At 41.2% G+C, this 71,548-nt stretch overlaps 3 protein-coding genes, 1 long non-coding RNA gene and 1 pseudogene across 7 annotated transcripts; 3 read left to right on the top strand and 2 right to left on the bottom strand.

Moving 5' to 3' along the window:
* Window positions 1-19,867: 19,867 nt before the first annotated feature.
* On the top strand, window positions 19,868-25,631 carry LOC148875283 (uncharacterized). 2 transcript variants are annotated; one of them, XR_016104954.1, is made up of 3 exons: window positions 20,029-20,223; window positions 21,119-21,208; window positions 25,034-25,631. It is a non-coding gene; the product is annotated as an uncharacterized LOC148875283 (long non-coding RNA). The 2 variants fall into 2 exon arrangements; XR_016104953.1 differs by lacking the exon at window positions 25,034-25,631 and having other exon boundaries at window positions 19,868-20,223; window positions 21,119-21,301.
* Window positions 25,632-27,332: 1,701 nt separating this feature from the next.
* Window positions 27,333-30,134, top strand: LOC148875282 (GDP-L-galactose phosphorylase 2-like). The gene is made up of 7 exons (XM_088964380.1): window positions 27,333-27,997; window positions 28,108-28,226; window positions 28,310-28,369; window positions 28,549-28,791; window positions 28,896-29,081; window positions 29,209-29,457; window positions 29,585-30,134. Exons 1-7 carry the CDS (start codon window positions 27,874-27,876, stop codon window positions 29,921-29,923), a joined length of 1,320 nt encoding a protein of 439 aa, XP_088820506.1. The 5' UTR covers window positions 27,333-27,873; the 3' UTR covers window positions 29,924-30,134.
* A 1,254-nt stretch (window positions 30,135-31,388) lies between these two features.
* Window positions 31,389-33,728, top strand: LOC148875281 (pentatricopeptide repeat-containing protein At3g12770 pseudogene; annotated as a pseudogene).
* Window positions 33,729-34,506: 778 nt separating this feature from the next.
* CERK1 (chitin elicitor receptor kinase 1) lies at window positions 34,507-59,981 on the bottom strand. Its single transcript, XM_088964379.1, has 12 exons — window positions 58,443-59,981; window positions 57,620-57,653; window positions 57,497-57,501; window positions 57,213-57,374; window positions 56,209-56,399; window positions 38,294-38,383; window positions 37,770-37,863; window positions 37,519-37,670; window positions 37,346-37,437; window positions 35,318-35,456; window positions 35,108-35,206; window positions 34,507-35,017 (listed from the first exon to the last, which is right to left on the bottom strand). Exons 1-12 carry the CDS (start codon window positions 59,086-59,088, stop codon window positions 34,853-34,855), a joined length of 1,869 nt encoding a protein of 622 aa, XP_088820505.1. The 5' UTR covers window positions 59,089-59,981; the 3' UTR covers window positions 34,507-34,852.
* Window positions 59,982-60,675: 694 nt separating this feature from the next.
* Window positions 60,676-67,807, bottom strand: LOC148875279 (chitin elicitor receptor kinase 1-like). 3 transcript variants are annotated; one of them, XM_088964378.1, is made up of 2 exons: window positions 66,955-67,807; window positions 60,676-61,036 (listed from the first exon to the last, which is right to left on the bottom strand). In XM_088964378.1, the coding sequence occupies exons 1-2, from the start codon at window positions 67,592-67,594 to the stop codon at window positions 61,023-61,025; spliced, it is 654 nt and encodes a 217-aa protein (XP_088820504.1). In that variant the 5' UTR covers window positions 67,595-67,807; the 3' UTR covers window positions 60,676-61,022. The 3 variants fall into 3 exon arrangements, with proteins under 3 accessions (XP_088820504.1, XP_088820502.1, XP_088820503.1); XM_088964376.1 differs by lacking the exon at window positions 60,676-61,036 and adding an exon at window positions 61,700-61,912; XM_088964377.1 differs by lacking the exon at window positions 60,676-61,036 and adding an exon at window positions 64,660-64,946.
* Between the last annotated feature and the right edge of the window lie 3,741 nt (window positions 67,808-71,548).

The raw sequence follows: 71,548 nt of genomic DNA, 5'->3' as shown, positions 1-71,548 counted from the left end.
TTCTGAAGGTGACAGGTGCGACGCTTTTTGACGAGGGACATGTTTGCTGTCAACAGATTTGTCGGGCACGACGGTCGAGTAGGAAGCCTTCCTATGGTATGCCAAGCTACCCTTCCGCGAATTACCCTGAGCCGGACTATCTCTTGAGTGACGAGCTACCCGTAGCAAGTTATGCCGAGCTGGCTTACCCAAGGTGTCCATGCGGGGTGTCTAGAGATGGACTGACATGTTCCTGTCTAGGAGTGGCCCGAGGTCCATTGGGAGGAGCTCGAGCCTCAAGAGAGGTCAGGACACCCCCAAACTCTGGGAACCCCAAAGTGCCTTAACCCTAGAGAGGAGGTGCGAGTGAGGCAGCTTCCGACGAGTGGTTCATCCGCCCAGTTGCCGACTTGAACTCGGTGGGATCTTCCCTCCGAGTTGTGGTCACGTTCGTTGCGCTGTCATGCTGAGTCACTGTTTGAGCAAGGTCACGCCCATGTGTACCCGTACTGTGAGGTCAGGCCAAATCACCCTCCATCAATTGCCCCCCACTCCATGTGCTGGCGGCGATGACCCAACGCGGGGAGGTCATGACACGCCGGGTGGATTTGGCGTTGGTCTTCATGCCACTTTGTCGCGCGCTCCATCCAATTGGACCGGTTTAGCGCCCATTTTGACCGAAAAAGACTTGAGTCGCATTTGGATTATGCACGGATCTCACGCGATTCGGACTTCGCGGATGTCAAAAACGCGCTCAACCGTTTTCGCCTCAAGGAACCCGCAACTGTGGCTATAAATAGGGGGACCCTTGGCTATTTTCTTCGCTACAAAGCTCTTGTCGATAGTGTTTGAGCTCGCATCGGAGGTCTCTTAGTTCGGGTCTTCTAGTTCATCCTGTTCTCCCAGTCCGGTTGCGTTTCTTTTGGTGAGTCCTCTCGAGCTTCCTTCCCCTTTCCAATTTGTTTCTTCGCTTTAGTTTGCTATGTCGTCTAGTGTAGACAGTCTTATCGACGAGCCTGAGGTGGGTACCTCGGCTCGAGGTGGCTCCTCTACTACTCAGCCATCCGAAGTACGGGTGGCTTCGGGTCATTTGGCGTCCACCTCCCACCGAGGTCGGGAGCCAGATCAGTTCAACCCTTCTATAATGACTTCAAAGAGGCTTCAGGACCTCACACAGAGGTTCTGCCTCCCTAAGGAATACTCATATAGCCTTCCCACCGGCAACTTCCCATGGGAGCATGGTCTTGACGAGATCATGATCTTCAGGGAGCAATTGATAGTCGGGCTCCGACTTCCTCTTCACCCTTTGATCGTTGAGGTGTTGGTACACTTTAACATCACCCTGGACCAACTCCATCCAAACTCCATACGAAATGTGGTGGGGTCCATCTCTCTTTGCTTTGACCGTTCCCTCTCCATAAATTTAGATGTTCTCAGCACAATTTTGGCCATAAAGAAGAGCGCTTTGGGCTGTCTCCCCAAGCACAGGCGATCCCACTACCTGTCCCCCCGCCCGGGTTTCAAACTCATGCACAAGCTCCTGAGGTCCCAGCTTGTAAGCAGGACTACTTCATAGTTCGGAGTAGTACCGGGTGGCCCTTACCCACCGATTGGAGGATAGCCGTTCGAGACCCTAGTGTCATCCTAGACGGGAAGACCAAGAAGGTGCTCCAGTCACTAGCTCAGCTCAGGTTGAATTATAAAGACTTCACTTTTGAGGAGAAGCTCGTCCAGGTGAGCTTGAGCTCGGGAAGGTCCTCCTTCACTTCATCTTTCTGTTCATATGTTTACTTCGGGTTGCTGATATCGTGTTTTGCTACAGGTCCCATGGAGGCGGAGAGAATAGACAACCAGAAGCTCTTCCGCCAGATGAAGAGAAAGAAATGAGTAGCCAAGAAGGCGTGTGTTGAGTTCCCGCGAGCTTCAGTCGAGCCCCAACCTCCGCAAACTTCAGCCTTGGGGCCCGAGGTGGTAGTCGTGCCTGTCGTCGACTTGGAAGAAGGGGTCGTGCCTAAGGGGCATGAGGTATTAGCGGAACCTGCCGTTAAGCCCACCGAGCTTGCTGCCAAGCCCACCGGACATACTGGTGAAAGCGTTGCCGAGGCCAATGCTACTGCTGTCGGGGCTTATCCTGCCGAGGCTACCGCCGAGGCCTCTAAGAGTTCCACCCGTGATGTGGAGATGACGGCTTCCAGCTCGAAGAGTCAAGGGAGCCAAACCGTCTTGAACCCCTAGTGTAGCCTGAAGAAGAGCAAGCTGGTTGCATACCCGGCGGAGGTCAGCGAGTGGGCCAAACTCACTCCTGGTTAGCTCGGCACCCGAGCTGCCACTCATACTATGGTGGTGAGTCTTTCTTCTCTCTTTTTTTTCTTTGATTTCCCTCTTGACCTGTTTCCCTTTTGCAGGTGAACACCGCCATTCAGCCTTGACCCTTCAATCAGATCGGCACCTGAGGCGAGCTCTAGAGGCTGAGAAGTCATCTCGCGCAACCCATACTAAGTTGAGGGCAGCTTGTTGTCAGGTCCACCGCCTGGAGAGTGACACCTCGGCTCAGAAGAGCTTCATCAAGGTGTTAATGGCAGAGAAAGGGGAGCTGGCCCGAGACAAAGACAAGCTGAGGGCCGAGGTGAATGGCCTCAAGGTTGGTCAGGAGGCCTTAGGCCTCGAGGTGGACAGCCTCAAGGCTGAGCGGGAGGCCTTGAAGCTTGAAGTGCAATGCCTCAAGGAGGCGAAGGGGAAGCTGGAACATGAAGTGGGGTACCTCCAGGAAGACATAAGAGAGAAGACTGCAATCATCAAGGGTGCTCTTGAGGAGGCCAAGACTCAGGCTATCATTGACTACGTCAACTCTTCAAGGTTTGACAACGTGATGACGGAGGCCTACCGTAAGGGCTTCAAACTTAGTCGGTGGCTGATCAGGCACCTCTACCCCGACCTGGATACAAGCGCCATCACCACTTCACGGATCACTGACGACATTGTGCGTTAGTCAAAAGAAGATCCAGATTCTGAAGGCAAGGGCACCGAAGATGAAGTAGAGGATGCTGGCCTAGTTACTGCCCCCGAGGAGGTCCCTAACAGAGGCATTGAGCTTCCGAAGTAGTTTGCTCCCTATATTTGTAAACTTAACTTCCCTTGTAATCAAGACGTTCTTAATGAAATTTATGTGCCAAACTTCTTGTAATGAAGAGATTTTTTCTTTCTTTTTGCCAAGAGTTTGTGTATTTTATCTTGTCGGAGTGGTCATTCTTCCCAAGCTGTTAATTTATCGAATTGAACTTCCGAGGTGAGAGTTCCTTAACGGTCATTGCGGCCCCGAACTGTTTAGTAGGGTAAGCCTTGTGTATGCCGGGGTGAAGGACATAGTAGGGCTCACGCCCGACCTGTCTACACCCAAGGTAGTTTGTTGTCAGTTGTCCTTACGGGTTTAATTCTTCGCATGCCAGGGCGGGCTATTTGTTGTAAGGTTCATGCCCGAGCTGCCTACACCTCAGGCGCTGCAAGTACTTAGTTCGTGCTGATGGGGCAACTTGGCTTTGTATGCTGTCGAGGTTTCTTCATTAGCTCAGCGTTTAAGCCCTTAGGCTGGAGGAGTGGCTCGTGGCCCACTCTCGGAGTCTGCCCACGCCATAGAGGCGACTGGGTCCTATTGTGCCGAGGTCATATTAGCTCGATATTCTGGCCCTTAGGCTTTGGGAGTGGCTCGTGGCCTACTCAATTCTTACAGATAGTATTGTCTTATGTTGACAATATTCCATGCCCGAGGTACTTGTTTCCCTTCGAGGGTCTTGAGCTCGTAAGTTCCTTCCCCGAGCACTCGCTTCACTCGGTAGGGACCTTCCCAGTTGGACCCGAGCTTGCCAGTGCCGGGCTCAAGTACCATAACTTTACGAAAGACTAGGTCGCCAACGCGGAGGTTCCGCCTCCTGACCCTGGCGTTATAGTACCGAGCTACTCTCTGCTGGTAGGCTACGGTCCTGATGTACACGAGGTCCCTTACTTCGTCGAGTAGATAGAGGTTGGTACGTAGCTCATCTTCGTTTGTCTGATCATTTTATGCTTCTAATCGTAGCGTAGGTACTTCGATCTCTGGGGGATCACTGCTTTGGTGTCGTAGGTGAGATTGAAGGGTGTTTCTCCCGTGGCGGTCTTCTCCGTGGTCCGGTAGGCCCATAGAACACTGGGTAGTTCATCTACCCATAATCCTTTAGCTTGGTCTAGTCGTGTTTTTAATCCACGAAGGATGGCTCTGTTCGTGACTTCTGCCTGGCCATTTGCTTGAGGGTGTGCGACTGAAGTAAAATTTTGTTGGATTCCCATGTCCTGGCACCAGTCTTGGAATTTGATATCCTCGAACCGCTTGCCGTTGTCGGAAATCAATACCCGAGGTAATCCAAAGCGGCACACGATGTTCCTCCAAAAGAAGTTTTGGACATTTCGGGTTGTGGTCATTACAAGGGGTTCGACTTCTATCGACTTGGTAAAGTAGTCCACTGCCACTACTAAGAACTTCCTTCCACCCGTTGTTGGCGGGAATGGCCCGAGTAAATTTATGCCCCATTGTGCAAAGGGCCACGGGCTGGTGAGATACTTGAGGTCGACAGCGGGTTGATGGTGAATATTGGCATGTCTCTGGCATTTGTCACATTTTCTGACGAACTCAATAGCGTTTGCTTTCATTGTTGGCCAATAAAACCCCTGTCGAAGTGCCTTTTGGGCGAGGGCCCTGCCCCCCAAGTGTCCGCCGCATAATCCCTCATGAGTGTCACGGAGTACGAGCTTGGCTTCGGTAGGTCACAAGCAACGCAAATAGGGGAGCATGTAGGATCTCCTATACAACCGTTTGCCTATCATGACGTATTTGGCTGCCTGGCGCTGCACCCTTCTAGCTGCATTGCGATCTGCAGGGAGGGTCCCGTTTAGTAGAAAGCTCGTGAGTGGGTTAATCTAGCTCGGCTCTGCTTGAACAATGGGAGCGACCTCCTCTGCCCCCCCGAGAATGCTAGGCCAGGGCAAATTCTCTATGTACACGGTCCTCATGGTGATGTCACTGGCGCTGGTTAGTCTGGACAGCGTCGGCCTCAACGTTCTCTGACCTTGGTATTTGCCTGATGAAATGTGACTAGAAGTTGAGCAGGGCCTCTTTCACTTTGGTCAAGTAGGCAAAAATGGTTGGCTCGTGAGCTTTGTACTCGCCGGTGACCTGGTTGACCACGAGTTGGGAGCCGCTGTAGATAATAATGTGCTTTGCTTTTACTTCTCTGGCTAGGGCTAGTCTAGCTATCAACGCCTCATATTCTGCTTCATTGTTAGATGCCACAAACTTGAAGCGTAGCGCGTACTCCAGTTTCGTGCCACTTGGGCCGTGCAGGACTATTCCGGCTCCGCTGCCCTATTGGTTCGAGGAGTCATCTATGTGAATGATCCAGGGCCCCTCATCCCAGCTTGTGCTTGGCCGAACTAGGAGAGATGCCACACTGGCTGCTACATCATGGGGTTCTGACTCGACCGGCCTGGGAGCTTCAGGCTCACCCGAGCTAGGGGCCTCGTGCTCACCGGCTTGGGGACTTCGGAGCTGAATGTGCACTCGGCGATGAAATCTGCTAAGGCTTGGGCCTTAATGACAATTTGTGGCTTGTACTGGAGGTCGTACTCGCTGAGCTCAACGGCTCACTTCGTCAACCGACCGAAGACCTCGGGCTTAAGTAAGACTTGCCTCAGAGGTTTGATAACAGTGTGAGCTTGGAAGTACGGGCGGAGCTTCCGAGCTGCAATTACCAGTGCGTATGCTAGCTTTTCTATCTCCAGGTATCTCGTCTCTGCCCCTGCAATACTTTACTAACATAATAGATGGGTCGTTGGACCCGATCTACTTCCTTTTTTAGTACCGAATTGACCACTTCGTCGCTCGCCGAGAGGTACAGTTCTAAAACATCGCCCTCCTCGAGCCGAGTTAAGGTCGGCACACTAGTGAGGTATTTCTTGAGCTCGTCGAACGCAAGCTGACAGTCTTGGGTCCATTCAAACCTTTTGCTCTTAATTGCCTTAAAGAACGACAGACAGCGATCCGCCGATTTGGACATGAAGCAGCTCAGGGCGGCTATGCGGCCATTCAACCTTTGAACCTCCTTTGACTTCCGGGGTGGTCTCATATCTAAAATGGCCTTAATCTTATCAAGGTTGGCTTCAATGTCGCGCCGGTTAACAATGTATCCTAGGAACTTGCCCGATGTCACACCGAATATACACTTGTTTGGGTTCAGTCTCATATTAAAATTACGTAGAATTTCAAAAACAGAATGCAAATCTTGTATTATTTCATGTGAGAATTGAGTTTTGACAACCATGTCGTCTACATATCATTCTACTTTTCTGCCGATTAACGGCACAAACAATTTATTTACAAGCCTTTGAAAGGTTGCCCCTGCGTTTTTCAAACCGAATGGCATAACTTTGTAACAGTACAGGCCGAATTACGTGATGAAGGCAGTCTTTTCTTCGTCCGCCGGGTCCATCTTGATTTGGTAATAGCCCGAATAGGCGTCCAAGAAACTTAGCAATTCTTGCTCTGAGGTCGCGTCCATCAAATGGTCAATTCTGGGGAGCGGGAAGCAATCTTTTGGGCAAGCCCAGTTCATGTCGATGTAGTCGACGCACATGCGCCACTTGTCGTTGGCCTTCTTTACCAGGACGGGGTTGGCTACCCAGCTCGGGTAGTGGACTTCTCTTATGAAGTCAGCTACGAGGAGATTCTCGACCTCCTCGCCAACCGCTTTCCATTGCTCTGGGGCTAGGTTGCGTTTCTTCTGTCTAACGGGCCTAACTACAGGGTCAGTATTCAGCTTGTGAGTTATAAGGTCGGGGTTTATACCGGGCATCTCTGCCGCGGACCATGCAAAAATATCCAAATTTTGAAGTAAGAAACTTACTAGTTCGGATCGTAGAGGTTCTTGGATGGAAGCGCCAATTTGAAGCGTCCGAGCTGGGCCAGCCGCTGAGGTCGGGATTGCGATAGTTTCTTCTGTAGGCGTGGCTCGTTCTTCGCCTTGCTTCGTATGTCGCTCCAGTTCGAGGTCGTCGGCTACCTTGGTCTTTCCCTTTAGGGTGGCGACATAGCACTTGCGGGACTCGAGTTGGTCGCCCTGCGCTACCCCCACACCGAAGTCTGTAGGGAACTTCATAGCCAGATGGTAGGTGGAGACCACCGCCCATAGGACATGGGTGATCGGTCGACCTATTATGGCATTGTAGGGGGAGGGGGTTGCGACTACCAGGAAGTCGTGTTTGAATTTGACCACACAAGGCCATGTGTCGATCTCCACAGGTACTGTTATTTTTCTAAGGGGCCAAACTTCTTCTCCACTAAAACCCACCAAAGAGTGTTTGTAGGCTTCAGGTCGCCTCTTTGCAATTGAAGCTGGTCAAACGCAGCTTTGAAGATGATGTCGGCTGAGCTGCCTGAGTCCACGAGCGTGTCATCGTGGGGATAGTGGACCCCTCGCGCATCATCTTTTGTGAAGAAAATTGGCTCTTTTGTCCTCGGCCACTTTGGGGGGTTCTGCTCCTCCCGGGTGGCCTCATGAACTGATATTCGAGCTGCTATTGAAGTGCAACCCACAATGATCGGTCCTCCCACTATCATGTGGATGGTCCCCCGAACTGGCATCTCCTCTGGAAGCTACCTCTGCGGTTGTTCGGCCGGCCTGCTGCTGGACTCGGGAGCATCCTTACCGTGATCCCCTTGCCGACCTATTTTATTACTATTGTAATTATTATTTTGTACAAAGTTTCTCAAATATCCACGACGGATGAGCTCCTCTATCTCGTCGCGGAGGTTTTTACAACTCTCGGTACTGTGACCTGATCTTTGTGAAAACTGCAATACAGACTCTTATTTCTTTCATTGGGATTCCCCCTTAGACAGGGTGGCCACTTCACATACGGGGCGTCCTTGATCGCCATCAGGATTTTGACCCATTTAGCGTTCAGTGGGGTGTAATCAGCTCGATTCGCTACAGGAGCTCAGAACAATTGACCCGGCTTTGCCCCTTGAACTGTATCCTTTTTCTTTCGGCTATCCCCTTGACTGGAAGGCTCTCCTTCCCTCTTTTTTTTTTTTTTTTTTTCAGGCGCACCCTCGCCCTTCTGGTTGATCTCCTCTTCGATGGCTATGAACCTGTCCGCGAGCTTCAGAAACTCGGTTATGGTCGCTGGCTGGTTGACGACCATGTGCCATTTGAACTCTTTGTGTGTCACACCTTTCTTGGCTGCTGCAAGGCATACGGTGGGGTCCAGGTGCGGTATCTACATACAAGAATCGTTGAACCGCTTGATATAGCCCCGGATGGACTCTCCCTCTCTTTGCACTATGCTAAGGAGGCTTTCTTCAGTTCGTGGGCACCGTTTGCTGGTGACGAAGTGGGACGTGAAGGCTTGTGCGAACTGCGCCCAACTTCTTATCGACCCAGGTGCCAAGTTCCGGTACCACGTGCGGGCTGCTCCCCTAAAAGTAGTGGAGAAGGCCACGCACATGCACGACTCACTAGCTCTCGCCAAGTGCATCTGTGACTGAAAGGCATCTACGTGATCATTTGGGTCAAACGACCTGTCATACTTGTCAAGAGGGGGGAGGTTGAAGTTTTTGGACATTGGGACTACCAGGAGTTCGGAAGACAGGGGGGATGGAACTGAGAGGAGGGGAGTTTTGACTTTGGCCGAGCTTACCTCTTCTTTGCCCCCGAGCCCGGGAAAATCGCAGGTGACAGATCGGCGAGCTCGGCGATGGCATCTCTGCTTCTTGGTGGGCTCAGCGTTCGTGCTGCTCACCTCTGCGCTGTCCGGAATGGTTTGTGCATGAAGTAGCCTGGTCTGCTAGTGACGGCTGCGGACAGAGGGATCCTGTTTGGAGTCTGTTGCCAGGATCTTGAATTGGTTCTCAAGGAGCGGAGTTTCAAACTTCGACTGCTGAGGTGATGTAGATCTGGCGAGATGGGGTCCTCTCGATCTGTCCACCTGCGACGAGACCGGGGTAGCCGATCTCTCTCGTCTACCGCGGGGGGAGGCTTGGTTTTTTAGGAGGTTTTGAGGGGCCTCTCCTTGGCCAGAGGGGCGCTCGTCCTAGCGGCGAGACTTAGCTTGCTACGAGGCTGGGTGCCGGGGCGGGAACTACGGCTGCTGAAGCTGAGGTTGAGGCAGCTGGGGGAACTGCTGCTGATACTGATAATGGGAGACCTGGTGCAGTACGTGTTGTTGATAGAGCTGAAGTTGTTGGAACTGTTGCATTTGGCCTGCATGGCCCGCATGCACTACATCAAGTCCTCCAGTTGGTTCGGGCTGGCCACTGGGGGCACGACCGAAGGTTCGATGAACGTCGCTCCGACTATAGCAGGGAGTGGGGCGATGACATGTGCCACTGTGAGAGGCACATTCAAACTGGGGATTCCTTCCGCCGAGAGGGGGCGGTGAATTGTCCGATGCAGACCGTAGGAAGCTGGGGTTGTTCCCTAGAGTTATCCATTTCCACGCTTCGTCCAAACGTTGCTAGAGGAAACCATGAGTGTTGGATTTTTTCAAGAAAGAAGAGAACTGTGAAAGTTTAGAGAGAAAGGCCTTTTGAAGCGTTTCCCATAGACGACGCCAAATTATGTAGCGCGATCCGGTCACTCCTAGCTGGCACTCGCGTGGCTCCTGAGAGGTACCTAGGACGAGAGGAAAGAAGAAGTTCTCCTAGGGGTTTGCCCGACGGGAACACTCCGATGATTAAGTCTGTACTTTGTGCAAGAAGCGAAGGAAAAACGAAGGCTAAGAGTGAAGATTGCGCAAGTAATTCGAAGATACCTTGTTCCTTGAGAATAAGCCCCTTATAACTGAATTCCGTTGCTTCAGGCCCTCTACTTCTGACAGAGCAGGTATAACCACCACTGTCAGTCTGCCACAGCCATTACTGACAAGGCTGAGGTGGCACGCGCGGCGTCGTCGTTGCAGTGTACGTGCCTGTCAGGTGTGAGACACCTTTCTGAAGGTGACAGACGCGACGCTTTCTGACGAGGGACATGTCTGCTATCCACAGATTTGTCGAGCACGACGGTCCAGCAGGAAGCCTTCCTGCGGTATGCCGAGCTACCCTTCCACGAATTACCCTGAGTCGGGCTGTCTCTTGAGTGGCGAGCTGCCCGTAGCAAGTTATGCTGAGCTGGCTGACCCGAGGTGTCCATGCCTCGGGGTGTCTAGAGATGGACAGGCGTGTTCCTGTCTAGGAGTGGCCCGAGGTCCATTGGGAGGAGCTCGGGCCTCAAGAGAGGTCAAGGCGCCCCGAACTCTGGGAACCCTGAAGTGCCTTAACCCCGGAGAGGAGGTGCGAGTGAGGCTGGGGAGTGGTTCATCCGCCCAGTTGCCGAGCTGAACTCGCTGAGACCTTCCCTCCGAGTTGTGGTCACGTCCGTTGCGCTATCATGCTGAGTCACTGTTTGAGTAAGGTCACGCCCATGTGTACCCGTACTGCGAGGTCGGGCCAAATCACCCTCCATCAAGAGCATTTTCCCATGAATTTAGTATAATTGTACAAAAATATTGTCAATGTAAGGTTGGGTGCTGTATACACATAGCTTTTATTTGCAAGAGAGATCCAGTTTCATGCAAGAGATTGAATTGTTGTAGACCTTATATTTTTAGGGTAAATATAAAAAACTCCTTTGAAGTTTCTGATAACCATAAAAGTCTCCCCTAAGGTTTTACTTTCATAAAAACTCCCATATAGTTTATTGAAAATCTGCAATTACCTTCCTTCCATCTTTGTTCAATTAATGATGACTTCAAAGTTACGAAATTACCCTTACAACTTATCAGGACATCTTTTAATATAATTTAAAATAATAGATTTGTCTGCTAAACTTCATTAGATCTAACGTTTTTAAAGAGTAAAATTACTTTATTCTTTTTAATCTAACATGGAGATTTTTTTAATTAAAAGTGAGAATTTCTTGTGGAGGTATTTTAGTAATTTCCATCTAAATTGGTAGATATAAGGATAAAATGGATACTTTTAAAAAATTAATGCATTAGGCGAACATTTTCCATCCATGACAATAAAAAAAGGAGGTTAAAAAAAGGAGGTAATTGCAGGTTTTTTCAATACTATAGGAGAGGTTTTTTCTGAAAGTTGTGTTTGGAAACGATACAAATAAAGTGTAAATCATGGTTCAAGTAAGGGTGGCCATGAGTTGAGCTCTTCACGAGCTACTTGAGCTCAGCTCGTGAAAAGCTCATCTGGGCTCGGTTTCAACCGAGCTTCGAGCTAAGCTCAAGCCCATTTTACAGGCTTGGTTAATAAACAGGCCAAATATCAAATAAAAAATATTTTTTATATATAATTTTTTATTTTTATAAAACATATTTCTCGAGCCGAGATGAGCTCGAGCTTAACAGTTTTTTACTCGAGCTGAGCTCGAGCTCAAGGTTCTAGCTTGAACCGAGCTCGGGCCTTGTACTACCTTGACGAGCTGAGCTCGAGCCTCATACTATTCGGCTTGGCTCGAATCCACCCCTAGGTTTAGGGTAAATTTGCACTCTAGTTCACTTTTGCCTGTGTTTGGCAACATTTCATTTATGCATTTACAAATGATAGATCAATGCATATTTACATTGATAATAAGATGTATAAGTACATCAATAAAAAAGAAGTAAATTTGCATTCAAGTAGGCTTTTGATAAAAAAGAAGTAAACATGCTTTAGTGAAATTCATGTTTGCATCCATTACAACTAAAAGTTTGTTTGGTAAGAAGATAAATTTGTCAGTGCAAAACAAACCTAACTTTGCAATTTATATGAACTGTTTTACATTCTACATATTTGCATTCACACTTATTGCATCGTTTCTAAACGCAACCTAAGATGCAAAAGTCCATAAGTAAAAAAGAAGTAAATTTGCATTCAAGTGGGCTTTTGATAAAAAAGGCATATGCTTTATTGAAATTTGTGTTTGCATCCATTACAACTAAAAGTTTGTTTGGTGAGAAGGTAAATTTATCAGTGCAAAACTAACCCAACTTTGGAATTTATATGGATCGTTTTACACTCTATATATTTGCATTCACACTTATTTGCATTGTTTCCAAACACAACCTAAAGTGAAACCACATGGGAGGTTTTAACACTCATCATTAAAACACCCTTATTGGGAGAATGACGGATCAGCCGAGGGTCAGATTTTTTAGGGCCAAAGTACAGTTGAGGTAGGTACCAGCTCAGAATTGATGCCAATTCACGGGTGGGCATTGGTGTATAGAGTGGGGGGTTTTTGACATTTTGAGTGTTTATAGGTCAGTAGTGGAATTCGGAAATCTGCATTGGGCCTATCCATACTTTTTCGTATATTATATTGCTAAATGATCTACTTCCATTTAAAACTATAATCCATTTATATACCCTTTGAAAATAAAAAAAATAACTAACCATGATAAAAATAATTTAGTAAGTTACTTAAATAAAATAAAAAATAATAATTATTGTTATTAATAAAAATAGTCTTATTAATATAATAAAAAGAACTTAATTAATAAAATAAATAAGATAAATTAAAACTAATACAAAATTATATAACAATCATTAGTTTTATAATTAAATTCTATTAATTTAAAACCAACTTAAGTTCCACTAAGTCTAAATTTAATAAAAAATTAATATACTTAAATAAATTCAATTTTTACTAATTTAAAAAAATTAATAAAAAATATTAGTTTTAAGCATAGTTTAATTATTTTAAAATCAACTTAAATTTCATTTATAAAAACTTCTTTGAGTTTTCTTGAAATCCTATAAAACTCCCTAGTGTTTTGACCTTAACAAAAACCTCCCCTATTGTTTTGAAAAAAAGGCGCAAATACATTCCTCTAGTCAGCATTCCAAATAAAATATGTTGTTGTAATGCATTAATTTTACTTCATTTTAGCCTTTTTAATTTTTTTTTCAAAAAGAGTAAGAAGAATTATTCTTTGAAAGTAGTCTAGCAAAATAGACCAGTGGAGGGTAAAGTTGAAACTTTTTTCTTAAAAGTCAAACTATAGGGGAGGCCTTTGTTAGGGTCAAAACACAAAGATGGTTTATAGAATTATTATAAGAGGATTTTTTTTTTATTTTACTTAAAAATAATAAAAAAATAATAATAAACCAATACAAATTAATAAAAAAACTTTTCCAGGAAAATAATAAAAATTAACATTACGATACAAAAAAATAATACAAATTTATCTAGAGAATAGGAAATTGTACACACTCACTAAAGTACATCTTAAATTATAATAGAATACAATAGGCATAAGCCCAAAAAATAATACTTGAATTAAATTTAAATAAGCACCATTTAATTGAAAATGTCATAGTACATCGCACCGTTCCTGACTGGTTATAATTTACAATAGATATAGAGCCTTCTTAGAACATTTACCATTCAAAACTTGTTGCACCATCACACCACATGTCCTGCAAGACAATCTTCGTCTTTAAATGGAGTGTATTGTCCACTTGTCCCCGTCGTGCCTTTGTTGGTGTGTACGCGAGCGCCATTATTTGAGTGCGACTCCCCAACGCATTTCTTGGGAGTGAAAGATACCACTATACCCGGGTGCCACTGGAAATATCCAAGCAACTTCATTGTTTGTTTGTTTCTTCCATCCTTATCTATTTCTATGAACTTGTGAATCAGGGGAAAAATTTTATTAAGCCTTTTGCATATTAGCTTTTATGATTTCTTTGGGCTCAAGATAAATAATGTGAGAGATCGGATTTTATTCCATATGGATATAATATCAAATTCGAATTGGTTGAGGGAATTATCTATTTATATAAATATATTACAAAATTAAAATAAAATATATATTAAAAATAAAAATAGGATTACACTCGATCCATTTCAATCCATATTGTGGCAAAACAAATATGTCAAGGCCCAATTGAATAAATTGAATTTGGTTTGGACCAATCAGATTAAACTCGATCCATTTGCATCCTGATAAATGATTCAATTTGGAAGAGTGCAAATACAAATATGTATAATGTAAAATCTTCTATTTTGTATTGTTTTGTATGTACGTATTTGTATTTATATTCCTCCCAAATTATGCAATAGGTAAATGTATTTATCCGGGTAATTTTTTTTTGATAAACACTTATACCAATGTTTATAATAACTGTTTTATCCAAAAAAAAATTGATATTATGAAGGTGATATAATATAATACCATCACGTATTTACAATTTTCAGCATGGATGGAACAGAATTATTCAAATCTCAAAAGGGTATTATTTGAATTGGGGTCTACTCCTTATAGAGCACACCTCACAGTGACCTCACAGCCCCATAACATCTCCCTATGAATAACAATAGAACGTATGGGAGATGTTCCCGATAGTTGGCGGAGATACATTGTGAGGTTGGTATGAGTTGCATTCTCTAAGGAATAGATCTAGACTCATATTACTTGTCTAGATAAATAAGCATCTTAATATTCGAGTTAGGATCTTCAGATCGAATAATAGGATCTGATAAGAAATCGGATCGGGTCAGATTCAAATCACCCCTTTTCTTTTATATATATATAATACACATATATATGTTATTTATTTCTTTATTTATAAATATATTTTTTATATTATATATTTTTTTAAATTGTTATATTATTTATTTATTTTTTTATAAAAACATGTATATATATGATAAAAATAATTAAAAAAATACTTGTGTTTTTGTTTTTATTTTATTTAAATTAGTATATTTTATTTTTCTTTTAATAATTTATTACTTTTTTAAAGAAAGCAAGTCGGATCGGATCACCAGTAGTTAGGAGTCGAATGAAAAAAATTTGGGTTTAAAAAGGGATGTCCATTTCAATATTATGAGGGGCATTTAAGACTTTCAAACACATCTGAAATGCGTCTGATCGCGTTTAGTGATGGCCATCGATCTAAATATTTCAGATTTGAAATTCAATTTCAGGTCAATTTTAAGATGTATAATCAAACGCTTCTCGAGTCTGAAAAGTAATGTTTTCAGATTCAGATATCTTAAAAGTGTTATCAAATGCCATTTTACTTAATCTACCTTTCATTAATGAATGTTTATTTTGCCATTAGGCCCATAATTTTTTATTTTAAAAATACGTTTAATATTTTTTTGTACAGAAAACAAAATTAACCAAATATAGCCAATAGTCTGATTGTCCATGTCTTATTAAGAGCAAAAGTGGTATTTTTATTTTTATTTTCTTTTGATTAAATTTATTTAAATAAACATTGGGATCAACACTATCATTTTCTACTATTATCTAACGGAAAATTGATTAAATTTATTGTAAATTATAAATAATATTTTAGAAAATACATAAATCATAAAATTATAAGAAATATTTTAATAAATCACCCTTTTTATTATTTAACTTTCCCTTGATAAATCCCGAACATCACGGGTCCCTACTACTAATTTAAAATACGAACCCGAATTCCTGAACACGAACAACGCCTTGAAGTAACTTTCCACCTAGAACCACGTGATTCGAAAACTTATCGTTTGTTAAGAAATTCTATCATACAAATCAAGACGTGGATAACGCGCGTGGGCATTGACCAATCAGCCTGCGAAATTAGAAACAAACATGTTAGCCGTCCACCCAAGGGAAGATGACGTCACACCAGAACTGTATTAATTCAAAAATGTATATCAGGGATGATGCACCATTTGAACGGTCGATGCCTCGAGGAGCATTAGGTGTAGACCAATGTATCTTTTTAACGTTTGCCTGCGTTGTGGAATCCGCTTGGTCGGATCCGGTATCTGGCTTTTCCATAGAAGGACGAGCAGCTTTCCGTTTCTGTCTGTGTTTCTACTTTTTTTTTTAGTGGGGGACAAAAAGGCTTGAAACCCTAATCGTTCATTTGTGTGCAGTAGATTTGTCATTAATGGTCCCCACCCACGTGCTTTTTGGACGAATAGGTACGAAATACAGCCTTTCACGTGAAGGGACCTACATCACCAATACTCCTATGACCTACCGCTCTTCCGAGTGAGACCGGATTTCCTCTCACAAAATCCTACTCACAACCGATATTACATCAGCGCCTCAAATGACGCGTCCCATAGCGCCTCACATGCACATATCAGCATACATTAAGAATATCTACCGTATTGTATAGATATGTTTCTAAATACACGATCGGTATCTACAGTGTGGCGCCGCTATGAATTCCTCACAGCCATTTTGTAGGCCACAGCACTTGCAAGTTATCGGGGATATTGCAGTACTCGGGTTCCCTCTCCCAAAAGAAAGGAGATAGGTTGGGCTCCCCTCGGTCCATTTCAACCGTGTATTAGAAATATCTATCCATGACAAATATGGAAAATTCTCAATCAATGGTGAGATATGCCCCCCGTGGAATAAGCTCCGTAGGCATCAATCGCAATCTGAATTTTGAACTCAGAAGAAAGGAGATTGATCGCTTTTTCATCAACTATTAAAACAGATACCGGTAACGTCTCGTTGGGAACGTCTCTGCATGAATGACAGACAAGATATATGTTTTCATGAGCGTTCTCTTTTTGTCTAGTGGTGAGATGTACCTATGGGGTCGGTGTGAGATGCGCAGATCCGGTCACCACCAACGCAAGCCATGATTCTGTCGGCACATGAAACATGGCACATGACAGTTTTTAGTATCATTTGGAACCATGAAGGCAGGTTAATGAACCATATATATGTCTGTGTTGGAAAATGGTGTCTATTTTTTTGTTTGAAAACATTATTGTTAGACAGGACGTTTTGTGGGGGCAACAACAAATTCTATTTAATATTAATGTTACAAATTTGTTTTCAGTATTGGTACGCATTATTCACTGCTTCTACTATGTATGTATTATCTTACACCCAACATGGAAAAAACACCTATTTCATCATATGGTCTCAATTGTTGAATAGACCATAAAAAAATAAATTCAGGAGATCATGAGGAAAATGGCAAAAAATCTGAAAATTATATGGAAAACTGATAAAAAGCCTATAATAAAATGTTGTAAAAATGACATAAAATGGTGCATTGCGATGCACCATATCAATTTAAATATAATACATATTGGATGCCATGTCACTACACCGTTGGCAGCAACGAGTTATAAATTGAGAAATCGTCAAATTCGGTGTTTCCCTAGATCACACCTTATTGATTTCCAAGGCGTAGTTTGGAGCAACGTTTTTCATGGAAAAACGATTCCAAACATGTCATCGTTTTCTAGAGCACCGATTTTTCCAATGTGGCACTAATGTGTCATTGTTTTCTGGAGCAACGACATTGATGCCAAACATCACCATATAATATTTTCTCCAAAAGTAGTTTTAAAGAAACTAAGAGGGGTGTTCATGGTTCGATTAACTGAATTATGAGATTTTTTTTTTGAATCAAAATGGTAGCACTGGTTTTTTGAACATTGAAAACTGAAACCAAATCGAAATCATTCGCATAATCAATTGATCAGTTTGGTTTTTGACCAATTCGATTCTTTGGTTTTTTTTTGAAATTTTAATACATTTTATAAATAAATATATAATTAGACAATATAAATGTTAGAAATATATGTAATATATTATATTATAAATAATATATAATATATTATACATTATAAATACATATTTAAATATCTAATGTATATGCATTTATATTTAATATATAATAAACATTTTAGTTTCGATTTTTCATATTGGTTAATCAAAATCAAACTAATACCTTTAGTTTTTCCAAAACATAGTAACGATCAATTTGATTAACTAGATTTTTCGGTTTAGTTTTATCGATTCAGTTCGATTTTTTTCTGCTTTTGATGATCATCCCTAGAATTCGATGCATTCAATGTAATTTGAAATAAGCTTAAAACATCTAACCGAAGTAAAAAAAATGAGGGAGAGAGCAAAATGCCTACATGGCAAAGATGTCTTGGAGAAATGACTCCAATACTAAACACCATCCTACACATTATGAATGGCAACCGGATAAGGATCAATACTCTCCATCCATATCCCCGATTTCTATGTAACTCCCTATCTTCGTTAAGAGATAAAAATGAAACTCCATCCCTCATTCTTCATGAAGACAGATTCTTCATTGGGCACCCATATCCCCAAATTCCTTTTATATATATATATATTTACCAATCAAGTATCCCAATTATTTCTTCTCCCCGCCAAAGCAGTCTCTATCCATGATTTGATCAAGTTGGGGAGGTAGGTACCCACCAAAAGCTATTTGTCAAGAAAAGCTTGGCCAGTTAAAAAGAAATCAACAAATTGGATTGTTTTGAAGCTTCTTGTTCTTGAGACATTACCCCACTTAATTCACATTAAAAGAATATTATTCCTATATAGTTGCTTTTTCATCCCACACCCATACTAGGCTATATTTTCCAAAGTTTTTTTTTTTTATTTTTTTTGTGAGGGAATTATTATATGAAACACTTATCAATTTTGTTTTTATTTTTCACAATCCATTCCCTTCACCTTTTTGGCGTTCTTTTATATTTACCTAAACTTTTTGATACATCCAAGATGCTTGTCAGGCATTGGTCATTAGAAAGTTTATGGTATGTATTAAAAAATTACAATGATGCCCCTCTATTCAACTCCATCGTTAGAACCAAAATTAAAAGAAAGGCTCATCCATTCACTAAAATTTAAGGGTATGTTTGGTTCACAGGAATAAGAGTTTGGAATCAAAATCGGAATGGGTCCAGATGATTGGTTTGGTGGAATCGGAATCCGATTCTCATTCTAAGTGGAATGGAAGTCCCCCATTTGAGAAAATGGCCATTCTCGACCCACCCCAAGGAATCGGATTTCCATTTCAGCTGGTTAAATCAATAAAAAGGAAAATGATGGAAAAACCCTTCAAACCCCTGATTCCCTCTTTCTCCTCTCTTTTGACACTCCCTCTTTCAAACCTTCTACAGTTCAACGGTTGGACTCTGAAGATCCGACTTGTATTATTCTGGCCATGTCATGATGGGTCTCTCTCCTTTTATCTCTCCACTTTTGCAAACTCTTTAACCAGCTCCCTCCTCTTCTGCAAAACATCTCTACCCATCCACCAAAGAGTTAAAGACCTTGTCTCTCGTCTACTTTAGACTAGAAGATCTCTTAACTCGTTAACAATGTGTCGGCGATTCCCAGCTATCAATGGTGGTCGGAATCGTTGGCCCACGTGCCGAATAATCCGGAAGGTGGTCAACGTGTATGGCGGTTGCCTCAGGGAATCTCAAACCACTTAGACGAATTCTTGGAAATCTCGGATGCGGTGTGTGAAGCCCACGCCAAACAATGCCTATATAAGGGCACCAACCCCAGTGACATGGGGGGAGGGGGGGGGGTAAGTAAGCATATTCTAGCTCGTACTGGCTGAAGCATCGGAGCGACCTCACTGGGTTAGCCACCCTGGGTCCTCTGACATTGATTCCTTGTAGGTCTCTAAAGAACTACGAAGCTCAACAATCAGTCCAGCTCGCCACCAAGTAGCTCGACCCTCTGGTCAACTCGTCAACTAATAGGCAGCTCAACACCTAATTGGCAGTTCGACACTCTGATTAGCTTGTCACCTAACCTGCCTAGCTCCACCCAGTCAACTCGTCACCTAATCTGCCTAGCTCAGCCCAGTTAGTTCGGCACCTAACCTGCCCAATTCGGCCCAGTTAACTCGGCACTTAATCTGCCCCCAGCTTGGCCTGGTCAGTTCGGCATCCAGGTCCTCATCCAATAAAAATTCACTTTGGCCTTTGAGTCATCGACCACTTGTAAGTAGACCAAATGACGAGGTACTTATCACAAAAATTAATACATCACCAAAAATTGATTCATCACATTTGAATCTCTACCCCCCGCGCATTGTTTGATTCTTCAGTTTACTTTTTTACTTTCAAGGCTATTGGTACCAAAGCTCGAGCTGTATACAATGCTGGGCAAGCCAAAGGAATGACGTTTTGGGCTCCGAACATCAATATATTCAGGGACCCCAAATGGGGGAGAGGGCAAGAGACGCCAGGTGAAGACCCATTGGTTTTTGGCAAGTATGCAGTTTCTTTTGTGAGAGGGGTTCAGCGGGATTCATTTGAAGGAGGAAAACTTGGCAATCGTCTTCAAACTTCAGCTTGTTGTAAGCACTTCACTGCTTATGACTTGGATAATTGGAAAAGAATTAATCGCTTTGGCTTCGATGCTCGTGTAAGTTGCATCTTTCCTCCTAGTGCCTGAAATTTCAAAAACGTGGTTGTTACTTTGACAAAAGTGTTTTCCCCTAGAAAACTTTTAACAATGAACCCCACTGCTCAAATTTCCATAAACATTGATTGGCTGGTGGAGATGCTTTTTGGGGTTTTGGTTTTGTTTAGCGGCCTTCAGAAATTGCAGCAGAACATGCCTTGCTTTTCTGTCTGTTACTGTGTTTTTTAGTAATAGATAGGTGCTTTAATGGTGGAAGTGATTCCTTTTCATTTCTCTTTTTTCGCCCCTCTTCAAGATTTTGCCTAAAATATGGATTTATTTCTTTGTTCTGGGCTTCTGGGAAATGGAATACATGTTTCTCTATCTATCTATTTATCTATCTCTCTCTATATATAGTGCATCAGGCTTGAAGCTTCAAGAGTGCATAAATCAAAGGTAATGCATAAAGCATTATTGCTAGCATTGGCATTTTTTTATACTGTATCTTCTGTGTTTTGAATGGGGATGTGGTGGATGTGGGATGTGGCTGAATAGAATGTGCCCAAGATGAAAGGATTAGAAGAATGGGTAGGAGAATAAAAAACATGGGCTGATCTAAGGTTCATAATCTAATAATTGATATGGCCATTTAGAAAATGGAATGGCAAAATGGGATTTGGGAAGACAACTCTGTATGGTTGGGATAAGGCTTTATTATGCTGAGTTACCATTGAATTGGAAAAGAAGAAAAGATCATCCAGTAAAACTTGTGAACAATAAAAACATCACAGTTATCAATGTTTTTTCTTTTTTTGCTTGCAAAAATGTATTTTTGTTATTGATAAGACTGAAAGTGCTCTTTGTAATTTTTGTACGCGACTTTTGATAATTTCAGAACTTGGTTTTACCATTTTAGTGCTGCAGATTGATAGGATCAATTGTAGACCCAGTGACAAGCTTATTCACCTTCAAGATTGAGGACACATAGTTAGCAGAGTTGTTTGGGGTAACATTCTTCAAAATTCAACAACATACTTTTTGTTCTTCACAACATATTTATGGAAACAAGATAAGATATATGTTAGGTGGCTCTTTACCAGTTTACCTCCTTTTGAAGATTGACATTCTTGTCTTTGATAAATTCATAAAAAATTACAAACAGAAAATAAGGATGGAAGCTTTTAAATATGAGAGGAAAATAGATAACACGAAATCCATACTAATAGGCCCAGGCAAGTTAGTCCAACATTGGACAAATAAAATATGAGTACGTAAATTGTTTCTTACAGGAAAGCTTCTCGGATAGACCTCCTTGATCATTTCTGACTACAGAAGACATGAATGCATTAGCTTCAACATCGTCTCCAAACTATGGAGAATTAATTTTTGAGGATGTTTTTGAGGTTCTTTTAACAGGGGCAGAATTAGAGACTTTGGCTGATTCCGATTCCAGATTCTAGTTGACCTAAATAGATTTTAGGAATAGACCATTCCGATTCCCATTCCAAAAAATTTTGATTCCGATTCTGATTCCAATTCCAATTCTGATTTCGGCTACAAACCAAACGAACCCTAAGTTTGTGTTGGGTTGATCCTATGGGTTTTGAAATGAGTGAAAATGAACGAAAGGTCATTATCCAATGAAATAAGTTATGGATATTTTTGTTGTATAAAAATTAATCAATAGATTAGATTGGTTAGTCAAGGTTAGATTTATCATTACAAAAATGACATATGTAAACAAGTTCTGTTATGGTTACTAGGCTCTTCGGAGGTCTTAAAATGGTAGGGTAAGTTGAAGAGAATTATAATAAAAGTGAGGAGAATTTCAAATAATAAACTTTTTCTTTAATGAGTTCTGCACGTGTTTGATTCCCATGTGGCAAATTGCATCCCAATACTACTGTTTTTTTTTTTTTATCCAACAGCAACACGCAGAGCCAATCCAAGTCATTTTCTTCATTTGTTTTTTATGGCACATTTTACCTGAACGCTTTAGCTATTCATGGTTGTGGAACTAATGATAAGACTCCACACCAGTCTTAAAATACATGCCCCCCTGAGCCCACACTAATTTGATTTCCAAATAAAGACCACTGTATGCTAAAGTTTTATCTATATTTAACATTTTCAAATTTATAAAAGGCATTACTAAGGTTCAGTTTGGAAAGAATGCAAATATAAATATGTAAATTGCATATATAAATACATGGTTTATAGATACAATATATAAGGTTTGGTTTATGAGAATAAGGCTCTGAAATTGGAATGGGAATGGGTGGAATCAGTATCCTATTCCCATTCCTGGTGGAATGATATTCAATTCTTCCATTTGAGGGAATGATCAGTCCCTCCCAGTCGAGAATGAAATGAAATCCCATTCCAACTGATTTTAATTCCCATTCTGATTCATGTTTGAACTAAATAGACTCTAAGAATAGACCATTTCAATTCTGATTCTAACAGTATGGGAATGGACCATTAAAATTTGAAGAGGTCCATGATTAGGTACTTGATTTGTACCGTTACATATACGTGCATGTAACTACAACAAAACATAGAGCCTAGGAATAAGACCCCTTTAAATCATATAACACAAAAATTTACCAAAAAAGAAAATCCTTCGACACAATAATCTTCAATTCATTTTGGGCTGCCCGGGCTGGCTACTTTGACCATTTTTTTGCCCTAGCTAGTGCATCCCATTGTTCAAAGTATCCATACATATTTGTATTTATACTTTTGTTGCAGTGCAATTTATTCACACTAAAACAAATGTATGAGAATGCATTTACTCTTCTTCAGTTCTTACATTTCTTCATTTGCATTTGTACCATAATCAAACATAATAAGGTAAAATTTGAAACAAAAGTAAAATAGAATTTGTGCTACCATAATTTTACATCAGTGCAAATTTAATTTGCATTGCAACTAAACAAAGACCGAAACTTTTCAGTATCAAGTATCCAAAACCATCGATACTCTTTTTTTCTTTTTTAATTTCCAGTTATAATTCGAAGATAGGTATATTAAGAGGATTTAAGGGTATGGGCGACGGGCTACCCACATTTTATAGCCCCTAAAAAAAGTGTCAAATGGGTAGCTAAAAGTGTGCCTACTATGCACGCTATTTGAAAAACAAAAATAAAGAAAAAACATTTAATTCCGCAAAAAACTCCCGAGTTTTGTATCTAAAGCTCAGTTTAGAACGAGTACAAATGAAAATATGCAGTGTAAATACATACAAAATATAAGGTATTGCACTCTACATATTTGTATTTATACTCCTTCCAAACTGAGCTTAACAATCTAACATTTTCAGAAACCTTAAAAATCGATACATCATATGATACGGTATGATAATTTGAACTATAGCCCACCCTAATCATCATCCTATGTGGCTAATTCCAAGTTAATATATTGTCTTATCCAAGATGGACATTAATAGTTCACATGACCAAATGTTAATTTGTTATCATAGCAAATTTGTATATTAATATTCATTAGCCCTTGGATTTAGATAACATTAATATATATTATTTTTTAATCCAGAAAGAACAATTCACATGGCAGTGTTATCACAGCACATTTGATCAAAGTTTTAAAAACTGGATTAAACACGTAACCATTTTGGTTTGATTCGAATAGATGGCCTGTTTTGATTTAAAAAAATAATAATTAAAAGTAATAAAAAATAATTAAAATAAAAAAAATAAAAACCATTGTTCAAGTCAATGGATCAACAGTTTGACCATCTGAATCAATGAATTATTGATCAAATCAACAGTTTTTGGCTGAAAAGTGGTTTTAAGATGAAACAGAACCAATTGCCTGATCGGTTTTTGGTTCAACTAATCCGACTTTCTGATCCAGTCCGGTTTTCAAAACAAAACCATGTGATACTCAATGAATCCTTTCAATTTCTTATTTCTATCCGTTTGATTGGAATGTCATCATCATCATTCATCTTCAATGCTATATCTCTATTACTAAATTTGAACTAATTGGGAGAAATTATACAATAAATTAAACCTTGTTTTTGGCCATTTCGTATGGCGTGTTTTGGACTCAAATGTCAAATGTGTAATAGAAACCGGACGCTTATAAAGTAATTGAAAACAAATAAAATAGCTTGTTAATAAACCCATGTGTACTAATTCCCCTTCTCACTTGAAAACAATAAAATAAAATAGTTGCTTGCATGAGCCTCCTTCCGTATGGAGAAAACTTTTCTCGCTAGATTCATCGGCATCAAGTCCTTTCTCTCAACTCTTTTCAACTTGTCCATCGTATCGCCAATAATGATAATAATAAAACTAATCTGATATACTTTGCCAAAGAAGGAGGAAAAGAAACTTATCCGATATCCGATTTTTTGGTCAGGAATTGAAAAATGCTTTTTGTATTTTAGGATGGGGTAAGGCGGCTATATCTTCAATATTATTATCTCTCTTTTTCTTTTAACTTAAAATTTACTTCAGTTGGAGGGGCAGGACACCCCAAAGTTTACTCAAGTGGAATTCAATTTGGATCTATTCCTCACAGTGTGTTTTTCAAACCAACCTCACAGCACATTGAATGTGTGTTGTCATTCACGGGGAGATGTTCTCAAATCCCAATACATGGTGGGGCATGCTGTGAGGTGGGTGTAACAAGCGCTCTGTAAAGCTTAGTTTCGATATGGTGAAAATATAAAATTACACTGATGTATTTGAAAAACGGCCCATCAGATAAGTGTAAAAGATGAATCAGTCATGTAAAAGTTTTGCACTGATGTTTGTTTGGAAGATCACTCGTTCTCTTTTGCACTCACTTGGTGTAACGGTTAAAGTGTACGATGACGACAACGAAGAAGAAGAAGAAGGGGAAGAGAACAGAGAAGCCAACAAGCTGCTGAACAGAAAGTGAGAGAGAAGAAGAAGAAGATGGAGAGGGGGAGCGGAAACAATGGTTGTCGATGGTGCTGTGAACAAAACGACGATGAACACAAGGAAACTAAAGTAAAAGTCCACTGCAACCGAGAGATTGCAGTCCTTGCCGGTCAGCCAAGAAATAGAGCACCACAAGTGGCGGTGAGTGGCATATCAGACCCATAAACTGGTGATTGGGCGTTGCAACAGGAGAGGCTCTCGTACATGAGCGCCTCTCTGTTCTTGTTCTGGTTGGGTCATGTTCTCATTCTCTATTCTCGTCGGAGGAAGAGAAAAGGAAAAGGAAAAGAGAGAGAGAGAGAGAGAGAGCGAAAGCTTCTAGAGATTGCCATCTCTCTGTTTTTGTTAGAGGAAGAGAGAAGGAGAAGAGAGAGAGAGAGAGAGCGCCCGAGCGATGTACTTAAAAGATAAAATGTTCGGTGTAAAATTACATATTTACCAATCGTATGCAAAATCGAACCGGGGTGCAAAGTTTAACCCGGTTCAATTTTACGCCTCTATCAAACGCAGCCTAAAGAACAAATCATTTACAGCAGGTTGGGCAATTGATCAAGAGTGAATGCATCAATGTTATAACATAGAACTCATGTGGAATCAAGTCCAGATCTGTTCCTCACATAGCACTCATTTTACCAACCTTACAACACATTCCAACTGGCTCATGCTGTGTATGAATTTTGTCTCTAACCAATCCAGACACCCTATTAATGGGCTATTTTATGGCATTCATTTTGAAAAACAAGAAAATTGGTTTAAAAGTGTTTTTCGAGTTTTTTATAGTTATGCAATATTGGAGTTCATCATTAGATGCTAGATAAGCTTAATAGTGAAAAAAATGCTTTGGCATTTGGAAAATATTAAAAATAAGTTTTCCGAAACATATGATTCTCATAAAACATTTATTTAGAAATAAAATTCTCTATGGCTCAATTTGAAAAAAAGTACAAATACAAATATGTAGAGCGTAAATACATACATAATATAAGATTTTACATTCTACATATTTGCATTTGTACTCCATCCAAACTCAGCTAAAGAAAAATTAATATGTGACATTGGATTGGCAGTGTTTTTCAAATAAATAGAAACGATACCAAACACTATCAAAACTGGTGTCTCTTTTAAGTGCATATTAGAATTTACACACATGCACTTGTGATGGAGAACACAGAGATCCATTATATGCCCTAACCATTTGCCACGTGTTGCATAGTACTCTCTCGTCTGGATTGGGTTATTTTTATAATCAAAATTTTCATCAAATAAATAAAAATGTGATCTGTCCTTAATTTTTAATTTGCTATTTTATTTTCGGGCATGGAAGAACAACTCAGAGAATTGCGGTGGCTCCCACCTCGACGCAAGCCACCATTCATTTCTTCTGTCCATTTCATCCACCCGTACACACAATTGGTCCCCCCAGCCCTTGATTCGGAATCACCTACCTCCAAGAACTTTACCCACATCTCCCAACGTATTACTAGGATCTCATGTAAGTAGGCGTGGATAGAATCGTCGTGGGTAGGAGATCCGGACTCCCTTGGTGCCTACGATTCGGTTAATTGATTGACCCAATCGATTAACTGTTAATTAATTGGTATATATATCGATTAACCGTTGATTTTTAATTGAAATTTGACTTTTTAAAATATTGAACCAAAATTAAACCGATCAATCAATTAACCAAAACTTCGTTTCAATTTCGGTTAATTTCGCTTTTTAGATTTGATCCTATTATTTCGATTTTCTTTGCGAGTTCACATCTGTGCTTTAAGGGCGCCCTACAATGCCTCACAGCGCATCCCCGCCGTATATTGAAAATATCTCTCGATCATAATACCAAACCTAATCGGGAGATGTTTCTAATATATGGCGGGGATGCGCTTTGAAGCGTTATGGGGCACAGATCTGATCTCTTTTCTTTCTCACCCTAATCACAGAATTTGGATCTCCTGTCAGTACAACACGCTCAAACACCCTCCCAACCAGACCCGTGATCACATGCCCATCCTACCGTCAGATTGGAACGGAACATAGGGATCTTGGATTCCCTCTCTCTTTTATCATTCTGAGTTCTGATAAGAGCGTTTTCGTACAGCCCAGACACATGCCAGTTACCACCACCCCTCCTCCTCAATCATCATTCTCTCATCATCCCCATTTCTCATCTATTTATAGCCTCTCTACTCATCCCTTCTCGTGCTTGAGCAAGAGAGAGAGATTTAAAACTACAAAAGTCCTTTTTTCTAGAGTTCTTCTTCACTGTTTCCGTTAGATCTCCACGATCTCATCCTCCTTCCGGTTTCCATAAAAATCAAGATCCTCTGTTCTGCCTGCTTGTGCTTGGAGGTCCAACAGCGAGACATACATCGGAAGATAGGCAAGGGGGTAAAACCCGGGGCCGCCACGTTGTTGACATCACGGCTATACATAAAGTTAACCGATCTCTCATTCATGTCCGATCAGTGCAACGTAAGGGTTGTGTAGTTGAGTGCAACCCTTCGCCGCACGGAGGACGTGGTGCTTTGCCTTCCGAAGGCGGCAGTCCTTCTGATCTCCTCTTCCTCGCCGGTGGTGGTGGTCTTCGCCTTGCCACCTCTTTCCTTTAAGATACTTTCTTAGTAGACAGCTAGGTAGTGATTAAATAGGATTAGGGAAGAGTAGAAGACTACTTGGTTGCTCTTTACTTCTTTGCTCGATTGTTGGGGAGGTTTGCAATTGATTTTTACTGAATTCAATCATGATGTTGAGTATCAAAAAGGTTCCTACTTTGGTTTCCAATCATCAGAAGGAAGAGGGGGAGGAGTCCCGTCTTAATGGAGGGGGTTGCGGCCGTAATTGCCTTAACAAGTGTTGCATTCAAGGTACTTTGTTGTTGTTGTTCTTCTTCTTTTCTTAATTTCTGCATTTTTTTTTTCTTTTCTCATCTTTTGGGCTAAAATTTTACCGTGTTTTCATGGTGGGGTTCGAACAGGGGCAAATCTTCCCTTGTATACTTTCAACAGGATGAACAAGAAGGTTCAAGAGAAGGGCTTGGTCGACGACGAGAAAGAGCCTCCCGTGGCCTTTCTGGAGTCCCTCATTCTTGGAGAGGTAGATTTTCCTCTTTTTTCTTTATTGTTCATATTCTCTTTCTGTCCTTGTCTCAGTTGTTACTCACTCACTCCTTGATGCAGTGGGAGGATCGCATGCAAAAAGGGCTTTTTCGCTATGATGTCACTGCCTGCGAAACCAAGGTTTCATCTCTGTTCCTTACATTTCTTGTTCTGTTTATTCACTGGTTCCGTTTTGGGTTTAATTTCTGTAGGTAGGTTTGGATCGAAACATGCATGTGACCTCAGGGTTGTAGCAGAGTGTTTAGTTCAACTGGGTATATGGGTTCGACCCCCGACTCCTTTTGCTAATATCTTTGCAGGTGATTCCGGGTAAGTACGGCTTCATTGCCCAGTTGAACGAGGGCCGCCACCTCAAGAAGCGGCCTACAGAGTTCCGAGTTGACAAGGTCCTCCAGCCTTTTGACGACAACAAGTTCAACTTCACGAAAGTTGGGCAAGAGGAGGTGCTCTTCCAATTCGGAGCCAGTGAAGATGATGAAACCAATTTCTTCCCATTTGCTCCGATCGATGTCGACGACTCGCCGAGTGTTGTTGCAATTAACGTAAGTGGATGGGCCAATCCAACGCTCTGCTGTATTCTGATTGTGCGTAAGACCCTATTTTGTGAGATGATGTTGATTTTGGGTTCTGATTTGACATAAAACAGGTTAGCCCAATCGAGTACGGGCATGTACTGCTGATCCCCCGGATTCTGGACTGCTTGCCACAAAGGATTGACCGTGAGAGCTTCTTGCTTGCCCTCCATATGGCAGCAGAAGCCGGGAATCCATACTTCCGGTTGGGTTACAACAGCTTGGGTGCATTTGCTACTATCAATCACCTTCACTTTCAGGTCATAATCCATTAATCCTTCCTTTAGCAGTTATGTCTGCGATTATCTCTAAGAGCTTGGGGAAAATTGGGTGGTGGTTGTTTTTGATTGTCGTCTAACGAGAAGGCTTATTGATATACTGTGGCAGGCTTATTTTTTGGCTGTACCGTTTCCAATTGAGAAAGCTCCCACCGGAAGAATTACCACCACTGACGGAGGTGTGAAGATCTCTGAGCTGTCCAACTATCCGGTCAGAGGTCTTGTGTTTGAGGGAGGCAATACTCTGATTGATTTATCTAATGCTGTATCTGAATCCTGTATCTGCCTTCAAGATAACAACATCCCTTACAATGTCCTCATCTCTGACTATGGGAAAAGGATTTTCCTGTTGCCTCAGGTAATAAGCTTTGACACCATTTTTGTTTGTTCTCTGCTACAGTTTATGGTTTATACCATTTGAGCTTTTTGTCTGGGCACATCTCATCTGGGATGCTGATCGACTTCGCTGCTTGAAACAAATACAGTGTTATGCTGAGAAGCAGGCACTTGGGGAGGTAAACCCAGAGCTTCTTGACACTCAGGTCAACCCGGCTGTGTGGGAAATTAGTGGCCACATGGTGTTGAAAAGGAAACATGACTATGAGGAAGCAACAGAGGAGAACGCATGGAGGCTCCTTGCAGAGGTCTCCCTCTCTGAAGGGAGGTTCCAGGAGGTGATGGCTATGATTTTTGAAGCCATTGCTTGCAATGTTGATGCAAATGGAAATATCGCTTTGAGCATTGGAGAGAAAGCAGCTGATGGGAATCAAGAAACCAACGCTACAATGATCCCTGGGAAGCAGGAATGCCTTGTCCAGTATTAGTTGATGTGTGCCAAGAACTGGGTGAGTGTGGTAGATGTATTGTGGTCAATCCTGGTGGTAACCTAAATAAAGGGAACCGTGTTTGCTTTTCGCCATTGTCATTGTTGTTCTGGTGTCTTGTCTTGGTAATCAGATGTCTTCTATGCACATCAGTTTATACCTAATTGTACTAGTTCTAGATGAATTTCCCAGTACTTCAGCCTTGAGGATAGTTCTACCTCTACGGTTATTTATGTGGTTCTTTCTCCTGTAAAAATTAATGGATATATATATATATATATATATATTCTCCTCCACTTTTTTTGTAAAAGTGAAAAATGGAAGGAATGAGACAAACAAAACAATCTATTTGCTTTTCTGGGTTTCCTGTCATAAAGAGGGTCTCCCTTCATTGAAGGCGATGAGCAGCGGCCTTAAAGATTAAATTAAAGGCACCAATAATAGAGTTGCTCATCCTTAAAGATTAAATTAAAGGCACCAATAATAGAGTCTCGGTGGCAGCAAATTGGCAAGTTGGTCCAATTTGGCCCTCTTCAACTTGTAAAAATTCCATGGCTGAAGCTTGCAGGTTGCAACAACAACATTATCATTGAGGATTAGGGATAGTAATTTTTCCCATTTCTTTGATTCCCGTGGGAATCTGCCTCGAATGAGATGGGGATGGGGATAATTTTTCCCTGTGAGGATGGGAATGGGAAAATTTATCCTTACTAATATATATATATATATATATATATATATATTAATAAAATTTGTTTGAATATTTTTTAATATGATTATAAAATTTAATTATTTAAATAAAAATAAAATGATTAATATTATAAAAAATCATAGAGAATGGAACACCCGCGGGGCTGGGGATTTTGGCAGGGACGAGGATGGGGGAGAGGCTCTATCTCCCCGTCCCGCCCCGTTGCCATATAATTCTGATAATGACGATGGGATGCGAATTATATCAACACTCAAAATTCAGATGGGTTAATCAGGTGCTCTAACACAGGAGAGTAGGAGACCAATGTTGTTAGTCCAGTTTACAAGAGTTGAAGACTTATTAGAAGCAGCAGTGCAGAAGCCATAAGAAGTAGGGCGCCTTGCAGATTTTTCCCACACTAATGCAAAATCGGGTTGTAGAACAGAACTAGTTGGGTATCTCAGATTATGTATATCTTCTTGTTAGGGCATGAAATCGAGAAATAACAACCACATATTCAGATATTTTGGACCTAATGAACCGTACAACTGGTCGGAGATGCCCACCAAAGTTGAACTGCCCAATGATTTTATTGTATTGATGATCGATCAACCTCAATTCTGTTCGAGGCTGGTATCAGAATCACTTGTTTACTTACTAGGGGCTTGATCCGATTTCAGTTTCAACCAGACCGGTGGATTTATAAGACACTTCCCAATTTAAGAGTCACCGGATCATTTTAATCTTCATGATCCAGAAAACAAACAAATGTACATGAGAGCACAGCAATCCAGAGCCTACGTTACACATTTTGTCTCTCCCGAACGAACCCTGCAACCCTTCTATTGGAACTCCGTTATTGCCCAAAATGCCACTCACAATCCGCAGAATTCTGTCTCCCTCTACAAGCAAATGCAAGCACTGTCTATCCCACCCAACAACTTCACTTTTCCTGGCTTACTCAAAGCCTGTGCCGCTCTCGGCCATCCTCGCACGACACAGCAAATACACGTGCATGTAACCCGCCGAGGCCTTGCTTCCGATAAGTTCACCGTTTCTGCACTTATCGATGCATACGGCAAGTGTGGCAGCGCAAGTGACGCGAACCACGTGTTCGATGAAATCCCCCAACAGGCAATGGATATCGTTTCATGGACCTCCCTTGTGTCGGCCCTTTCTTCCAACGGTTGTATTAGCAAAGCCTTTGAAATCTTTTCTCGGATGAAACATTCAGCTGATCCACAATGCTGTAAAGGTGATATTGTTGGCCTTGCTTCGCTCGTCTTGGCTTGTACAGCAGCTGTAGATGATGGCTTGAATTGCTTGTCCTTCGGTCAGGCAGTTCATGCGCTTGTTGTTAAACATGGGTTCGAGTCAAATACCAGATTGAGTAACTCTCTCGTACATATGTATTCCGTGTGTGAAGTAATGGCCGATGCATCGAAGGTGTTTGATGGGATTATGATTGAGCTCAGGGACGTGGTGTCTTGGAATACATTAATTTCTGGGTTTGCGCGGAATGGGGAACCTGAACGGGCATTGCAAACATTTAACGAAATGAAGTCAATGGGGCCGATGGCAGTAGCAACAAATCGGATAACTATGATTGCGCTCTTGAAGTCTTGCGCAGATCTGGGTTGTGCCGATACGTCTCGTTGGATCCACAACTACATAGCTTCTCACCATTCGTCACTCTTGTCATCTAACGATATTGTGGTTTTGACAGCCCTCATTGATATGCATTCAAGGTGTGGAAATCTAGAATGGGCCCAGAAGATATTTGACAAAGTCGAGAAGAAGAATGTGGTCTGTTGGAGTGCTATGATTGCTGGCTACGAGCAGAGCTTCTGCCCCGAGGAAGCTCTGTTTCTGTTCCGCAGAATTCTAATGGAAGATTGTAATGAGGGTATTGATATTAAGCCCAATGTAGTTACCTTGTTGAGTGTTATTGCAGCCTGTTCAGCTCTTGGTGTCTCAAGGCCAGCAAAGGTGATTCACAAGTATGTTCTGGCAACAGGACTAAACACTGATGCTCGGGTTGCTTCGGCACTCGTAGATATGTATGGAAAATGTGGGGATATAGAGCTTGCGCGGCAGGTATTCAGTGAGACAGATGACTTGAGCAAAACCTTGATCTCATGGAGTGCTATGATTGGAGCAGAGGGTCTGCATGGTGAGGGACAACGTGCTCTTAATCTCTTAAAAGAGATGAGGGCCAATGGGTTTCGGCCCAATGAAGTAACATACATCTCAGTCTTGTCTGCATGTAGCCATGCTGGTTTGTTGGAAGAGGGTAATTCCTGTTTTGATAGTATGGAGAGAGAGGATGGGATCTCCCCTACCACAAAACACTACGCTTGCATGGTTGATCTCCTTGGCCGAGCTGGGCATCTCGATGAGGCCTATGGCCTTATCTGCAGCATGGCTGTTGAGGCCGATTTAGCTGTCTGGGGGTGTCTACTTGCTGCCTGTCATCTTCATGGCAATTGCAAGCTTGGAGAGGTTGCTGAGAAGGAAATTCTGAGTTTGGACTCACATTCTGTGGGGCATCGTGTTCTTCTGGCAAACATGTATGAAGAAGCTGGAAGATGGGATGATGTAATTAGGATTAGAGTTGAATTGAAAAGGAAAGGGTTGCGGAAGATTGCAGGCCGAAGCTTTATTGAGATAGGGAACAAAGTTTATAGCTTTTTGGCAGAAGATCGGTCTCACCATGAATCGGAAATGATATACAAAGAATTAGATGCTCTAGATGAGAAGGTGAAGGATGCAGTCAAGTATGACAGAGAAACCAATACAGAAGTAGAAGACATAGGAAGTGTAATTACAAGGTGCAAGTATCATAGTGAGAGATTGGCCATAGCCTTTGCATTTATGATTTCAAACAGAAATAGTTTCAGCAACAAAAATTGCAGAAGAACTAACGACTATTTAGCAAAGGAAACAGAAGCCTATCCTCCTATTCGGATAACCAAGAACCTACGAGTCTGCAGGGATTGTCATTATTATACCAAGTTATTTTCTAAGGTTACCAAGAGAGAGCTCATTGTTAGGGATGCTCATCGTTTTCATCACTTCAAAGACGGGCTTTGTTCATGTGGAGATTACTGGTGATCAAAGTAAAATGTTCTTATAGTGGAATGCCAATGATTACAGTAAAGATGACCATCTATCTCATAATGGATCTACATTGCCAGGTGGCTTCGATAGTGGCATTTTCCAATGTTTTAGAACCGCCGTTATCCAGATGACTGGACTGTTCAACCCGGGAATTGTTCAGGCAACCGGTTCCATTTTACCCCAAACCCAATTTCTAGTCTTCCATTTTACCCCAAACCCAATTTCTAGCTAAAAACTGTTGAATTGGTCAATGGGTTATTGACCTGAGTGATCAAGTTGTCAACCTGTTCAACCCGATGAATGCTTGTTTGGCCGTTTTCATTTTAATTATTTTAATTAATTTTAATTTTTTATCAGAACAGGCCATCCATTCAAACCAGATGGCTGAACCTCCGACCTGAAAAACCAGTGACTAGAACAGTTTCGGTTCCGGTTCCGTTTTTAAAAATGTGAATTACAACTTGCAGGATAAGAATGGAGTGTGAAAGAAAATTGTACATTCTGCCGGGGGAAGAAAGGTTGAGTTAATATATGCACATCTTTTTATGCACGGGGCAAGGGAAAAAAATCGCTCAACCACCATCTACTTGTTAGACATGAAGGCCCATGGTGCTGTTTCTTGTGGAAAAGATGGGAAACAACAGTAATTTGATTTCTCTGCAATTTCAAGTCAAGACCTTTTGATAAATGAAATGATATATAAGAATTCATGTAATCATATCTATCCACATCGCCCAATAAAACGATCCCAACAATCGTAGTAGTCAGGTTGTACTCCCTTGTGAACTAGTAGCTGTAAATATAACTGGACAACACAGGTTTCTGTTTTACAATAAACTTTCACATGGAATACTTCATAACAAAAATCTTATCTCCCAATTTACACAACTAAATTTACTTGACGATACATAATGATTTATGAAGGCAAATCTTTTCTTCTTCCATTTGTTCTCTTTCTTCTTTTTGGACACTACCCCATAGTGGTTAACATGAATCAATTTACAAACTTGACTAAAACATTTGCTTATTGTAGAGTGATGAATTCAAGGTAAGATTAAATTGGATTTCTTTCACACGTAGCACCTGCAGAAGCATCAGTACGGATCGTGTGGCATCTGCTACCTTCCTGACATTAGATTTACTAGAGCTTGGTTCTCATAGAAGGTGCCAACATCCCAATCTCCAGTTGAGGATGAAAGTGCCATTAATGCAACACCAACGGACCTCATACTCGGTCTTTGAGCTGGAGTCTCATGTGTGCAAGCCCTCGCAAGCTGGGCCATCTGTAACCGAAAAGGTCATCATGGCTTATTATTTTATTAGGATTGTTAATTTAAATCTTAGCAACACCCTCTCTAAGGTATGCTCTCTACCTTATGAACTGAGTCAAGCGGGTAGTTGTCCCCAAGCCTTGGATCAACAAGTTTGCGGAGATTTTCTTTTGGCTCTGGCTGGCTAAGAACATCCTCAAACTGCATGGCATCATTAGCATGGCAAACATCAAGTGTCACTAGATTTTACACATATGTAGTTTCATCGTTGGTAATCAATTTATAATTAGGACAAGGGCTAAGAGAAATTACCAGACCAACAAGTCCCTTTGATTCAGTCTCAGATCCATTTGTCCTGACTATAGCTTCCTTAGCTGAAATAAGTTCGTACAAGACAACTCCAAAAGCATAAACATCTACCTTTGGAGAAACATCACCATATTGAGCGTACCTACATGAAGCACAAGTAATGGTCGATTTATATTTTCATGAAATAAGCGTCTCTCAGGAGTTTATTTTACATCATTTCAGTGTGTGGTCCAGCCTACCAAATTTTTTCTGTCAAAAACTAGTTTTAATACACCTATTCTTGTTACCACCCTGCACAATGAACATGGCAAACTGGCAACCAAACAATCTACGATAAAAGCCATCTCGCACCAACAACAGCCCGTGATTTCCTTTTTCTTTTTAATTCATAGATATTTATTATTAAAAGTGAGACGGGCCTTAAGATAGTGAATCGTAGATGGAAGTAAATTTTATCAAGCATCTCTCCATGTACTACTATGTATGGAGTACTATGGACCGATCTGGTTTTGTTTACTTGAGAGTTGAGGTTTCTTGTATTATTTGTTTTAAGTCTCTAGTATATGCCAATCTTTTCCTTATGTTTCCTTTTCTTCATGATGATTATGATGCCTTTTATTTGTTTTTTTAATTTCTTCCCTCAAGCTCTGTCTATTTCACCACTATAAAAGGAGCAGATTTTTTTTAAATGTGCACTTTTTCGTCATATGCCTGTCTCTTTTATGGCATAAACTATTTTCCACCCATTTTACATGTAAACAGGCACAGCCTTAACAAAATGCCCAAATAGTTTTTTTTTTTTTATAACTAATGTTCAAATAGTATTGATGGCAAAAGGGGTTGTCAACCATCTATAATCCTCTTCGGCTAAAATGGACAGTAAAAACCATTTAATCTGATCAATAATGATCTTACTAGATAAAACTTCTTAATTCATTAAACTAATTCCTTCATTAAATTATCCCTAATTGTGCTTTCCCAAGATCATCGCTTCCACTTTATTCCAGAGTAATCTATTTCTTAAAACCATACATTTTTTTGGACATACTCAGGTGGAGGCGGAGGGACTCATACATGGTTACAGGTTGGGACTTGGGAGAGAGGAAGGACTTTGGCTGTTCTGCCAACATGTCAAGGAGGCTACTGGGCCATATCCTTGGCCTCCAGATTGAAAATCTCATTCTGCTGGATGGTAGACTGTTTATTAGTCCAGGCATGTATTGTACCGCTTCCCACTAAAAAAAGGAATCTATTGTACTTCTTGTGTTGGGCTCAGGTATTTCATGTCGATTCTTGATCATCTTTTTCCGTTGGTCTTCTATTTTTTTATTACTGTACTTGATTATTATTTTCTCTGTTATAGATAAAAGAAAAGGAGCCATTACTTGGTCTAATGGTAAAATCCTGGACTAACAAGCATGATAATGTGGATTCAAGTCTGAGAGCAGCCACTGTGTGCAAGAATGCCAAAGTTTAGGTCTGCACCCAGTCCACCATTCCCAAGATCCAAGATGGTTGGGACCAACATTCAGCAATAGCCTTTTAGATAAAGAAAACCCTCCCAACTTCCCCAGTGATTTATAGAATTCGGTTGATTTGTTTCAGAAAAATAATAAGATGTCTTTCAATGTATTTTAATGAGGGTCCTGCCTAAGTGGGACAAGGTCACAGTTTGAGTGTCATTTCTAGAACAACTAAACCGGTTAGTCATATTAGACAAATTTTTATAGTATATTAGACAAATCTTTATTGGTGCCTTTAGCTAATTCAATACTCAACAGTTTCTTCCTGCATGTAGTTGTCATACTTTCTACAGATGTAATACCATGATTAATGGGATGATCACAATAAATCACAATAAATATACCAGTAAACTTATTTTAGGTCAGTGCACCTAAGGAAACCCAGATTGTTGAATGCCATTACTTTTTTTTCTTGCCTTTTATATAAAATAGAAGAAAGATCATAAAACAGTCAATAGCAAATGGAAGAACATATCAGAACAAACAAGCCAATAAGAAGTGATCTTACTCAGGGGGCATGTATCCAAATGTACCCGCTAGACGTGTTGACAATGAAGCACTTCCAACTTCAGTGAGCTTTGTTAATCCAAAATCTGCAACCTAAAGGGTGTATACTTTGGTAAAAATAAAGTAAATGAATTATAAAGTATATGTCTTTCCTGGAAAAGAGATCACCACAACCTTTCCATGGAAGTTCTTGTCTATCAAAATGTTTGCTGATTTAATATCACGATGGATGTATACAGGAACAGTATGCTCATGGATATATTCAAGACCTCTTGCTGAATCAAGGGCAATTTGCACCCTAGTAGACCATGGGAGTGGTTCCCTCCCTGAAGTCAGAGAAAAGAATACACCATGGTCAGTTGAAAAAAATATTAACTTATTAAAGTAACAATTTTAAGGTACAGTTGTGCACTACTGAGCCTTACCGAAGCCATGCAAATGTTGGCTCAAGTTTCCATTATCAATAAATTCATAGACTAAGCACAAAGAACCCTCAATGCAATAACCTATCAATCGCACCTGCATTCAATTATAAGAAAAAAGCATGAATACATACTGACACATATTAAGGGTATTCTAGGTGAAATATTAACACCACTGCAGAATGATCCCTTGAAAATCCAATGACTGTCTGACTTTGATATGCACCCAACATGGAAACTTTGTCCATTTAGGAGTCCATGAAACATTTGTTGGTTGAATACAGATAAGTTGATGTTGTCTGCCTCCTAGACAACTAAGTTTTGGTGAAGTTTCTAAATGCTTGAGCTAGATTTTCAAAACATAGCTGTGATAATTTAAATAGGTATGTTACTATCTTTGTGGCTATCATCAAACATAACATTGAGATTTGAGAATATTTTCTACAATGACATTAGCAAATGGTGGAGAATGCATCTGTGTATTGAAATGACAGATATTCAAATATTTTGCTGAAACAAGTAAATACCAGGTTCAAGTGATGAACACGTGTCAGAACCTTCAACTCAGCAAGGAATTCCCTTGATGCTTTCATATCCATCTTCTTGATTGCAGCTTTCTGCATAAAAAAAAATTTGTTGAAGAATGGAAAAGAAAAGACCTTCAGCTTCAAGAAAAAGTTAAGAGGGCAAGGCAGAAGAGGTTCATATAGAACAAAGAGGCAAGTTATGAAGAGGTTCATATAGAACAAAGAGGCAAGTTATGAAGAGGTTCATATAGAACAAAGAGGCAAGTTATGAAGAGGTTCATATATAATGAATACAAATGATGTAATGACTACTGATGCCAAATTCCATCACATACTGCTTTTACGATGACAAATAAGAACAATAGAAAATCCAGCAGCTAATAGAACAATTTATTTCCTTCCATAATCAAGGGGAGTGATTTGACAATATCCCAGTTTTGATAAAGGGGGCACACCCCTAAAATCATTACTCAAAGAGTACATTCATCAAACAACAAGCACCCCCAAAAGGTAACAAAGAGTGGTTATGTTATGGACACCTTCCTCGGGAAAACGTACCATCGCTGCCGGCAGCAACAGGCCCCGGGACCACCGCCAGCAGCAGCAAGGATTCAGTGATGCTCATCCTACCCAGTTCGGCAACAGCAGCCTTATCTAGATTAGATTAGCTCATTTTGCTTGTTCTTATCTTATTGTTCTTATCTCTTATCTTATCTTGTTAATAGCTTATCAGATTAGGATTAGCTTAACTTATGTTATCTTGTTAATAGCTTATCAGATTAGGATTAGCTTATCTTATCCTTAGCAAGATAGAACTGGAAGTCTCCCTATTCAGCAAGGAGACTCCCCTTGATTAGGACTCTTGTAATCTCCTATTTAAAGAGACCCCATTATTGAATGAGATATCAAATTATTCAGTCAAGAGTGAGTTAGGAGAGTTGGTGATCTCTTGGACAAATCACCAAAGGCGCCAAGATAGGTTCATCACGAGCAGGAAGGAACAAGGGAAAATAGGAGGTTTTCCCTGTGGACTGACCCGTGACAAGATCCTATTCCCGGGCCCTCAACAACTTGGTATCAGAGCAAGGCGTCATGGGAGATTTGGAGCAGCTACCTTCTAGGGTCCACGACCTCGAGCACCAACTCGTGGAGACCAACTCCGAAGTTCGTGAGATCAAAGGTGAAGTGCGAGAACTGCGGCGAATAAGGGAGATGTTTCTTTCCACCAGGACAAGGTAAGCCTAGCCACCTTTCATTTAACAGAAGAAGCACAGCTTTGGTTTTATCGGTTAGAGCAAGAAGAAACCCGGGCTCAGTTGGCCCCAGTTTAAATCCTATTGCCTTCTTCGGGTCGGACCCCCATTGACCAGCAACCCACTAGGTGAGCTAATTAACCTTAAACAGATCGGAACAGTTGCTGAATACCAGCGACAGTTCCAAACCCTCCTCACGAGGGCATCCTCCGTGCGACCAAACCAACAAGTGGATATGTTCACAGCAGGGTTAGCAGAACCCCTGTGAGTGGATGTCAAGATGCAGAATCCCCCAAATTTGGTCACAGCCATGAACTTAGCCCGCGCATTTGAGCGCAAGCTGCTGCAGCTCAGCCGCGGAATTTATAATGTGGGTCGTCCACCAAACTCGTGGGTGCCCCCAAGACCAGCAGCAACGACCCCCTCTTCTGCTACCAGCCGGGAAATGAAGCCCCCCACGACCACCACCTCTAGAGCAGTGATAAGTACAGGCAATAACATGGTCACTCCTCCCATCAAGCGCTTGACCAGGGCAGAAATGGCAAAGCGCCGAGCGAGAGGTCAATGTTTCAACTGTGATGACCTCTACTCGGCAGGAAATAGATGCAAGAGGCCTTTTTGCCTACTCATAGATGAGCAAGAGGAGGAGGAAGGGAAACCCGTCACATTCGAACCAGAGATCTCACTCCATGCGATCACCGGTATTAAAACCTCTCAGACCATGCAGTTACAAGCACAGATCGCAGGTCAGCCGGTGCGCATTCTCGTCGATTCAAGGAGCACACACAACTTCATAAGTGAACATGCAGCCTTGCAGTTAAAACTACCAATGGAACTCTGGCCGCGACTACAGGTAGCCGTCGCAAATGGTGAAAAAGTTCACAGTCCAGGGATTTGTAAGGACGTCCCAGTACAGGTCAATTCTGAACTAATTCTTGTTGATTTATTTGTACTCTCATTGGATGGATTCGATATTGTTCTCGGGGTCAAATGGTTAATTACCCTAGGCCCGATTTTGTGGGACTTCAGCGCACTCACCATGACCTTCCACCTGAATGGCAAGCAAGTTTCATGGCACGGTTGCAGGGTTAAAGAATTCAGTGATGCTCATCCTACCCAGTTCGGCAACAGCAGCCTTATCTAGATTAGATTAGCTCATTTTGCTTGTTCTTATCTTATTGTTCTTATCTCTTATCTTATCTTGTTAATAGCTTATCAGATTACGATTAGCTTAGCTTATCTTATCTTGTTAGTAGCTTATCAGATCAGGATTAACTTATCTTATCCTTAGCAAGATAGAACTGGAAGTCTCCCTATTCAGCAAGGAGACTCCCCTTGATTAGGACTCTTTTAATCTCCTATTTAAGGAGACCCCATTATTGAATGAGATATCAAATTATTCAGTCAAGAGTGAGTTAGGAGAGTTGGTGATCTCTTGGACAAATCAACAAAGGCACCAAGATAGGTTCATCACGAGCAGGAAGGAACAAGGGAAAATAGGAGGTTTTCCCTGTGGACTGACCCGTGACAAGATCCTATTCCCGGGCCCTCAACAACTTGCTATCAGAGCAAGGCGTCATGGGAGATTTGGAGCAGCTACCTTCCAGGGTCCACGACCTCGAGCACCAACTCGTGGAGACCAACTCCGAAGTTCGTGAGATCAAAGGTGAAGTGCGAGAACTGCGGCAACTAATGGAGATGTTTCTTTCCACCAGGACAAGGTAAGCCTAGCCGCCTTTCATTTAACAGAAGAAGCACAGCTTTGGTTTTATCGGTTAGAGCAAGAAGAAACCCGGGCTCAGTTGGCCCCAGTTTAAATCCTATTGCCTTCTTCGGTTCGGACCCCCATTGACCAGCAACCCACTAGGTGAGCTAATTAACCTTAAACAGATCGGAACAGTTGCTGAATACCAGCGACAGTTCCAAACCCTCCTCACGAGGGCATCCTCCGTGCGACAAACCAACAAGTGGATATGTTCACAGCAGGGTTAGCAGAACCCCTGTGAGTGGATGTCAAGATGCAGAATCCCCCAAATTTGGTCACAGCCATGAACTTAGCCCGCGCATTTGAGCGCAAGCTGCTGCAGCTCAGCCGCGGAATTTTTAATGTGGGTCGTCCACCAAACTCGTGGGTGCCCCCAAGACCAGCAGCAACGACCCCCTCTTCTGCTACCAGCCGGGAAATGAAGCCTCCCACGACCACCACCTCTAGAGCAGTGACAAGTACAGGCAATAACATGGTCACTCCTCCCATCAAGCGCTTGACCAGGGCAGAAATGGCAAAGCGCCGAGCGAGAGGTCAATGTTTCAACTGTGATGACCTCTACTCGGCAGGACAGATGCAAGAGGCCTTTTTGCCTTCTCATAGATGAGCAAGAGGAGGAGGAAGGGGAACCCGTCACATTCGAACCAGAGATCTCACTCCATGCGATCACTGGTATTAAAACCTCTCAGACCATGCAGTTACAGGCACAGATCGCAGGTCAGCCGGTGCGCATTCTCGTCGATTCAAGGAGCACACACAACTTCATAAGTGAACATGCAGCCTTGCAGTTAAAACTACCAATGGAACTCTGGCCGCGACTACAGGTAGCCGTCGCAAATGGTGAAAAAGTTCACAGTCCAGGGATTTGTAAGGACGTCCCAGTACAGGTCAATTCTGAACTAATTCTTGTTGATTTATTTGTACTCTCATTGGATGGATTCGATATTGTTCTCGGGGTCAAATGGTTAATTACCCTAGGCCCGATTTTGTGGGACTTCAGCGCACTCACCATGACCTTCCACCTGAATGGCAAGCAAGTTTCATGGCACGGTTGCAGGGTTAAAGAATTCAGTGATGCTCATCCTACCCAGTTCGGCAAGGATTCAGTGATGCTCCTCCTACCCAGTTCGGCAACAGCAGCCTTATCTATATTAGATTAGCTCATTTTGCTTGTTGTTATCTTATTGTTCTTATCTCTTATCTTATCTTGTTAATAGCTTATCACATTACGATTAGCTTACCTTATCTTATCTTGTTAGTAGCTTATCAGATTAGGATTAGCTTATCTTATCCTTAGCAAGATAGAACTGGAAGTCTCCCTATTCAGCAAGGAGACTCCCCTTGATTAGGACTCTTGTAATCTCCTATTTAAGGAGACCCCATTATTGAATGAGATATCAAATTATTCAGTCAAGAGTGAGTTAGGAGAGTTGGTGATCTCTTGGACAAATCACCAAAGGCGCCAAGATAGGTTCATCACGAGCAGGAAGGAAAAAGGGAAAATAGGAGGTTTTCCCTGTGGACTGACCCGTGACAAGATCCTATTCCCGGGCCCTCAACAACTTGGTATCAGAGCAAGGCGTCAGGGGAGATTTGGAGCAGCTACCTTCCAGGGTCCACGACCGCGAGCACCAACTCGTGGAGACCAACTCCGAAGTTCGTGAGATCAAAGGTGAAGTGCGAGAACTGCGGCGAATAAGGGAGATGTTTCTTTAAACCAGGACAAGGTAAGCCTAACCGCCTTTCATTTAACAGAAGAAGCACAGCTTTGGTTTTATCGGTTAGAGCAAGATGAAACCCGGGCTCAGTTGGCCCCAGTTTAAATCCTATTGCCTTCTTCGGTTCAGACCCCCATTCACCAGCAACCCACTAGGAGAGCTAATTAACCTTAAACAGATCGGAACAGTTGCTGAATACCAGCGACAGTTCCAAACCCTCCTCACGAGGGCATCCTCCGTGCGACCAAACCAACAAGTGGATATGTTCACAGCAGGGTTAGCAGAACCCCTGTGAGTGGATGTCAAGATGCAGAATCCCCCAAATTGGTTAGAGCCATGAACTTAGCCCACGCATTTGAGCGCAAGCTGCTGCAGCTCAGCCGCGGAATTTTTAATGTGGGTCGTCCACCAAACTCGTGGGTGCCCCCAAGACCAGCAGCAACGACCCCCTCTTCTGCTACCAGCCGGGAAATGAAGCCTCCCACGACCACCACCTCTAGAGCAGTGACAAGTACAGGCAATAACATGGTCACTCCTCCCATCAAGCTCTTGACCAGGGCAGAAATGGCAAAGCGCCGAGCGAGAGGTCAATGTTTCCACTGTGATGACCTCTACTCGGCAGGACATAGATGCAAGAGGCCTTTTCGCCTTCTCATAGATGAGCAAGAGGAGGAGGAAGGGGAACCCGTCACATTCGAACCAGAGATCTCACTCCATGCGATCACCGGTATTAAAACCTCTCAGACCATGCAGTTACAGGCACAGATCGCAGGTCAGCCGGTGCGCATTCTCGTCGATTCAAGGAGCACACACAACTTCATAAGTGAACATGCAGCCTTGCAGTTAAAACTACCAATGGAACTCTGGCCGCGACTACAGGTAGCCGTCGCAAATGGTGAAAAAGTTCACAGTCCAGGGATTTGTAAGGACGTCCCAGTACAGGTCAATTCTGAACTAATTCTTGTTGATTTATTTGTACTCTCATTGGATGGATTCGATATTGTTCTCGGGGTCAAATGGTTAATTACCCTAGGCCCGATTTTGTGGGACTTCAGCGCACTCACCATGATCTTCCACCTGAATGGCAAGCAAGTTTCATGGCACGGTTGCAGGGTTAAAGAATTCAGTGATGCTCATCCTACCCAGTTCGGCAAGGATTCAGTGATGCTCATCCTACCCAGTTCGGCAACAACAGCCTTATCTAGATTAGATTAGCTCATTTTGCTTGTTCTTATCTTATTGTTCTTATCTCTTATCTTATCTTGTTAATAGCTTATCACATTACGATTAGCTTAGTTTATCTTATCTTGTTAGTAGCTTATCAGATTAGGATTAGCTTATCTTATCCTTAGCAAGATAGAACTGGAAGTCTCCCTATTCAGCAAGGAGACTCCCCTTGATTAGGACTCTTGTAATCTCCTATTTAAGGAGACCCCATTATTGAATGAGATATCAAATTATTCAGTCAAGAGTGAGTTAGGAGAGTTGGTGATCTCTTGGACAAATCACCAAAGGCGCCAAGATAGGTTCATCACGAGCAGGAAGGAACAAGGGAAAATAGGAGGTTTTCCCTGTGCACTGACCCGTGACAAGATCCTATTCCCGGGCCCTCAACAACTTGCTATCAGAGCAAGGCGTCATGGGAGATTTGGAGCAGCTACCTTCCAGGGTCCACGACCTCGAGCACCAACTCGTGGAGACCAACTCCGAAGTTCGTGAGATCAAAGGTGAAGTGCGAGAACTGCGGCGACTAATGGAGATGTTTCTTTCCACCAGGACAAGGTAAGCCTAGCCGCCTTTCATTTAACAGAAGAAGCACAGCTTTGGTTTTATCGGTTAGAGCAAGAAGAAACCCGGGCTCAGTTGGCCCCAGTTTAAATCCTATTGCCTTCTTCGGTTCGGACCCCCATTGACCAGCAACCCACTAGGTCAGCTAATTAACCTTAAACAGATCGGAACAGTTGCTGAATACCAGCGACAGTTCCAAACCCTCCTCACGAGGGCATCCTCCGTGCGACCAAACCAACAAGTGGATATGTTCACAGCAGGGTTAGCAGAACCCCTGTGAGTGGATGTCAAGATGCAGAATCCCCCAAATTTGGTCACAGCCATGAACTTAGCCCGCGCATTTGAGCGCAAGCTGCTGCAGCTCAGCCGCGGAATTTTTAATGTGGGTCGTCCACCAAACTCGTGGGTGCCCCCAAGACCAGCAGCAACGACCCCCTCTTCTGCTACCAGCCGGGAAATGAAGCCTCCCACGACCACCACCTCTAGAGCAGTGACAAGTACAGGCAATAACATGGTCACTCCTCCCATCAAGCTCTTGACCAGGGCAGAAATGGCAAAGCGCCGAGCGAGAGGTCAATGTTTCCACTGTGATGACCTCTACTCGGCAGGACATAGATGCAAGAGGCCTTTTTGCCTTCTCATAGATGAGCAAGAGGAGGAAGGGGAACCCGTCACATTCGAACCAGAGATCTCACTCCATGCGATCACCGGTATTAAAACCTCTCAGACCATGCAGTTACAGGAACAGATCGCAGGCCAGCCGGTGCGCATTCTCGTCGATTCAAGGAGCACACACAACTTCATAAGTGAACATGCAGCCTTGTAGTTAAAACTACCAATGGAACTCTGGCCGCGACTACAGGTAGCCGTCGCAAATGGTGAAAAAGTTCACAGTCCAGGGATTTGTAAGGACGTCCCAGTACAGATCAATTCTGAACTAATTCTTGTTGATTTATTTGTACTCTCATTGGATGGATTCGATATTGTTCTCGGGGCAAATGGTTAGTTACCCTAGGCCCAATTTTGTGGGACTTCTGCGCACTCACCCTGACCTTCCACCTGAATGGCAAGCAAGTTTCATGGCACGGTTGGAGGGTTAAAGAAAAGACACCGCAGGTTCATGCACTCCAGACAGAACCGGCAGCCATGGAAAAACTTCTCGCCAAGTTTTCAAATCTGTTCCAGGAACCGAAGGGCCTTCCCCCTTCCCGAGCTTGCGACCATCGTATTCTTTGGTGGTGGGTTCAGCACCAGTCGTTGTCAGGCCTTACCGCTACCCTCACTTACAGAAGGATGAGATAGAAAAACAATGTACAAGGATGCTGAACCAAGGGATCATACGCAAAAGTCACTCCCCCTTCTCTTCGCCGGTTCTGTTGGTGGCGAAGCAGGATGGAACATGGAGGTTCTATGTTGACTATAGAGAACTCAATGACCGAACGATCAAAGATAAGTTCCCTATTCCCGTTGTGGACGAACTGCTGGACGAGTTGCATGGTGCCCAGTATTTCTCTAAGTTGGACCTCAGGTCCGAATATTTCCAAGTTCGCATGGCTCCCGATGACGTGAAGAAGACTGCTTTTCGCACCCACCATGGCCACTTCGAATTTTTAGTCATGCCATTCGGACTCTCCAATGCACCATCTACATTTCAGGCACTAATGAACGAGGTATTCCAGCCCCATCTGCACAAATTTGTTTTAGTTTTCTTTGATGATATCCTCGTTTACAGCAAATCATGGGTAGAGCATGTCCACCATCTGATGACCGTTTTCGTACTCCTACGCCAACACAGCTTATTCCTGAAACGGTCCAAGTGCTCCTTCGGGGAACGACAAGTTCTTTACCTCGGCCACATCATCCATGGGCAGGGTGTAATAGTTGATAGTTCCAAGATTCAGGCTATAACTGAATGGCCCAAACCTCAATCCGCCAGGGCCTTACGCGGGCTCCTCGGTTTAACGGGTTACTACCGCAAATTTGTACAGAACCATGGAGTGTTGGCAGCCCCGTTAACCAACCTGTTGAAGAGAAACTCCTTCCGATGGAACGACGCAGCTGATGAAGCTTTTCTGTCACTGCGAAATGCACTGTCTTCAACCCCTGTCCTGCAATTACCTAGTTTCGCCCTTGAATTTACAGTCGAGTGCGATGCTTCCGGAGTGGGTATCGGGGTCGTACTACAGCAGCAAGGGCACCCAATCGCTTTCTTCAGCCGCAGATTGGCCAATCGGCATCTGAAGCTTCCAGCCTATGAGCGCGAACTAATCGGCCTTGCTCGAGCCATCCAGCACTGGAGGCCGTATTTGTGAGGACGGTCGTTCATCGTCAAAACTGATCATTACAGCCTCAAATACCTGTTAGAGCAGCGTCTCACCACTTCCCTTCAGTAGCATTGGGTTAGCAAACTACTCGGGTTTGACTTCCGGGTGGAATATAAGCGGGACCCTCTAATCGCGCAACTGATGCCTTGTCTAAGCGAGAAGAAGATGCGATGGTTCTATGTAGCATTTCCCAACCTCGTATCTCTCTGTTTGACGACATTAAGAAGGCAGCACCACAGTCCCCGAAATGGTCGCTCTTACTACAAAAGATCCAGACCAATACGGCCGACCCTGATTGGTCACTTCACAACGGGTTGGTACTGTATAAGGGACGAGTCCATCTTCCAGCAGACTGCCCGTTGATTCCCACCATCATCACTAGCATCCATAACTCCACCCATGAGGGCATTCAAAAAATACTACACCGCGTCCAGACCGATTTCCATTGGCGAGGTATGAAGACTTCTATTCGAGATTTTGTCCAGAATTGCTCCACATGCCAACAACACAAATGGGAAAACCTACACCCGGCAGGCCTCCTTCAGCCCCTTTCCATCCCATCGCAGATCTGGGCCGACATCTCCATGGACTTCATTGAGGGACTTTCCAAGGTAGGGGGCAAATCAGTTCTCTTTGTGGTAGTCGACCGCTTCTCTAAATACACACACTTCATTCCTCTATCACACCCGTACAGTGCCACTTCGGTTGCCCTCGCCTTCTTTACACATATCTTTCGCTTACATGGATTGTCGGAATCCATCGTCAGCGATAGAGACCCGATCTTCACTAGTGCCTTCTGGAAAGAGTTCTTTCGACTACACGGCACCACCTTGGCCTACTCATCAGCTTACCGGCCACAAACCGATGGTCAGACGGAAGTGGTTAACCGCATTATCGAGATGTATCTCCGCTGTTTCGTAGGCGATCAACCTCAACAGTGGTTGGAATGGCTTCCTTGAGCCGAGTACTGCTACAACACAGCCTACCATTCCTCCCTCAGCATGACTCCCTTTCGCATCGTTTACGGCAGGGATCCTCCCCGCTTGCTACCCTACGAGCCCGGATCTACTCACTTGGACGCAATCGATCACTCCTTACAGGACCGCAACGCCCTCCTCGCCGATATCCGCATTCGCTTACAGTAGGCCCAGCTCCGCATGAAGCTCCACTATGATAAACACCACCGGGAACTATCGTTCGATCTAGGACAATTTGTTTGGTTGAAGCTCCAACCCTACCGGCAGCGCTCCTTGCGCCACAAGGCTGCCCCAAAGCTGGCCCCTAAGTTCTATGGGCCCTACAAGGTTCTGCGACGGATTGGCAGTGTGGCCTACTAGCTGGAATTGCCAGAGACTAGCCGAATTCATGATGTCTTCCACATCTCCTTGCTGAAACCATTTACGGGTGTTCCCCCAGACCAAGTTCCCTCCCTACCACCCTTGAAAGATGGCAAACTGGTCCCCCAGCCTAAAACTGTCACCCGCTCTCGTTTCAATGGTGGAATCCTTGAAGTCTTGGTGGAATGGTGTGATCTACCACCAACAGAAGCCACATGGATCCCATTGGCAGAGTTCCAAGCCACATATCCAGCTTTCGAGCTTGAGGACAAGCTCGTAGTCCAGGAGGGGAGTTATGGACGCCTTCCTCAGGAAGACGTACCATCGCTGCTGGCAGCAACAGGCCCCGAGACCACCGCCAGCAGTAGCAAGGATTCAATGATGCTCATCCTACCCAGTTCGGCAACAGTAGCCTTATCTAGATTAGATTAGCTCATTTTGCTTGTTCTTATCCTATTGTTCTTATCTCTTATCTTATCTTGTTAATAGCTTATTAGATTAGGATTAGCTTAGCTTATCTTATCTTGTTGGTAGCTTATCAGATTAGGATTAGCTTATTTTATCCTTAGCAAAATAGAACTAGAAGTCTCCCTATTCAGCAAGGAGACTCCCCTTGATTAGGACTCTTGTAATCTCCTATTTAAGGAGACCCCATTATTGAATGAGATATCAAATTATTCAATCAAGAGTGAGTGAGGAGAGTTGGTGATCTCTTGGACAAATCACCAAAGGCGTCAACATAGGTTCATCACGAGCAGGAAGGAACAAGGGAAAACAGGAGGTTTTCCCCGTGGACCGACCCGTGATGAGATCCTATTCCCGGGCCCTCAACAGGTTTCTTTGTCTTTCATAAGGGATTCACCTGGTTTATCAAAAATAGGATGTCCCTTACACCAAAATCAATATTTCCTGTTCACTCTACTCTCTCTCTCTCTCCATCTCTTTTGGAGAAGGGGGGGAGTGTACAAAAGATGATGCATAATAGGGCTTAGCAACAAAAAGAAAAAAGCCCAGTCAATGAAGAAGTAATCTGTTAGCACTATATAATGTGTCCCTTCCCAACCCAGATTTCGCCAAAAACGTCTCTGATGTGATTAAGGTTTCTTGGAATGTATCCTGTTCACTCTTTTTTCAACTCAAATGCACGTCAAAATGTCACTTCTCTTATTCAATCTCCATAATCCCCTAAACAAGTCAAATTTCAAAGATTGAAGCATGAGTAACATATTTAATTTTCAAATAAAATTAATTACACAAGTACCAACTGCACCTCTCATGTAATTTTTTGATTGGTAATGCACTTATCATGTACTTTGTGATGGATGCCTGAGATAGATCAAGTTGCACCCTGAAGTATAAATTCCCAATATGACTTTTAATGGAAAAAAAGCAACTAATGACTCTATCTTCTCTCAAATAAAAGAAATACCAAACTATTTACAATAGTAGTGTTAGAACATAGAATGGACAAGATGTTAGACATGGTGAATATCTGAAAGTCATCACAATTGTTTTTATGTGTCACTGCAAAAACATGAAAACTTGGTCTTTCTTCTCTCCTCTTCACCATACAATAGTTTTGAATTATAGTGTTGACAATCTTCTCCAGGGATGGTAGTGACAGCGGCTGGACCTTTCTGGGAATGATTCTTTTGTTATATACTGGAAAATGTGGAAAGTGAAACTATAGGGCTTTCGAGAGGAAAAGTTGGCTCAAGCGATCAGTAGTCGATCAAGACTACAATCAATCTTGAATTCCAAAAGATTTCGGATTGAGAAAAGTAGAAGAAAGAGGGAGAAGAAAGGAGAAGAAAGCAGAAGTACACAAGGGTTTTGAAAGGAGGGACAGATCGAATGAATCTGCCACCACCACTTTCTTAATATTTATAGGTTATGTTCACTAAATGTAGGAAAGGGCATAATTGCCCTTAATGCTTACATGGCAAATAAAACAAATAATAAACTGAAATAACAAGCTGTCTAAGATAACTACCAACTAACATTGACATAACTAACAAAGGTTACATGTGTTGTCATACAAACACAGTGGGGACCACAGCCGTGGGGCCCACATTAGTGTTCTCTACACTCCCCCTCAAGTTGGGAATAGATATTTGTCATTCCCAACTTGAATAGGTCTGCCTCTAACTTCTTCCTTGGAACAGCCTTGGTGAGAAGATTTGCAAGCTGCATGTCGGAGGTGATATACGGGAGACACACTTCTTGCGATGAGACCCTTTCTTTGACAAAATGTCGATCAACTTCGATATGCTTAGTTTTGTCATGCTGCACCGGATTGTGAGTTATATTAATAGCCGCCTGATTATCACAATACAGCATCAAGGGCTTCTCATTCAAGTAGTGATTTCAGCCATAGGATTTCAGCTACTCCATTAGCCATTGACCTGTATTCAGCTTCGGCACTAGAGCGGGAAACAACACTTTGTTTCTTACTCCTCCAGGAGACAAGGTTACTTCCTACAAGGGCACAATATCCAGAGGTAGACCTCCTGTCATCAACACTCCCAACCCAATCAGCATCTGTATAGACCTCCACCTTCATGTGACTATTGTTCTTGAACAATATACCTCTACCTGGGCATCTCTTCAAGTATGCTAATATTCTCTCAGCTGTAAGAAGATGAGTAGTTCTAGGGGAATGCATGTACTGGCTAACAACACTGATTGCATAACTGATATCTGGCCATGTGAGGCAGAGATATAGGAGTGTTCTAACCAACCATTGGAACATAACTTTGTCTTCAAGAGGTTCTCCACCCTCTGCAGTGATCTTGTGATTCTGTTCAATGGGTATATCAGCAGGCTTGACACCTAACTTTCTAGTTTCCGCCAACAAATCTAGAACATATTTCCTTTGAGAGATAAAGATCCCTGTTTAGATCTAGCAACCTCAATACCCAAAAAATATCGCAGTGCACCGAGATCTTTCACTTCAAACTCTTGATGAATGAGCTGTTTGAAGGACTCAATCTCACTATTATTATTCCCTGTCACTACAATATCATCCACATATACAGCAAGCAAGGTCAAAGAAGAGTTCACTCTTTTAACGAACAGTGTATGATCTGATTGGGCCTATACATAGCCGAATTTTCCAAGGGCTAGTCTGAATCTATCAAACCAAGCTCTAGGGAACTGCTTTAATCCATACAATGCCTTATTCAATCGGCAAACCTTCTTACCTGTCTCTGTATCATAGAATCCAGGGGGCAACTGCATGTAGACCTCTTCCTGTAAGTCTCCATTCAAAAAGGCATTTTTAACGTCCATTTGGAATAAGGGCCAAGAGTAACTTGCTGCAAGGGCTAATAAAACTCGAATAGTGGTCATCTTGGCTACTGGGGCAAAAGTCTCCAAGTAGTCTATACCATAAGTCTGAGTAAACCATTTTGCAACCAACCGGGCTTTGCACCTTTCAATGGAGCCATCAACATTATGTTTCACAGTAAATACCCATCTACATCCAACTGGTTTCTTTCCTTCGGGTAGGTCAACTAGCTCCCAAGTATTATTTTTCAAAAGGGCATCCATTTCAACTTTCATTGCATCTTTCCACTCTGGAACTGATAAGGCTTCTTGCACTGTTCTAGGGATAGGAATATCAGAAATGGAAGTGATAAAGGACCTGTAAGAGGGAGACAGACGATCATAGGATAGAAACTGGGAAATACAGTGAACTGTGGATGTGGTGCAATGCCGTTTCCCTTTACAGACCGCAATAGGGAGGTCAAGGTCATTAGAAGGAGGGGAAGTAGCAATAGTGGAAGGTATCTCAGTGGGCCTTGGGACTATAGTACCTAGATCTGGATCCGCAGAAGGAATTGGGGCTAGCCTGGACTGTTGATGACCGAGATCAACTTGCCTGCATCGCCTGTGATAGACTTTCAACTCCTGACCCCTCTGACAACCATCACCATTACAACCTTCATCACTCAATGGAATAGGTAAAGGAACAACCTCAGATGAGTTAACCCCACTCTCACTACGCTCCCCCTGAGAAAAAAGACTCAAATTCTCACTACTCTCCCCCTGAGGAGAAACCCTAGGATAATAGGGTGCCTCCTCAAAGAAGGTGACATCCATCGAGACAAATCTCCTCCCTGAAATAAGATCATAGCAGCATAACCCTTTTGAGTTTGTGAATAACCGAGAAAAATGCATTTGGAGGCCTTAGGGTCAAATTTGGAATGATGAGGTCCAAGAAGCTGAACAAAACAGGTACAACCAAAGGTTTTAAGAGGAACAGTAAACAACTCCTCGTCTGGGTATAGAAGGGTAAACGGAAGCTTCATATCAAGAACCCATGAAGGAACCCGATTAATGAGATACACTGCCGTGAGGATAGCATCACCCCAGAAACAGATAGGCACATTGGAGGTAAACATAATGCTTCTAGCCACCTCCAAAATGTGTCTATTCTTCCTCTTGGCAACCCCATTCTGTTGTGGTGTATGAGGACAAGTGCTTTGGTGTATAACCCCATGATCGAGTAAATAAGAAGCCAGTGGCTTGGAAAAGTATTCTTTTGCATTATCAGATCGAAGGACTTTGATTTTGATCCCAAACTAGGTTAAAATCATCTAATAAAAGTTTTGGGTCAGAGCGAAAACCTCATTTCGAGAACGCATAAGATAGACCCAAGAAAAACGGGTATAGTCATCAACAAACAACAAAAAATATCTGTACCCACCCATAGAAGAGATGTGATACGGCCCCCAAACATCGGTATGCACAATATCAAAAGAATTACTACTTCTTTATTACTCAAGGAATAAGATGTTCTACAATGTTTGGCAAGCTCACAACTCTCACATCTCAAATTTGACATCTCAACAGACTCAAATAAAGTAGGAAACAAACTCTTCAAAGACCGAAAAGATAAATGACCTAACCGATTATGCCAGACCATAACCGGACTCACGGACTGAGAAACAAAAGACTTCTTATCCACAGGCTCTTTCCAATGAGAACTCTCTCCAAGCAGATAGATCTCATTCGTCTCACGGCCAGTCCCAATCACCTTCCTCGTCTCCAAGTCCTAAAAAACACATCGGTCAAGGAAAAAGGTTACTGAACAGTTCTGATGTTTTGTAATACTACTAACTGAAAGCAAATTAGTATCAAGTTTAGGAACATGAAAGACTGAGGATAAAGAGATAGTATCAGATAACTTGATGTCACCCTTGCTAGAAATGGGAACAAGAGAACCATCAGCAATGGATGCTTTATCTCTACCAGAAGATAAGTGATAAGTAATGAACAGTGATGACAAGCTAGTCATATGGTCAGATGCACCTGAGTCTATTACCCAACAATGTTTAGTGTTACCTAGAGCTTAAGCATGGCAAGTTGAGGCCCAAGTACCTGAATGAGCAAATGTTGATGTGGCAAGGGCTAATTGTGACTGAGATGACTAAGTTGAATTGCCAACCTCCTTTTTCAACTGTATTAGGGCAACTCGAACAACAGCTAAGGTATCTAGGGGCGTGCCTTTTGTGCCCGACGAGGATGCAGAATCAGTATTCACAACCACATGAGCATTACCCCTTTTATTCCTCAATTTTGCTAGGACTAAATGAGGGTGCAACTTCCAACATGTATCTTTCGTATGCTTGAGTTTCTTGCAATGTTCACATACTAGGTCCCATTTATCTTCCTTCTTCATGCCCCTTTCTGTATCACCCCCAAACTTAGGTTTAACTGCTGCCAGGGCTGGGGGGGCAGGGCTGATGTTGCATCATAACCTTTCTCCTGGTCTCTTCACTATGCACCAGAGAATAGGCTTGAGATAGGGTCACACTATCTCTTGTCAGTATCTACTGTCTCACAATGTCATAATCTGAATTTAGGCCAGTCATAAATTCAAACACACTATTGGTCTCGACTTGCTTTCTATGGGTCTGTGCATCTTTTGGACTTTCCCACTCAAGAGCCTCTAGATGGTCAATTTCATGCCATAGAGATTTCAAGATAGAGAAATAAACAGAGACTGGTTTCTCTCATTGTTTAAGGTTATTCACCTCACACTTTAGTTCATAGGCTCTAGCAACATTAAGGGGTTGGGAGTAGGTCTCTTTCATGACATCCCATATCTCCTTGGTTGTCTTCGCCCACAAGTAATTTCGGCTGATATGTAGCTGCATAGAGTTGCACAACCATGTCATAACCAAGTAGTTCTCCTGAACCCACTTGGTATACATTGGGTCCTCCTTGGAAGGTTCTTTCACATCTCCCAATAGGTAGCTAAGTTTTCCCCTTCCCCCAATAGTCATCATGGCTGATTGAGCCCATTCCAAATAATTGGATCCGTCAAATCTCACAGTTGTAATCTGAAACGCAATCTTAGACATACTACTAGAACTGTTGTTCCCAAAAACACCTTCTCCCTGATTTTTGAACTCCATTCTTAGTTAAGAATCAGTAGTCAAGAACTATTAGGGTTACTGTAATAGAAAGCAACACTTAAACAATCAGAAATCTGTATGAAATCATTTCAGATCTGATCTGAAACCAATCGGCAATCACAGTATAAGCAATTCGATAACAGTTCTCACCCCCAAAAACAAGCTCGGAAGCCAAAACAGGTCTGAAAACCACTGAGAAAGCAATCTGTAATGCTAAAGCAGAATTGGGGTTTTAATCGTAGGGTTAGGAAAACCTTTGTGAGAACATAAACAGTGCTCAGTCGCACCTTCCAAAAGAATTCACAGTCAAGTCTAGCCGTAGGGTTAATGACAAACCCTAAAAACTTATCACCTCTGAGAAAAAATAGGAGAGTTCGGCCGCTCCTCCTAGATAGGTCCAACCTATCTTGATTGACAGCAATCTCAAGGGAAAAATAAAGACTTACCCAGAAAACTTTGATCGCTACCTTCAATCGTGGCCTGAACCCTAACCTTCTTTGATTCTTCCTAATTACCAAAACACTCTCCAAGCCTCTACAAGTCATCGGACAGTTGCTAAACTTTTTTGGTAACCTCCAAGAATCAGCCAACGAATAGTCCTTTGTAAGCTTCCAGCCCTAGACAGTTCTCATGTGGTCTGCTAGACTAGACTCACATGAGAAACCCTAGATAGGCTCAGATACCAAGTAGTCGATCAAGACTACAGTCAGACTTGAATTCCAAAAGATTTTGGATTGAGAAAAGTAGAAGAAAGAGGGAGAAGAAAGGAGAAGAAAGCAGAAGTACACAAGGGTTTTGAAAGGAGGGACAGATCGTATGAATCTGCCGCCGCCACTCTCTTAATATTTATAGGTTATGTTCACTAAATGTAGGAAATGGCAGAATTGCCCTTAATGCTTACATGGCAAATAAAACAAATAATAAACTGAAATAATAAGCTGTCTAAGATAACTACCAACTAACACTAACATAACTAACAAAGGTTACATGTGCTGTCATACGAACACAGTGGGGCCCACATCAGTGTTCTCTACACGGTCAAAGACACTGATACTTTGACAGTGCCTCACAACCCCCTAAAGGTCATAAGGTAGTGCCCCTTAATGGGAGGGGAAATACCACTGTAAGGACACCACCAACATGTGAACCCAGATCTATGTAATGAAGGCCAAGAAAAAAAGAATGTATAATGAAGTTTTGTTGATAAAGTGCCATCATTTACCAAATTCCATTATCTAATCACAGCAGGTAAGCACCCCTGTTTTTATTTTCCATCAGTATTTATCAATATGAAGATATACAAACCTCCCCCCTCAGTTCTGCATAGTAAACTGACCCAAAGCCACCTTGGCCAATTTTACCAGCCAAATTGAAGTCATTTGTAGCCTCTGCAAGCTCTTCATATGAGAACTCCACTGATTTCTCAACGGTGAGACCTGTAAGCCCCGGAGAAGCACCAACAAGAGAAACAATCTCGGTGGTTTTATCCAAGGTACCTGAAGAACTTACACAATAAAATCAATTGCTCATTATGTTTTTCTTATAATATCTTAAATTCTGCCAGGCTTTTACAATAATGTTCTAACAGGGTAATCATAGTTGAATAAGCAAACAATGGATATCATCAGGGATGGTATACATAATAATAGCAACCAGGTTAAATGGATTTCTCCAGACAAAGAAAAGGTTTCTCAAAGTTCAACTCATATGAAATTATGTGAGGGAAGCATGGACAGCACTGGTATTTCACATTCCAAGTCTTCTATTTGTAAATTATCCTTGCCTAACGGAACCATTACCACCATACCTTATAAGATGGTAAATCCCATAAAACAAAGGAGCAAATCAACCACAAGAATTACCCTCTTAAAGGAAATATTTTCCAAAAAAAATGTGCATGACATATTTAACAAAAGAACATTACAAAGAAAACAGGCTTCAATAAAATTAATTAACAGGATAAAAAGACAGACACTTAATCAGGAGAATAACAATATATGAAAAGAAAAATAAGCTTTGGTAACGTCATCAATGTGTATGAAATTCTAATCTAAACTGCATCTCATTTTTCTTTTTCGTTAGCAAGGGAGTACATCAACAAAATGGCTTTGCCTAGTTCAGAAATTCCTGAAGAATCACACCCTTATAATTAGAATGGAATTCTTTGGCTAATCAACTCTTGTTTTTCCCCTACAAGGTTGAAAAATAGTTAGGATAGCTTGGCATAGTCCTAGAAAATCCTGAAGAAGAACCCTTGCTAGGGAAAATTTGGATAATCAAATGCATGTTAACCAAAATAGAAGACTTACCATGCCCATGTTTAGTAGAACTATCATCAAGTGCTGTGGTGAGCAACACTGCCCCCTTTGCCTTCTTTCTCTTATAAATTTGAAAGTACACTGAAACCGCCAAAAGCAGTGTTCCAGCTACCACTGCAATAGATATGCCAGCAATGGCTCCACTAGAAATTCCTGCTTATGTTCCAGAATAGTAAATCATAAGCTCAAAACACTACAAAAAACGACACTGGCATTTGAATTCCAAAATGAAAAAATTCGGCAAACATCACAAAATCAATAGAAGAGTCAACCACCTGCACTGCAGAAAAAAAACAAACAGACAAATTTAACATCCATGTTAGACAACAAGAGAAGGTTTTTAATTATGGAAAATGTAAAAGATCAACCCAATTTATGAGTAACCCATTATAGGTTACCTTGAATTCAGTGGTCGATAGCTTCCCGTTTGATCTGGGGAGATAACAGAGAAACAGAAAGGAAGAAAATGATATTAGCAAGATAAATTCAAAAAGTTCCTACAACAGGCACCAATAACTAAATTCATAATTCAACTACTGTTAATGCTCTAGATCCATAATAAATGATTAGCCCCATTACAAAATTTACCCTATTGAGTTTTTAATTAGCTAAATCCTTTGACGTCTACTTCCTAATTTTCAGATAAATAAACTAATTGAATGTGTTGACTTGCTTAAGTTGAAGGGACTAGAAGAGGTAGGGGCAGATCGAAAAGGATCATTAAACTGCCCATAATTTAATGATGGATGTGACACTGAAGAATGGAAAAGCAAAACAGGAATTCGAGGGGTTACAGACAGGACAGTTGTTATTCATAATAAGAAAGAATATCATGTTTTAGGGATTTTAACGAGTACGATACAATAATAAAGATTCAATAAGGATTTTGAAATAAGATCACACCTCGAAATGTTGTTTATCTAGATTTTCTGGAGCATGGATAGAGGATGTGAGATATGACAACCGTTTCAAAGCTCACAGATGGTGGACATTTGGTTCGCATGGAACTCAGCAAACATGATTTTTATTTTCGGTTACTTGTTTCTTTTTGCTTCATACACTACACGTTCTCAATTTCTGTTTAAACAAAATATCATCATGATTCTCAACATCTAAGTTTTAACTTTTTTTTTTTCACAAATTTGTATGTTCAGTTTAGCTGTGAAACAAAATGTTGTTATGGTTCTAAGTTTGAACTAGCAAACAAGCAAAGAATATCACCTTTGGTGGGAACAAACACCAAACCACTCCCAAGGCTGAAATTTGTATTTGGGTTGTAGCTCTGCAACAAACTGGCAGAAATATTGAATTCAGATGCAAGGGATGCCAAGGTATCAACGGGACGGAGAGGATACGTTGTAAACAACCCATAATCTTTGGAAACACTGCTATCCCCACATGAACAATTCACTGTGACATTGAGATGGGCGTTGTCTGAGATTCCTGAGGCAGGGTAGGTATTAAACTTCTCCAACCATTCTACGGTCGTGAGGTTCGAATAATATGTCTCAGCGACAATTGAATAGACATCGCCGGACCTAACTGAGTAATTGAACACATGACCCAGAACTTGTTCACTCAGGAAATCTTCTTTTAAGCATTCGCAGGAGAAGGGAATGTTAATTTTGGTGCCAAATGGAATAAAATCCTGGTTAGATAGAGAGTTGTAGCTAACAATATCTTCCCTTGAAGCAGAGAAGATTTCGGAGATGAATGAAATATTGGTTCCTTGCCAGATGTAATAAGAGGCCAGGGCGAGACCGCAGCCACTGCTGCACTTAGCTTCTGCTCCAGCACAAAAGAAGGTAAACACCAGAATTCCTAGACCTAAGCTTAACACATATCTTCTGCTTCCTGCAGCCACCATATTTCAGTGACAGAAGCTTGGAACTTTCTATTCTAAGCTACAGCAATGGATGGAAATCCTAGCCAGAAACCGTGATCGGTTTGTGCTCTCCTTTCTATGAGCAATCGCCAGAGGATGAACTCAATTGATTAACAGAGAAACAGCGGAAATGATGCACGCGATTTCATTTTTTACAAAGTTGACCCGACTTCTCTTATCGGTATTTTCTTCTGAATAAGCTAGTCAACTAACAAGTAATTAGTTGAAAACTTGAAATAATGGATACCGTCTTCCTTGTCGTTGTTGAAACGTCGATGAGAAATGGACGAAGATAAATGTTGTCGCCAGCTTGCCGCCTTAGCTGATGCCTGATGGACGAAGGTAATAGTTCATGTGGAGTAGACGTAGCCAGAGTAGATCATGCTTCTTTATCCTGGACCAGGTCCTGACTCCTGACTGAACGTAGAAAATATTTGGTGAATGATGTTGAAACCATGACCCTCCATAATCTCCTGCCCTGGTTTGAGGTTTGGACTTTGAACTTTGAATGATGGAGAGGATCCATTCCAATACTGTTATCACCATATTCTTTCGATCTTTCTCCGAGTACTATTTCAGCACGTTTCTTCCAGTTGAATTTCGCTCCTTTGATAATAAAAGGGACCGAGCGCTCCACTGACACGTTAAAGTATGCTAAGCCAGTGCCTCTCCGAATATGCTAGACTGCTACCCAGAAATTGTGCCCCCTGTAACTGGGTCGAACCAACTCGCGTGCTGTTCGGACTCGGTTCTTAACTACTTGAACTCGGTTCAAAGACTATCGAATCGAGTCAAGCTTGATTTGAGTAGAGTACATAGTCGAGCTAAGTTTGTGCTTTATAATACCCGGTTCAAATAGCTCGTGAGCCTAATCGATTTTTCAATAAAAATTTATTTTTTAATATACTTTTATTTATAATATAAATAAATATTAATTTATTTATAATAAATAAATTTAAATCAAGTTTTATAATATATTTTAATTTTTTTATTTATAATATTGATTTACTTATAATTTTTAACATATAATCATTTTCTAATATATTTTTTATTTATAATATTTTAAATATTAATTCATTTATAATTTTTAATAGATATTTATATATAATTGGCTTGATTCAAGTCAATCTCGAGTAATTTGCGACTCTGCAAGTATTGAGTCAAGTCAGGCTTGAGTATGGAACTCAAAACTTGATCAAGCTCTGAGTTTTTGAGTCGAATTCGAGCTTAAGCCATTCAAAACTTGACTGGTTTCAGCTCAATTATAACATTTCTATTTGGGATGCAAACAAATCAGATTGGTTTCAAATGGGGTATATTTGAATCTGATCTGATAGCATAAATAGTAGATCCAATCCTATTCAAAGATTCTAGGGGTTTTAATTGTTCAGCCCACCCCTAAAAATCTTAGCTCCACCCTAGGGGTGGAATGAATTCTGATCATGAATTGATGCCAAATTCATGGGCAGAATGCCATTTATAGGGTGGGCTAGAAAATGGCTGTAATTTCAGATTTCTGAAGGGGAATAGAGTTTATTTATCTTAAGATTCAATTGGATGTCACAAACATTAATTTGAATCCAAATACATTAAGGATATTAGATATTTGAATATAATCTAATCCGATTTGAGAGAAAGAGAGAGCACATTCTTCCAGATCCTATCCAACTAGGTATTTCCATTTTACACCCTTAATTTCTATCCACATAGCACCACCGTAATGTATCATAACAATCTACTCATAAATGACAAAGATATTCAGGACACCACTACCTTGTATTAGGGGATAAGGAAGATAATTGGTAATGCGCGGCTGTAAGATTGTAAGAATGTGGGAACAAATAGGCAGAAATCGGAGACCAGCCGGTTCGGTCCCTCGAAAGCACAACCATACGATGTGATCGGGCGATGGCCAATTAGATGCTCCCAACTCCGAGCATGACATGGTGGACCGAGGAATATACGAAAGTCAAACCGGTGATAATAAAACAGTACTACAGTAGGAATACAAAAGCAAAACGAACATGATGACTGACGAGGTGTTTGTTTTTTTCCAAGCTCTTCTAACAGTGTTTTAGGTGTTAATTATTTGCGTTGGTTCTGAATCTCCTGACGTTGATGTTAAAAGTCACCCATCTTCGCTCTTATGATCTGGCCATCATCTCTTTTATTCTCTTGGGCCGCTTTGATAACCGTTGAATTGAATGAATTAGTAAGATTGTATTTGGAAACGATGCAAATAAGTGTGAATGCAAATATTAGAGTGTAAAATGGTTTATATAAATTGTAAAGTTGAATTAGTTTTGCACTGACAAATTTATATTCTTACCAAACACACTTTTAGCTGTAATGGATGTTTAGCTGTAATGGATGCAAACCTGAATTTCGATAAAGCATATATTTTTTTTTAATCAAAAGTCCACTTGAATACAAATTTACTTATTTTTTATTGATGTACTTTTGCATCTTATTATCAATGTAAATATGCATCAGTCTGTCATTTGCCAATGCATAAATATAATGTTGCCAAGCAGAGACAAAAGTGAACCAGAATGCAAATTTACCCTGAACCGGGATTTATACTCCATTTGTATCGTTTCCAAATGCAGCCTAAATAAATTTTATTATATAATAAAATATTTTACACTGTAATAACTGAACTAGCCCAAACTCCATTTGGCCATTTACAATCTATTTAATGATTATTCACTTAAAAAAATAAATATTCAGTAATAATTAGTAGACAGCTACTTACATCTTTAGGCCTAGTATGTTTATGATGCAATTTCATTTGTATTGGTGCAAACTGCAAAGTATGGGAGTGCAAATTAGGCTCAGTTTGGAAAGAGTACAAATGCAAATTTGTAGAGTACAAAACCTTATATTTTGTATTATTTTGTATGTATTTGCACTATACATATTTGTATTTGTACTCCTTCCAAACTGAGCTTTAGTTGAATGCAAATTCTGTTTTATTTTTCTTTTAACTTTTTCTTTATTTTGTTTGATTATAGTTTAAACAATCTAAAACAATACACAAATCAAACTGAAGTAAAATCCCTAGTTTACACTAATGATTTGCACTTGCTCAGTTTGAAAGGAGTACAGATACAAAAATGTACAATGCAAAGTCTTGTATTTTGTATTACCAAACCTGTATTTGCAGTCTTTCCAAACTGAGTCAATGCATTGCATTGCAAAGAAACAGGCCCTTAGGCTGTATTTGGGCTATATTCGGAAAGAGTACAAATACAAATATGTCAGGTTTAGAAAAATGCTTTGTTGGTTTAATTTTGTTCATGATAATTTTGTATTTTTTTTTAATGATTTTTGTATTTTACATTAAACTTATTTTTAATTTAATTAATAAAAATATCATAAATGTGTCTATTTTTTTTGTAATTTTCAATATTTATTTATATTTAAAAAAAATATTACCTAAATATGACTTCATAAGTTGATCTATTTGATTCAGATCATTGAATTGCTTAATCACCACTTGGACAAAAAATGTTTTTGCTTTTGAGCGAATTTTAAAATATATGGGTTTATATTGTTAAAAATATTGGCATTGATCTAATTAATAGCATTTATTAGTAAAAAATAACTTATAAATAAAAGATTTAATAAGAGAGAATAGGATTTAATACCTTAAGTAATAATTGAAGTTACATTTTCAACCCTTACACTTAGAAATGGATTAAATACAAAAGTATAGACATTTTATTAGACATTAAAACCGGCATTAAAGTTATAATAAAATAACATTTATACCCTTTCTCAAACAAAGAAGTAAGGGTTTGCATGTGGCAATTTTAAATGATGATAATTATAATAATAATATATCCAAAATTTTCTATAAACTTTATGTATTTTTTATTTTTTCATTGTTACTATTTTTTGTTTTTTTATTATTAATCAGATGTAGATTGCAAAATTCAAATCTAATTACATAAACACATCATTCAAATATGTGGTAATTAGATCAAATTATGAAGTTTCAAGTATCATTGACAGGCCTACCTACTTGGCTAAACTTTTCTTTTTCTAGTGTTTTATCCTTTTTTTCTTTTGTTTATTTATAGAAAAATGAAGATTTAAATAGAGAGAATTGAATGATGCAAGAGATGGGAGACTAAATACCGATCTTATATTAAAATCTAAGATACAGCAATGAAGCAAACGATTTAGGAGCTGGGAAAGATTTAGAAAGATGAGAGGGATGTAAGAAGCGGGCAAATGGTATTATAACAGTGGTGATGATGAACATGGAGATAACCGTCGATGAAAGTTCTTTCTTTCTTTCTTTCTTCTTCTTTCTCACTTCTCAGCTTTAACCAATTGCCTCTTTCTCAAACTCTCACATTCCCCTCTCATAATAATGTATATATATGGCGGACTTTTAACATAGTCCTAATCTAAAGGTCAAAATAAAAAGTTCATTATGTTTTACATCTTATCGGTTTGACTTGCTCAAACTAGACAGTTGAACCGTTGACCTAGAAACCAGAAGCCAAAGCGGTTCCATTTCTAGATCGGTTGTAAAAATCTTGATTTTAGTCAAAAGAAAGTTCTATAATATTATTTATATTTTTAATAGTAGTGTAAATATAGAATTATAGATGTGTTAAATTTTTTCTATAATTTTTTTTGTATTTTTTGTGTGTAAAAATAATTCTGATATGTCACACTTACTTTTTGTTTAATATGATAAATACATGATATTATACATGTGCCTAAATGTTTTTTTTTTTTTTTGCAAAACTTATGTGTTTTCTTCGTTTTTATATTTTTGTATTTTATTAAATTTTATTATTTTATGATATTAAACATTAACACATTTAACCCAAAAGTTGAACTACTTATTATTAATTTTTATATTTCATTTTTGGTTAGTTCTAAATTATGCATTTCATTTTCATTATCAATAAAATAATTATTGTTTATTACACTTTTTTAATTTGACTAATTAAAATATCATAAATGTGATTAATATTTTCTACATTTTTTTGTAAATTTCTATTTTAAAAATTTTTGCTTAGCCATCACTTGGATAAGGAGTCATTTTTGTTTTTGAATCAGTTTTAAAATATATGAGTTTATATTGTTAAAAATATTGACTTAGATATAATTAGTAACATTTATTAATGAAAAATGACTTAAAAATATAGGATTTAATGGAAGAAAATGAGATTTAATACCTTAAGTATAAGATTTAATGGAAGATGATTAAATGATATGAAAAGTAATAATTGAAATTACACTTTCAACCCTTACAATAATTAGAGATGGATTAAATACACAAATATGGCCATTATACTAGCCATTAAAGACGTCACTAAAATTATAATAAACTGACTTTTATAGCCTTTCCCAAATAAAGAAATAGAGGGTAATTGTAGTCCAAAAAAAGTTTCACATTACATTTACACACTTTTATATATACTAATGTAACACAATTTGATCTATTTCAACTTAGATGGCCAAACTAGTAACCCGTGACCCTAAGACAAAAACAATTCGACCTCCAAGTCAAATTTTAAAACATTTGGGTAAATACATACATACATATAATATATATATATATATATATAACAAAACCTTATATATTGTATTTCCAAACTTTATATTTACACTCTTTTCAAACAGAAACTTACATACAACTGACGAACAAAAACACATATCTCAAGGCTGTATCTATCCCAAATTGTTGATCATTACTGTTCACTTTACTCCTTGGACTACCTCTCAGTTCTAAATACCCCTTGTAAATCTATAGGAGGAACGTTAGAAAAGAGGATAGACATACAACCTAGTCTAACGTCCCAAACGAAGATGACCTGGTTCACAAAAATACTAATCAGGGATCAAAGATATAAAACAAATTTGATCATTTTTTCTTTATGCTGAGATTGACATGGGTCATGTTTTGAACCAATGCCATTTCCCAAAGGATGTCTTTCAAAAAAAACGGTGTTGTATTGGTATGCCTTCTTATTTGGGACCATTGCTGCCACATAAATGTTTTTCAATGCCACATCAGCATATTATTACTAGCAATAGGAAGAAACAAGAAAACATAAAAAGGGATTGTATGAGAAAACGTCTTTTAAAAATGTGTAACCCAACATCAGGTGTGGTTTGAAAAAGGGATTTCATATGTGATGTTGATGGCATCAATTCCAAATACTAGCATAACAACGCAACTACTTGCTTAACTATTTGCCAATGGTAGTTAGTTGGCAAAGCAATGTGCCAACTTATGCTAACATGGCATAATTGCCTAATAAACAGAAGAATTTGGATCTCCTCACATAATCCTGCTCATACCTACCTTAGAACATATTGCAGCCACACATCGGAAACATCTCCTGTAGTTGTATGTTTTTATTCACGGGAAGATGTTGTCAATGCACAACAGCAATTACTGTGAGGTGAATGTGAAGACCATTCTTTGACAAGGACGTTGGGATTCTAAACAGATGCCTATGAAACCGAAATATCCTTTCCTAAGATATGGGTTTTCCAATTTGGACAAAGACAGAGAAGACTATATGGACTATACATAGATGCCTCGGTCTCTTATACGAAGACTTCCGCAACTTTTAACAAGTGTTTTAAAAGGTGTGGGAGGTATATGCCTTGAGGGCGGTGAAGCCCCCCCCAAAACTCCCTAAGGCATAGGCCAAAGATGCTGACACCTTTGAGGTGTACACTTCAAGTGCAAGAGGCATACACTTCATAGACTTTTCTCATGAGGTGTGTTAGAGGGGTTTGCCTCATGCGCCTCATGCATACCTCATATAAAAAAGACAAAAAAAGAAAGAACAAAAAAAGGAAAAGGAAAGAATAAAAAAAAAAAAAGAGAAAACGAAAAAAAAAATGAAAAGGAATGAAAGAAAAGATAAGGAGAAAGGAAGTGAGTCGAGGGCAAAGCTCCCCTTTCATCTAGTGCTATGCATTTTCGTTCTTCTTAATATAAAAGATTTTTACTAAAAATAATAAAAAAAATGAGATCTTCCTCCTCATCCCCCTCTTCTCAAAGAGTTGTACGCCTCTTTATATTTGAGAGGCTTATGCTTATTACATTTTGAACTGCACCTCACGTCTCTAATTAGTGGAATGACTCACATCACACCTCCAGGTTTTAAAATATTATTTATAACTTAATCTTTTTCAACTTGAGCTACTCTTACTCACCATCAAACCCTTTCTCAAACCAATCCTCGGACCTTAAAACACCACCATAGCTTACACAAGGGAACCATTTGCACCAAAAAAAGTTCTTAATTTCAAGATAACTGGGCCTAATACTAAATATACATGGAGGAAAATATGAGAGTAATGATAGGTAAACAAAAGTAATCAGTTAAAGTTCTACTTGTTTAGTCTTAATTGTCTAAGAACCATATATCGCCTTAACCAGCGGAAACTATGGGAATCTTTCGTATGTAGTTTCAAAATGGAAATATCTTTTACTAGGAACACTTTCATGAGAATTTTTTTCCTCCACAAAATGCAATAAAAGACCTATGAGATTTGCAGCTGCTCTTATTTTAATTTGTTTGTTTGAATAAAAATCAGTCAAACAAGTATCAAAGTTGGGAATCTTTCTTTCTTTTTTTCTTTCAAACGAGCAAAACGAATTAGGTTGTCTTTTTCGGCTTTAAAGATCTTTCGAAGTCGAACTGAATCGACGCTCGTAGGAATTGTTACAGTGTCACTGTCGTTTGGGTTTTACTAAGTTTACATGCTCCGAGTGGGCATGGAAGCTCAGCTTTTCGGTTCCTTAATTCAAATTCAGTAACCATGACTTCATGAAATTGCGAAAAAACGAAGAAATCTTACCTCTTGCCGGAATAAAAACCAGCTGGCCACTGCTGAAATTGGAATTAGGGTTGTATCTCTGCAATAGATCCAAACGAGATGAGAGATTGAAGTCGCTTGCAACGGAGGTCAAATTCTCACCGGGACGAAGAGGATACGTCACGAACAGTCCATAATCGTTGGAGACGCTGGTATCCCCACACGAGCAATTCACGGTCACATTCACCTGACCGTTGTCGGGGATGTTGGTGGCAGAGTAGCTGTTAAGCGATGCCAACCAATCCGATGTCGTGAGGTTCGCATAATAAGTCTTTGCGATCTGATCGTATGTGTCGCCGGACCTGACTGAGTAGACGAAAACACGGCCCAGATATTCTTCATTGATGCAGTCGCAGGGGAATGGAATGTTTATTCTTGTGTCGGTTGTAATAAAATCCTTACTCGTCACCTGAGGGTTGAAATTAAGAATTGTTTGAGTGGTTGTGTTCATGACTTCCGATATGAATGTGAGATTCGCGTCTAACCACACATTGTAAGAAGCCAGGGCCAGATCGCAGCCTCTTCTGCACTTAGCTTCCGCTCCCAAACAGAGGAAGAGACACACCAGAAACCCTAAGCCTAAGGCTAGTTTCAGTCTTCTCCTTCCCGCTACAACCACCATGTTTTTCAAGGAAAGTAGCTACAAACGTTTCAGACCCAATCCAAAGGATGGACTAGTTAGGAACCTAATATTCATCAGGAAGAACCGGATTATTTAACAGATTACACTCGATGCAGAATTCTGAATTCCAGCCCCCCTACTACTAGCCCTCTCCCCCTATTGGCGTCAATTCACGGTTAGATGCATTGCGCTTGGGGCTATAAAATTCTGATATGCCCTGATTCGTCATTCTTACATTCTTTTATTCCTATCTAGTTGTGTAAATATTTACCGATAGACCTGTTCATGAGCCAGGTAGCCTGACGGGCCGACCCAGCTCCCGGACGGGCTTGAGCATTCATTTTAGCCTATGGGTTTGACCTCAGGCCTAAAAGCCCAACCCCAACTATTTTACAAGCCAGGCTTGGGATTTGTTAAAAAAGTCTGGCCCGAGCCTGGCCTTGCCTGACTTTTATATAAGTTAAACCTTAAATTCCTAAACTACTTAACCTTAATCCTAAATTCTTAAAACTTTTCTTTTTATTCTCCTTTCTCACTCTCACTCTCAGAAGTGACTCTCATTTCTCCCTCTCAACTCTCAAAACTGGCGAACCCAGCTACACCTACAAACTCAGGCACCGGCAGTTGGCGCCACCAAAACTAGTAGCCTCTCTCTCTTCAGCGGTGATCTCTCTCTCTCTCTCTCTCTCTCTCTCTCTCTCTCTCTCTCTCTCTTGCTCTCGCTCTGGTTGGCACTGTTGTCAGATCGTGCATCATTAATTGGCACCGTTTGTGAGAACACGCAACAAAAAGTTGTATTCACACTCCTTTGCTACTTTTACTATTCCAATGGCTTCCTCAAGCAACAACTAGCCCACTAACAACAACAATTAGGTCATGGAGGGCAAGACCAACCTGGAGCACATCCAGAAGTCCTCTCCATGACCATTGGATAGTTCATAGTTCCCTTGACCCTGCCCGGCATGCCAGCAATGCCAAACCCAGCTTTCCCTCTACACCAAGTGAATGCACCTCTCCCTACGATTGAGCCATCAGTGGTTCCCACTAGAATCAATGTGCATCAGTTCCATGAATTGGTGTAGTATGTTTGCAACATGACTCTGTAGATGCAAACGTGGGAGGAAAGGTTTGTTGCCCTAATGCCGCAACATCCAAACCAACAACAGCAACCCCAACAACAATAGCAGCAGAACCAATAGCCTGATGATCAACAACCAAGCAGGATCAGGTCCCAAATGCACCTCGTCGCACTGATGACCAGAACTAGGTCTCGGTTGAAGAGCACAGTAGAGCCACGACACGCATCAAAACTGAAGGCAACAACACAACTGAGGTGTCAAGGAGAAGGCATCGTCGACGTTCACGCCGCAACACCGAAAAAAGCAACCTCGCTCCCACCAATAACGACGAGGTTGACAGGAAAGGAGAAGTGAGATAGGTTGCCCCTAAACCAACAATACAACAGATCACCCACACCTCTCCTCTAGCACCAAAGATCTTTACAGCCCCATGGCCTAAGGACTTCAAAACCTCGAGAGTTGTATTGCGGCACAACAAACCCGAACGACCACATCGACAGATTCCAAGCCTTGATGCAAATTCATGGGGCAAATGATGTGAGCCTCTGCATGGCCTTCCTGACGACTTTCTGAGGTACAACTCAGATGTGATACTCGGGACTGGCTACGGGCTCAATAAAGAGCTAGAACCAATGCGTAGATCTGTTCACAATGCACTTCGCCACTAGCTAGAGGTGCCCAAAGTCAGTAACCTACCTACTTAACATGACCCAACGACCAAATGAGATGCTTCGAGACTACAACAAAAGGTTTAATTTGAAGCACCTCCAAATTCCCAACCTCAATCCAGTAGTTCAGCTCACCATAGCGGTTAATGGCATCTGCCACCCCAACTTGTGTTGGGAAGTAGAGTTGAACCTCCATCCACAATGGAGGAGTTCCTATACCAGGCCGACAAGTTTACAAAGGTGGAGGAGGCGCTAGGATCCTAGTTAGAGCTTAATGGGAAGAGGAAGCGAGCTAATGAAGAAGCGGGGAGTAACAACCAATGACATAAGAGCAAGTCGCCGAAGGGAAGCCAGTCACCCCGTAGTAGGCAAAGTAGGTCATCAAGAAGAAGAAGCAAGTCCCCCCATTGGAGTTCTAGATCAAGCCGACGAAGAACTCCTCCAGTCCAGAACCGGAGCTACACCACCCTAAATGCAAAGAGGGGTGAGATTCTAGTGCAATTAAAGATGGCCGAGTACATGACATGGCCATCCAAAATGAGAGGCAACCCCGCCAGTTGCAACCCGAATAAGTATTGTCACTTCCACCGTGACATAGTCCACGATATGGAGAACTACAGAAATTTGAAAGATGAGATCAAGGAACTAATTCGTCATGGCTACCTAATGCTATTCATCAAGCATAACGATCGGAGCCGACCTATAGACCAGCCAAGAGAAGTGTTAGAGTCTAGCAGGAACCAAGATCGAGATCATCCACCTTGGGATCCACCACCACCAAAGAGGCCTATTCAAGGGGTGATCAACATGATCATTGGAGGTTCGATAGTGGTAGGTAGACCAGTTCATAGGTCGGGCTCGGGCCAGGATTTCACTCTATATTAACAAATTTTTCTAAGGCCCGAGCCCAAGCCTAGCCCTCATAAAAAGCCCGAAGCCCAGGCATGGGCCTGAGCCCGAAATTTAGCCCATACTGTTACTACTATTGAAGCGGCTGAATAGAGAGAGAGAGAGATAAAGAGAAATTATAAAGAAAAGAATTAAAAATGTATATATTAAATTATAAATATATTTTTTAATAAATATTATATTATTTATATATTTTATGTAATATATAAAATACATATTGTGTATTTTATAAAATATATAATGCTGAGTCGGGTCAGGGCTTTTTTGACAAACCCCAAGCTCGGCCCAAAACATAGATGGGCTCACTGTGTTAGGCCCGAGGTCAGGCCCGCGAGCCTAATTACATGACCAAGCCCGACCGGGGTGCAGGTCAGGCCGGGCAGGGCCATCAGGCTACCTAGCCCATGAACAGGTCTAGTGGCAGGCTATACCATTGTGGCAGAAGGAACTCAATCTAAGAGCATGAGCACAAGGACGAGAACTCGCCAAAGCGCCCTTGTGTGTAGAAAGTTATATACTTTACCGAGGATGATGCTTGGGGATCTAGTATCTACACGACGATGCCCTCGTTGTCAAGATGGTGATCAACGACTTTGAGGTAAAGTGGATTCTGGTCCTGAAAGCTTTTAAGAAGATGCAATTGGAAAGGAAGGACTTGCAGCCAGCAAATGTACAACTCATCGGCTTCAGTGGAGACATTGTGAGGCCCTTAGGCCAAATCAAGGTGCTAGTTGTAATAGGGTTGGAGCCCAACTCAGTCCGCTTTGAGCACAACTTAGTGGTTGCAACCCCATCCCCCTATAACACAATTCTAGGTCGGCCCATCCTGCATGCACTTTGCGAAGTGGTGTCAATCTATTACCTCTCGATGAAGTTTCTAACGAGGCATGGAGTAGGGGTTGTACGAGATGACCAGTTGGAGTCACATAAGTGCTATGTCGTGGCATTGAAGGGCAAGGGAAAACTAGCGGATGATGTCAACCTAGAGCCATCCCCCAAGAACACTGATGAACGAGTTCGAACAATGGAGGAAACCGTCCTGGTCCCGATCTTTGATGCTAGGCCCAAGAAGATAATCCAGATCGGAGATCGCATAGCAAAACCACTTCGGCCGCAACTAGTAAGTTTTTTACTTACAAATTTAGATGTTTTTGCATGGTCAGTAGCAAAAAATCCTTACATAAACCCATCTATAATTACTCATAGACTTAATGTGGACCCTTTAGTCAGACCAGTCAAGCAAAGGAAAAGGAACCCCACCTTAGAGAGGTGGAGGATAGTAGACAAGGAGATTGAGT

The sequence above is a fragment of the Nelumbo lutea genome, chromosome 1 (assembly GCF_056320005.1).
Source record: "Nelumbo lutea isolate HS-2025 chromosome 1, American lotus-T2T, whole genome shotgun sequence".
Classification (NCBI taxonomy): Eukaryota; Viridiplantae; Streptophyta; class Magnoliopsida; order Proteales; family Nelumbonaceae; genus Nelumbo; species Nelumbo lutea.
Note: the sequence above shows the minus strand (reverse complement) of the source record. Positions and strands in the feature narration are given on the sequence as shown.

Excerpts from the sequence above, each read along its gene's own strand:
- CERK1 (XM_088964379.1), bottom strand. The coding sequence starts at position 59,088 with ATGGTGGCTGCAGGAAGCAGAAGATATGTGTTAAGCTTAGGTCTAGGA. Across the intron at positions 57,654-58,442 it reads GGTGTTTGTTCCCACCAAAG|ATCAAACGGGAAGCTATCGA; the intron begins GTGATATTCTTT and ends TTATCTCCCCAG. Across the intron at positions 56,400-57,212 it reads TTCTACTAAACATGGGCATG|GTACCTTGGATAAAACCACC; the intron begins GTAAGTCTTCTA and ends TAAGTTCTTCAG.
- LOC148875282 (XM_088964380.1), top strand. The coding sequence starts at position 27,874 with ATGATGTTGAGTATCAAAAAGGTTCCTACTTTGGTTTCCAATCATCAG. Across the intron at positions 28,227-28,309 it reads AGTCCCTCATTCTTGGAGAG|TGGGAGGATCGCATGCAAAA; the intron begins GTAGATTTTCCT and ends TCCTTGATGCAG. Across the intron at positions 29,458-29,584 it reads GGATTTTCCTGTTGCCTCAG|TGTTATGCTGAGAAGCAGGC; the intron begins GTAATAAGCTTT and ends AAACAAATACAG.
- LOC148875279 (XM_088964376.1), bottom strand. The coding sequence starts at position 67,594 with ATGGTGGTTGTAGCGGGAAGGAGAAGACTGAAACTAGCCTTAGGCTTA. Across the intron at positions 61,913-66,954 it reads GGTTTTTATTCCGGCAAGAG|TTTGCACCAATACAAATGAA; the intron begins GTAAGATTTCTT and ends CATACTTTGCAG.